A 72,089-nucleotide genomic window follows, 5' to 3' on the forward strand; every position below is an offset into this window, starting at 1 on the left:
ATTTGATATATGCTCAAAGTAATCCTGACATGATGCACTATATACTATTTTATGTTTTAATCAAGTGAGCGTATTGAGTTGGCTTTTTTTGAGATCGAGGGCCTAAAATGAGTCTTGGATGTTGTCTGCCTGTGCCCCGCCCCCCCCTAAATAGTTTCTCTCTTCTCTCTGTCTTCATCTCCCTCCTCCTCATCTCTAGCTCTTCTCTTCATCACCCTCCTCCTCTCATCTCCTACGCTCACTTCCCCACTGCTATGCAGTAATTCTAGTTATTTATAAGTTGGTTTTCCAATTTTTACTAATTTTTTTAACAAATTTATACGAATTAACGATTTCATCCTTACCAAATTGATTCCGAATGAATTCCGAATTTGTGACTATGCACTGGAACTAGAGTGCTGATACGGCCATACCAAAGTCCAAAACAATTGACCCGCTTAAGCTTTAAAATTTGGTAAACGAAGCTGTTAAAATGATATCACAGTGGGCCTCCGGTCTAGAAAGGCCAGTCACTATATCCAAGTGAGTAACAGTGGGCCTCCAGGCCAAAAGAGAAAAGGAGTGCAAATAAATACACCATTGACAAAGAGAGAGTTATTGAAGGAAGAAAAAAGAATGGATCCAGACAGCGTAGCAAAAGCGTTTGTTGAACATTACTACTCAACATTCGATGCAAATCGAGGTGGGCTAGCAAATCTGTATCAAGAAACATCAATGCTTTCATTTGAAGGACAGAAAATACAAGGGTCACAAAACATAGTAGCTAAGTTGATTTCATTACCATTTCAACAGTGTCAACATAGTATTACTACTGTTGATTGTCAACCTTCTGGTCCTGCTGGTGGTATGCTTGTTTTTGTTAGTGGTAATCTTCAACTTGCCGGTGAACAACATGCTCTTAAGTTCAGTCAGGTATAATAACATCAAACCTACCTTCTTTGGAGTTGTTAGTTTTTTTGGATCTTTGATTTCATCATGTTGGTTCATTCAGGTATTTTGTCAAACACCTTGTTCGGATCTTCGATTTTATGATTTATTATGTTATTTAGTAATATTGAACAACAGGCCGTCAGGTATTTTGTCAAACTCCTTCTTGGGGTTGTTGGGTTTTGTGGTGTTGGACTGTTGGGATCTTTGTTTTGCTTGATGATACTTAATTGTTATGTTATCAATCCAATCCAAATCCAAATTGTTGTGTGATACTTAATTTACGTGATTGATGATGTTATTTTAAATTATTGTTGATTGGAAACTTAGACTTTGGTCGATACTTATATTTCACTGTTTTTGAGGTAGATCTGTGTTTTAATATATCTTCCCCTTTTGGATTGCCTTATTCAAAGTGGTTTTTTTTCTTAATATCCCTATCCGTAATTGTTGGTTTTTGGACGACATATATTAATATTCAGTGGCATGTTTGTATATGCTCTGTTTGTGTTTGGTTTTACTCAAATAATATGTTCTGATTTGTGGTTTATTACCTCTTTGTTTAGTAATTCTATTGTGTTTTGCCTTACTCAAATCGTTAATTTTGTTACATTATAGTAATATACTTATCAATTATCCGTACGTATGTTGGTTCAATACATAGATTTCGTTTGCTACAAATTCTATGTGATTTTGATTGTTTGGCATGTTTTTGCGGTTGATCTGTGTTTTGATGGTTTACCCTTTTCTTTATTTTGTGTGTTTGTGTCATACTGTCATATTCCTTATTTTGATTTTCTTTTACAATCGAATGAGTCTGATATGCAAAAATGTTTTAATTCCTATAGGTTAATTGTTGGTTTTGATTACATATATTAATTTTCATGGAAAGATAGTTATCAATATCGTTCGACACACGATACGTATTGCATGATTTGTATTGTATCGAAAGCAAAACAATATGATACACGATACAGAATGTTTCAGCCTATCCACTTCAAACACATGAAATAACAAAAAACTTTTATGCTAAAACAAGTTTTTCAGATTGATTTATTTTTTTTCTTCTCTTTTCTAAGCTTTGTAAAGCCATCTTAGGTTTTAGTTACGGTAAACAACAACCCTAACCTGAAGAAACTTTTATTTAAGTAGTAGCTAGCTTAGCCCCTTATTTTTTATACTAGTTAGGGTTGAAAGGTTGAACATGATGAATTTTTTTAACATACATTAGTAGTAGATAAAACTTTATTTGTGGATGAAACTTACATACACATACTCCAGCACATAAGAATATATTTAATTATATTTTAAGCGTATCATACGATACACGACACATTTTGATACTCAATACTTTAAAAATTGAAAAGATAAACGATACGATTTATGATTTCATAACTATGCGTGGGAATACTTGATTATGCTCTATTTTAAATTTGATTTTACTTGAATATTATGGTATGCTTTCTGGCTTGTCACCAATTTGTTTTAGCATTTGTATTCTTTTTTGCCGTGTAAAGAGTTGGTTCTAATTCTTGTTGCACATAACATTAATGCATTTATACTTGCAAAGACAAAAGAGAAAGGGGATTTTTTGGGGGGAGGGTGGTGAGTTGAAGGTGGTATAGGCGTACAGACAGTCCTTTGCATTGTATATCATTGGTGTGGGCTGCTGTATTCAGATCTTGGTGGAGGACCCTGATCAAATGCTTTGGGTGTTGAATTAAACCCAAGGTCTCCATTTAAAATCATTGGTAAATATTAATTAATAGAGTTTATCTTTGTACAGACGAGGCATCCGCAGTCAGTCTCATCTGTGTTCATCTTATAGGTAGTTTGTGTATCTTTTATTTTCCTAATTGCTGAGATTATTCATCAGAAAATCATCCACAGTAGGGTTTTGTGTCCGGACCATTGTTTTCAGATATAAGAGATTTATGAATAATCTCAATGAGTAATGGCTTCTTTTGTTAATTTTAAATAGTCAGTTTCTTCATATGTCTATGCGTTTTGATTCATCCGATCCATTCAGATCGAGTAGCGGGTCCATATCCAATCTGGACTAGCTGTTACGCCAGAGTTGCTTTTACATATTCCGTCATGTTTTCTATTCAGGGATCCATAACTTTAATGTTAAAACTGCATTCTCGAGAGTGCGAGTGTCTTTGACAACACTTAAGCGATAAAGTGGGTTGGAAAGAGGATTTTGGTAGCTGCAAGTGCTACCTGACGTCCAAAGTCAAGATTCATACTCTCTCACATTTTGTGGTTAAAATTGCATTTGGTTTTCAGCGTACAAGCAGTGACATGATTACTAGTACTTAGAAAATCAGCTCTGGATTTAGAAGGTTTTTTAAAATGCTTAAACTCTATTATCAAGTTGTTGAAGTTTATGGAGTCTTTTCAAAGTAGGATTTGTTGGTGGTGGTAAAACACTTCTGATTAAGTTTTTTCATACGTTGGTGTTCTATTTGGTTTCATAGTGTATATATGAGTCCTTAAATGAGTTGAATTTTTTTTTTATTGTTTATGGAGGTTTCTCATTATTAGTCCAATTTGTAATCGGAACTTTTTTAGTAGTTGTTTTGAATACAAGGAATGAATGGTGGTAATAGTTTCCATATTTCATTTAATAAGTCACAACTTTACACTCAACAGTAAGGTTCTATTGGAATCTCTTACTTCTCTTTTACTTTTGATATTGGATCAACTGTTCTTAGTTCAACTGTTCTAGCTGTAATTGGTGTCCTAGCTCTAGGCTTGGGGATATTAACTAATTATGTAGTAGAGAGTGAAGCTTTGGTCATTGCAGCTGAGATTGCAGCTCATGTTGGAACCTCTTACTTCTCTTTTACTTTTGATATTGAATCAACTGTTCTTAGTTCAACTGTTCTAGCTGTAATTGGTGTCCTAGCTCTAGGCCTGGGGATAGTAACTATTTGTATAGCAGAGAGTGAAGCTTTGGTCATTGCAGCTGAGGTTGCAGTCCATGATGGATGGAGGAATGTCTGGCTCTGCTGCGAATAGTGGGGCTGCACTTGGTCATGGTAGTTTCTTTTGGAGTACAAATTGGCCTGCCTTTGTTCTTCGTGTTGAGAGCCCTAATAGATGCTAGTATCTTACTTTTTTTTTGTTTGAGTGGTAAAAGTTATATTTCATTCCCAAATTTCTTTTTACAATCACATGGAGTAACCACATAGTTAGCAAGATGCTAATATTTAGACTCCTTACAAGCCGACAAATACACAAATTACAAGACTAAGTTATCCCAATTCACAATAAAATCTTGAAATCTCAACTCCCTAAAGTGAACATCACTCCTCGACCAATCATACAAGATCTCTTTAACTTCTATTAAGATCTTGCTCAATTCTTTCTCCTTGCTTCCAAAAATTCTCCGATTTTGCTCCAACCAAAGAGCCCACACTATTGCCTTCGGAAGATGCTCGGCATTCCACTTTGCTTTTGGTGTAAGAACCTCATTGAAGAAGTCACTCCCAAGAGCCTCCCTAAAAGATGTTAGTATGTTACTATAGATTTTCTTTCTAGGCAGTTGTAGTATATGTTGGTTGTAATGGTTATTGGATGACAATCCACTTTCATTGTGTTCTTTTGGTAATTTTACTTGTGTGCGAAAAAAAATAAAACATAGCTCAATTGTTTGAGAACCTTTATTTTCGCATTCACCAGCCTAAGAATGGCTGGCTGGCTGGCTGGCTGGCTCAACATCAGCAACCAACGAACTATTAAGTTGATCTACCAATTAATGGGTCGTTAAGGAATGGATTGGGATCCATCTCTTACATTTCCCATCTTTAAATTCTTATTGTTCCTTTATCTGTTTGTTTCTTTTATTTTCATTTTCTTAAGCAGACCTTCCTGGTGGATTTCATTTGACATCAGTGTTTAAGAAAAAACACATCTAAGCCTCAAGGCGCTCTACCTCTGTGAGGCTTGAGGTGAGCCTCAGAGGTGTTTTAGCTTCAGTAAAAATAGAAATAATAGAGAACTATAGAACGAGGAAAAATGGGTTTTGATGATGGAAGTTTGTGATTTCTAACAGAATGAGGTGCTTTGAAGCTCAAAACATAACCTAATAGGGATTTTTAATACTGAAAGAATTTATGAGGGGATAAGTAGTCAAAAGAAATGACAAACAATGGAAAAGAAAGTAAAACAAATGTATAAAAACATGTACAGCTTAAGCCTCAAGGCACTAAACCCATTTAAGGCTTAGAGTGCTCCTTGAGGCTTAAGCCTCCGTGGATTTTTCTAAACCTCGTATGACATCTTCTGCTATTTGATTTGATGTCAATACTTTAGTGCGATCTCTGTCTTATATCCCCTTATAATTCCTCGGGTGTCTCTACACCTTGGCATATTAAAGAAAATATCCACAGGTTCTTGTTCGAGGTGCCAATGCGGCACTCCAAGGTACCCCTCGCTATGCCTGGGACCTCGAGCGTCACCCAGCCCTGACAACATAGTAAAAGTTATTTTCCCTCTGCCTAGGTATCACTAATAAAATCTAGAGTTTGACAAGTGGGAAGGGAGGGTTGGTAAGGAGTTGTACCTTTGAATTTTGCTAAATTACATTGACACGGATACTAAGTGTGACACGGCAAAATATAAAAATTGAGGTCTATTACTCACAATGTGTCTGTGTGTGTGTCCGACACACGTGGATACGTATCCGACACGGATTATTTTTGAAATAGGCCTGATCTATTAGAGTCGCACACCTATGTATTAAGTTGTTTGCAGTGTGTCCAGAAGTAGGGGCATGTCAATTATTGCTGTGGTGCTGAATGCTTGAATCTATGTCCTCTCAAAACACAATGTTCTAGTACTCAATTACCTATTGGTTCACTCCAACAAGTGAAAATAAAGAAGGCGTTGTTAGAATATAAGTTATGTGTGAGGGTAAGTATATATAAATCCATTTGTTAGGGCTTAGTTTGTGTATATATATTTCCATTTGTTAGGGTTTAGTTTGTGGTTCATATAAAAGCAACATTGTAATAGTTAGAAGCACTTTTGCATTCGATAAGAATCTGATTATTAGGCTTCAGGTTAGGGAATGTAGATTGCAAAGTGAATTGGTCTCAGTGGTGGTGATAGCTGCTGGCGGATTGATTTCCATTTCACATTTCTGTTGGAAGTAGATTTTCTGATAAAGATTGAACACCCTTAGTTTGCTTTACTGTTTCTTAATTTGCACCATCTAGATTGTTGTTGTTGTTGGTTTTTTTAAAAAAAGTTTTTTGTGGATTTTATGATTCTTTAGTGGATTAGTTATATGATTTGCCTGAATTTTATGTAGTCCACTCTCCAGTTTTGTTTGAAAAACTCACGAGTTTACTCGTGTACCATCATGACTATGAGAGGGCGTGCTAGAATATCTATACTATGTATAAGGAGGCGTGCCCGAGCCAGCCGAATGAGTTGTCCGACAATCTGTAAAAAAAAAAAAAAAAAAAAAAAACTTTTTTGTTATGTTTACCCGATTTCTCTCTCCTGCCCACCTATAAAAGATCGTGGCGTTGCCACGTGCTCAAAGCTAGTAAGTTATACTATATGACGGTATATGTGTATTTTCATTTGTTAAGGCTTAGTTTGTGGTTTATTTATGTAAATCACATTGTATTAGTCAGAAGCACTTTTGCATTCCGTAATACAATCAGGCGCAACTGTATTATAATATATGTTTGTGACTTTTACAAGGCTAAGCACATACTTAACAACATCCCCTGGGGCTGTCACACACCCTATACATAATTTATCAGACTAACCGTCTGACTAAAATAAGTATTAAACCATTCCCTTTGATATGCCCATAGTTAAATTATGCTTGTTGTGTAGATAGATATTACTCACTTGGAACGATTTCGTGAAACTCTTTTATGATTGATATGTGACTACTGTTCAAGTTTCTCTAGTCTATACAAAATTCTTTATTGGCCTTGTAAGAAATATCAGATATACTTTCTACTATGTAAGATGTTGAAGACATGCATGAAGAAGTGATTAAGATTCAGTCCCAAGCAGCATACTTCCGTTTCTCATTTTTTGGTCACTTGTTTAGTAAACAATAGCATTCCAGCATTGTATGCATTATCCTTTCGTGTTTTTCCTTGTATCTTTCTGCTATGTTGTTCATATCTGTCTGTTGCTTTTGTTGTCAGATGTTCCATTTGATGCCAACAACTGGGGGAAGCTTTTACGTGTTGAATGACATATTCCGGTTGAACTATGCGTGAGAAGATGAAGTGTATTGGACCATTTGTGAAGGTTGTTGGGGAATTCATTTCAACTTAAAAAGACAGGGAAAGAACAAGTTCAGAACAAGTTTCTTTGATTCCATTTTAAATGTAGTAACAAATGAAGATTGAGATTCTTTTTACTTGTTTGCTGGTTTGGTTTGTGTTTCTAAAAGTCCCAACTTCAAATTGTCAGTGATAGTCATGCTGTGTGATTGAATGAATTTATGACAGACTTCCTTGGATACCTATCATGATTTTGCAGGAATTTATAGGATTCTGTTTGTGCTTAGTAAGCCACAAAAGTCTGTTTGTATAATACTTGAATTAGAGGTTTTTAGGGCTCATCTATGCATATGGGACGGCCATTACAATTGTGGGACAGTTTCAAGTTCTGCAATATACTGGAGTGATTTGGTATCATGCTGACATGCTCTGTTCGAGTCTGAGGGTCTTCTACCCAAGACTATTATCCCCGTGAGCGATATGCCTTGGCCCAGATTTTGCTATGCAAATTTGTTGTTTGTGCCAAGTACAACTTTGTTGTGAACAAAAACAAGATTACTCAGTTAGTCCCGTGTTCGAGTAGGATTGAATTTCATTCAAGCATCAAACAATCCGGATTGCATTTCATCTCTGGTTTTGGTTTTACCAGGTGTTGCTGCAATATAATGCCGCATGCCCTTATTGTCTATCCCCAGTGAGTTGGTTCCTTCACGAGTTCCAGGTTTCTAATTGTCCAAAGAGATGGGAACAAATGAGTCTTCTATACTCTATAGAGAAAATTCTTCCATCCTTAGAAGTACGAGTGTTTATAATGATTTACAAGTTAATGATTTAGAAGTAGAAAACAAATAGAGTTTTAAGAAAAACGTAAGGCGCAACCCAAGGAAACGCGTTGTTACCATATGTCGGAAGATTCACATTACCAGCTTAATGACCCACACGGTTCCAAACAATTGCATGTATTTCCACACCAAATTGACCGGCATTTTTCAGTCCAGTACGAAATCGAGCACAAGTAAATGAAGTCAGTCGTCTGATTTGTGTTCTATCTCATTCACATTTCCATGCAATTTATATGGTCATCCACTCATGCATTGTCTTCAATCAAGTCTACTGTAAAGTAGCGTTTTAGTTTTCATTTACATACAAGGGAGGAAGGAGAATGGGATTGAATTTGGGAAAGAGCGAGTTCGTTGATGAGCGAACTGCCTACGTATCTTCTCTCGATTCTGGGGGGAGAGAAGAATCAGGTCTGGCGTAGTTCATATGGGGAGTATTTATAGGCGATGAAAATGAATCTTCACCCAACACGTGTAAAGATCAGTACAAATGTAGGGTGGAGATTGCTGAGTCGTGTGAGAACTGTGCTAGTAGGTCTACAGTAATGATGGGAATTAGTAGCAGGGGTTAGTAGCTTGCGGTAGTGATCGGGCAAAGAATGATTTGTGTAATGCGCGGCTTTAGTCATGATTGCTTCTAGAAGGTGGGTTGAGTCATGATATAGAACGATTTGTGTTGTGATACGAACTGTTCTAGAGAGATCTCGTAGCTTGTGGATGCGATCTAGTGACATAGGTCAGCAAAGTAAGTCAGAGGTCGGTATGGTATTTCCACCATGCTGAGCATGTGCTTGATATTCTTAAAGGAGAATATCACTCCTTTACATAGCCCCCTCTCATTAGGTCGTGCCACTCGAGTGATCTGCTGAGAGAACACAGTAGCGCATGTGGAGCATGCATAAAGAGACAAACTGGTGGAAGTGGAAATACCCAACGAACTATGGAGATCGATTCGTGTTATCTGGTGATCAGATGTGCGATAACATTTGGCACGTGTACGGCGCGTGAGCAAATCTGAGTAGCTGCAGAGAAAATGTGCCGCCCCATTTTTTATGGATTTGAAAAGACAAGACAGCTTGTTGAAAGTCATGTGCGGCTAGGGCTAGGATGTAATCATAACGCTTTGGGAACTGGAGGGGCGATTATACAAAAACCACGTTGGCTATCTAAATCGTCATTCTGTTGCTTCTCTTTGTAGAAAAAAAAAACCTCACTACACCAAGAGTCTTCAGGTTAGTTTTCTGTCATTGTTGATCTTCTGCTCTTTGCTTCGTTCTTGCTTTTTGTTATTAAGTTGTTAGGTCATTCGCTTTGTTGCTTGCGGTTAGAGTTGTGAGTGACAAGAGAGAGATGTCTGACTCAGACGATACGCGATCTAATGAGGTTTGCGAAGTTTCTCTTGGTTGGGATGACGCGGAGGAAGAGAAGGAAGAGTGAGTTTGTGGGGTGAGCGAGGGTGATGATGAAGATGATGATGTTGATGAGGCAAAAGGTGGGGAAGATGATGCCCGATTGCGTCTGCGGTTACTGTAACTTGCACTTTAGGTCGTGATGAGAGGTCGTCGTCTAGTGGGCTGCCTCCTAGGGCTGTAGACAGACACGCTTTGAGGGCGTTCCCCTATTTGAGAGAGACGTATGGGATAACTGTAAGCGGTCTGGAGATCCATGAGCTCGAATAGGACGCGCGGGTCTTTAGCGATAGGTACAACCCACCGAACTATGGGGTTATAATCTGTGAGGGGCAGCTGAGGACGCATATGACGATACCATTCTCTAAAATGGTTTGTGAGTTCTTTAACTTTTGTGGCAAAGCGCCCTGCCAGTTTGTGGGTAACACATGGCGGTTGCTTAAGGTATTCGACCTGTTGAATGCCAGCGGTGAGTATCGGATAGGGGTCGCTGATATTATTGAGCATTTCTCAGTAAAGCGATCTCGGGCGCTTAACTTTAGTTTGCAAACACGAGCTACGAGGTCGAAATGTTATGTATGGTGTCGATGCTTGAGTCTTGGGACAAAAGACCGTTCTTTGTTTGTTAAAAACTTCGCTTCGGGGTACAAAGTGTGGAAAATAGGATATGTGAACTTACTGGTGGGTACCAGTATATTGTTTGATTGCTCTGATGACACATCTGTTGATTTTGTACTGAAAATGTTTCTTTGTTGTCTGCACAGAACTTGTTATAGAGAGGGAGACTGATCGGCAGGTGATCGAGAAGTTCGCGAGGTTGACTCGAGCTCAGAAACAGGCGAAACTGCATGAAGTTGCACATTTCTTTGTGGAACGTGGAGGGACTGCGATTAGGGAGAAGAGGAGGGTTCAGAAGAAGAGAGCTCGTGGAGAGGTGATCGGTGGAGCATCTAGAAAATCTGCAATGGAAAAGCGTAAGAGCAACTTGGTGACGAGGGGAGATAAGAACCGAAGTCGTGTTGGGCCAAAGCGACCCTCTGGAGGTGCTGGTACCTCAGGGGCTGGAGTTGAGAGGGTCAAGAGAACGCACCTTTCGACTTGGATGAAATCACCTTTGAGATTTATGAGTGAAGTCACCTGCCGAAGAGGAAGGGCGACGATCCTGAGGCCCAACCTGCCAAGGTCGCAAGGGTAGTTAAGTCGTACTTGGGAGTAGTTCTGGAACTGGTGATAAGTGCTCAAAAAGTGCAATTTAACCCTCGATTATGCCTCTTATTTAGCCATCTTAGTGGACTAATAGTGTTTGTAAGTTATGTTTTAAGATTCTACAGGTGAAAAAGAGAGTTTTGTAGAATATTAGAGAAAAAGAGATAAAATGGAGCAATTCGGAGCATTAAGGATCACATGGGAAGCCCGTGGACAATCATGGAGAAGGCCAAGGAATTGAAGCTATTAAAGATGCGACTTGGACCTATTTTAAAGCCAATTTGGAAGCCCAAGGCCAAAGGATTCGTTGCTTGGACCAAAACCCGCAAAAGAGGAAAGAAAATAGACTAAAGGTGGAAAAATAGAGTCTCGCGTTTGAGACACGACTATCGTGCATCCAGACGCGACCCATGCGTTTGGGACGCATAGATCGAGCGTCCAGAAGCATTGACTAAGTCTGGGACACATGAATAGTGCCCAGACGCATGAATCGACACTGTAGCCAATTCCTTCTCAGTTTTGGAGATGAAGTTGGACTCTGGAAGAAGTCTATTTGTATTAGGAAACAAATGACGGTTTGGAATGCTTCTAGAGCTCATTGTAACCCCTATAAATAGAGGACCTAAGTGCCTCATGTAAGGGGCCAATTCACTTATATTCTTGTCTCCAGAACTTGAAGCCGAGTCTTAATAAATTAGTCTTTCTAATCTTATGTTCTTCGACTCTTCTTCTTCTCGTTCTTCGTGTTCTTCCTTCTTTATGGAAGTCTAGTCTTCTCCTTCAAAGGAGGAGATGAAGCCAGTGCTTAAGGTTTAATGATTCTTCTGGTTCATGGTGTTCTTCAATCAGGTTAGTTCTTTATATTTTTAGTTATTAGTTCCATTGCCCACACCAGGGGATGTAAGTATAGAATAGGGTTTATGTTTTGCAATATTAATATCATGCTAGTGTTCTTTATTTTTCTTCTAGTAGTATAGTTCTTTAGAGTTAGGGAAGTATTTTTTGTGTTGCCTTAGAAGGGGTAGCTCAGGGAGTGGCCGCCTAGGGGAAGTATTCTTTGTGTTTGCCTTAAGTGGTGATTCATTGAATGGCAGCCTATATTAGGAAGTACTCCTTGATATTGCTCTTGGTAATACATTGAATGGCTGCCCAACTTACATAAAAGGAAAGAAGATATTAATAGCATAAACATAGGAACAACCTTAAGTAGAGTTAATTGTTAACGATGTTTTGTCCAAGAGGGCATCGGACTTGCTCGATTGCCTAATTGTAGTCTACTTGTAAGAACAACCATGAAGCGTAAGGTCATAGATTAAAGGTATTGGTGGATTCTAATCTCTTGAATTCCCTCTTATAAATTCCCAATAGTTTAGTTAATTTAGTTTAGTTTAGCATTAGAATCTAAATCTCTATAATCATAGTTTTAATCCCTTAAACCCCTTTCCAAATCCGTCCTTCACATAACATACACTTAAAAGTGGAACGATATCCTACTCATCCTTTACTTATTGAGGGATAATTAGGTTTTGATACGCTTTTATTTTGTTCAACGACCATCATCTATCTACATCATTCATCTCATCTACACACAAAAAGAGGTTGGTCAACTGGTGGTGAAAGGCAAACCGGGGGGAGGGCGGCTCGCAGCTTGAGGTCTAGGCCACTACCTGACTTCAGCGTGTTGGGAGAAGACCATGGAGGTCATTCCGCCTAAGGTCGCTGGAGATACTTGTGGGAAGATGAAGGGGAAGGCTGCTGTGAAAGAGACTGGCAAAGGTCACTGGTGGTGGGAAAGATGAGCTGGAGCGCAACTTAATGTATGTAGATGAGGTGTCTGTCAAAAAACGCTTTGTGAAAAGGTCGGATTGTAGCTACAAATCCGCACCTATTGCTGTTTGTTTGCTGGAGGGAATGACGCTGGATTGTGATAGGAAGGACTTGGATTCCAAGGAGTTGGAGTCGAACTTAAGGGGAATGGATAAGGCATGGTGCATGGTAAATACCTCCTGTATTATGATTTGTCTGCTTTGTTACGCCTCGTGTTATTACTTGATACTAATGTGGTGCACTGTGCTTATTGCCACAACTTATTGCTGGGTACCAGAAATTAAAGACGGCCGCTCAGTTCACTGAGATAGAAAAGACTGAGGTTGAGTCGCTGAGGGACGAGCTCTCGACTCTTCGAGAAGTGAAGCAGTCTAAGAAGAAAGAAATGGATGTTCTGAAGACGCATCTTACTTCATTGACTTTGGAGAAGACGTCAGGTGTCAACGAGTCGGTCGAGCTGAGGCATGAGGTGGACGACCTGAAGAAAAAGTTAGCCGCAGTGAATGCCTTTGCTGAAAGATGCAAAACTGCCACGGTGTAGGCGAAGGAGGCCTATTTTGTCATTCGTGCTGAGGTAGAGGAGCTGGAGAAGAAATACGAGGATTTGCAGGAGGAACATGAACGTGGGGCATTGGGTGATCGTAGGAACGAACCACTCGAAGATGCTAGTAATGTTCCTGAAGTCGTGCCTCCTTTTGCTATTGGTGTATTGGCGGATCAACCTCTGGCTTCGGCAACCTGGATGTGATTGTTACTGATGTGGCTGTGGCGACTATCGACGACCCTAGTTCCTCCACAGTGCTGGATGCACTCAACTCGGAAAGCTTTGATAACGTCATTTAAAGATGGTGGTTTAAGTTTGTTTTTGTATGTGGCCTTTGGCTTAAAACAATAGAGCTAGTTTCCTGGGGTAACCTAGGCAGTTCGCCTTTCTTTTTGTTTGTGACAATGATGAACGACTTGGCCTCCTTGAATGTGTTGGGGAGTTAAAGTAGTGATAACTAGTGGCTAACTGAGCTGGATTTCCTGAGTAGACTCAACAACTTGGTTAGCCTGCAAACTGTGGCTTAACTGTGGTCGTTAGTTCACTCTTTTGCTTGTATGGAATGCATGTCCTTTTATCTTGTTCAATTACTTGATGCTTTGCGTACGATGTGTCTGACTGTGCTTTGTAAATGTGTGACTATTGTTACGACCTATGGGCTTGTTGACATGTGATGCTTGTTATTTGATTTTAGCATTGTAGGTTGCGCATATCTTTAGGATGCATGAAGCGTTCTATATTCTGGAGCAACCTGAGCTACAGTACATGCGTTGCACGTGTAGGCATATGGGCGGTCGGGAGATATGAAATAATGGCTGTTAGGTGGTCTGATGTTTGGCGTCTCGATGCAATTATGACGTGCCTTGGGAAGGTAGTTTACTTGGGCATAAGTAGAACTGTTAGGGGAAGTTCAAGGGTATTTGCGCTATGTCCTCTCCACGCTGTTTTGCTCCAAATTTCTTGTGCTCTTACCTTCACTGATCAGCTGCAGTACGTGCTCTTCTTTACTTAGTTTGTCGTTGGATAAGAATGCTTTGTTCTTGTAGTAGCTCAATGATCTTTTAGTTTCATTTGTAGACTCGTATATGGCCAGGCGACGTGGAAATGCAGGTAGTGGTGATGAGGGGACGAGGGAACCCTCTCTCCTTGTGATGGAGAAGATGGAATTTAGACCCCATCCTCATGGGAACTATGGTAAGCGCAAAGCTGTTGACTCTGATTATGAGAAAGACAAGCGTGCGAAGGTGGAGGGACGTGGGCGACCTGGAGGTGTCGTGTTCAGGTCTCCCAGTCGTGGAGGTGGCAGCGACCTGAACCAGGGAGAACATGGTAACTTGGGGCGAGGTCACAATGCTGCGGCTGTCAGTTCTTCCCCTCGTTCTGGCAATGTGGGAAGCGACTTCTTCTACATTGGGAGTACGGGGAAGAAGCGCATGGTTAAGCGTTCTGATTGCAGCTTCCATTCGGCCTCTATAACGAGCTGCCTCCTAGAAGGGATAGTGCTAGATGGTGATAAAGCTGAGCTGGAGAATGAAAGTTTGGAAACAACCTTGAAGACCATAGACGCGGCTTGTTGTTTGGTGAGCTTTGTATTTGTGCCGATTTGTTGTGGTGTGAATGACGACTATTAATCATTAGCGTTCTCTTTACAATTTTTGGCGGGGTACGATAGATTGAAGCGAACTGTGCAGCGTCCTGGTAGTGGTGATGGTGGCGTGGCTGAGCTGGTTAGGATGCGTACTGCTTGGGAAGCTGATAAGAAAAAGATGAAGGCCCTGAGGAAAAACATCGGGCCAGCTAGAAGAGAAGGTCATCTTGGTTAAGCCAATGATGGACTGGATGGGAACGGTAGCGTCCATGACCGAAATGCACGCCAAGCAGTGTCAAGTGGTGGCTCGCAAAGCGCAAAAGGAATATGATTGAACTTGTGAGGATCATGTTGTGCTGGCGGAATTGTACGTTGAGCTATTGGAAAAGCAAGATCATGAAACTGAAGAAACTGCTGCACTTGTCATCGCGTGCGATGCGAGTCATATCCCTTCTACCAGCGACCGCTCCTACTGATAAACATGTTGTTGGTGATGCTTGATTTGTTTCCTTGTAAGTGAAGAGAAATTTTTGGATATTCTACTAGTTGTCCTCTCTGTAAGAGAGTTAAACAATAGAACTGGTTTCTCAGGTTTGCCTGAGCAGTTCGCCTTTTGATACAGATACTCAATGAGCTGGTTTCCACAAAAGTGGCAGTTCGATATTTGGCAACACTTGTAAGAAATACCGATTTGGATTTTTTGGGTAGACCTAGCAGATCGGCGCATTCGCGAACTAATTTCCTGGCCTTGGGCAGGCAGTTCTATTGATGAATGTCTATGGAATGCATGTTTTTGCTTATGCCTGATTGCTTGTAGCTAGTGTTTTGTTTATGATGCTTGTGGTGTATAGTGGTTAGGGAGCCTGATATTTAGCTTAAGAAAATGTTTTGCTCGTTAAGTATTGCTTAAGAGAATGTTTTGCTTCGCGAAGAGTGTGTGGGCTTATGTAAGCATATTGGTCACGGAGAGCGTGCGAGCTTATGAAAGCGTATTGCTCACTAAGAGCGTTCTCCTTTAGTTGATCCTAGAAGTATAGGTTCTTAACTAGTGAGAATTGGAGAGGCTATGGAGCCTGTTAGCTCAAGAGAGCGTTCTGGTCATGAAGAGCGTGCAAGCTTCTGAAAGCGTATTGCTCACTGAGAGCGTTCTCACTGAGTTGATCCTAGAAATATAGGTCCTCAACTAGTGAGACTTGGAGAGGCTATGGACCCTGTTAGCTCAAGAGAGTGTTCTTCTCACGGAGAGCGTGCAAGCTTCTGAAAGTATATTGCTCATTGAGAGTGTTCTCACTGAGTTGATCCTAGAAATATAGGTCCTCAACTAGAGAGACTTGGATAGGCTATGGAGCCTGTTAGCTCGATAGAGTGTATTGCTCGCGAAGAGCGTGTTTAGCTTGTGAAAGCATACTGCTCACTGAGAGCGTTGAAACTCCTGAGAGTGTTAGGAATGTGCGTAACTGGTGATGCTTTTAGTGCAATGGTCGGTGTTTTGTTGATGAGATTGGATGGAGTAAGTTGGAATACAAACACAAGTAACCTAAACCTGAAAAATAAAAACCATGGAATGTACAACATATGCATTTTTATTGATAAATATTTTTTAACAAATAAGTATTCCAAGGGCGTGGCAATGGTTTCCCTTCTTGGGTCATGATCCAGTACGCTCCGTTGCCAACGACTCGCTCCACTATGTATGGTCCTTCCCATGTTGGTGCTAGCTTGGAGTTATCTTGAGTCTTTTTCAAAACTAGATCACCAGGTTGAAAAGAGCAAGGATGTACTCGCTTGTTGTAGGACTTCTTCAGAGTTTGATGGTAAGATGTCACTCTGATGGTGGTTAGGTCGCGCCGTTATTCCATCAAGTCGATCTCACGAGCTAGGACAGAGTCATTATGTCCAGATTCGACGAGTTCCGATCGAGTCGTAGTGACTGTCAGCTTGGTGGGAATGACGACTTCTGTGCCATAGCAGAGGGAGAATGGTGACTCGCCAGTGCTGGAGCGAGCTGTGGTGCGATGAGCCCACAGAATGTTCTCTAACTGATTTGGCCATTGACTCTTGTTCTTTTCGATCTTTTTCTTCAAATTTTCTAAGATCGCTTTGTTGCTAGCCTCAGCTTGGCCATTGCTTTGAGTGTATTGAGGAGTGGAGAATGTATGGATGATCTTCCATTTGGCCAGAAACTCCTTGATTGTTTTTCCCTTGAATTGGGAACCATTGTCCATCACCAATGTGTGTGGTAAGCTGAATCTGGTAATGATGTGGGTCTAGATAAAGTTTCTGACGTGTGATTCCTTGACATGAGTTTAAGGAATTGCTTCGACCCACTTAGTGAAGTAATCAGTTGCAGCTAAGATGAAGCAAAAATCGGTACTTTTCTGTGGGATGAAAGGTCCCATGATGTCCATCTCCCACATGTGAAATGGCCAAGGACTCACAATGTTGATCAACTCGCGAGCTGGTTGGATGATGTTGTGGCCAAAGGTCTGGCATTTGATGCACTTCAGTACATATGCTTTAGCATCGATCTGCATTCGAGGCCAAAAGTATCCTTGGGAGATTGCTTTGTGGGCCAAAGAGCGACCTCCGGCATGGTTTCCGCACTCTCCCTCATGAATTTATGCAAAAATTAACTGACCTTGTTCTAGGCTTATGCACCTCAAGAGAGGTCCGCCAGCGGATTTTCGAAATAACTTGTTATTTAGCAGGCAATAACGGCGAGTCAGATATGGGATTTGTCTGGCTTTGGCACACTTTTCTGGGAGTGTACCGTGCTGAATGTATTCGATGATGGGCTGCGTCCATGTTTGACTCATTTGATCCTCAGAGAGTGGGCATAAGTCGTTGACTTCTAAGACGTGTTCAGCTTGGTAAGCAGGTCGGTCGACTACTTCAATGAGTAACTGCCTAGGGGCGCAGTTTGGTGTTTGGGTAGCCAGGTAAGCTAAACTGTCTGCATGACGATTTTCGTCTAGCAAAAAATGGTGTATCGTGGCTTTCTTGAAAGAAGGAAGTAACTGATGAACAACATGAAGGTATTTAGAAAGGTTACCTTCGTGGGTAGTGTACTATTTAGCAATCTGGCGAATGACAGTCACTAAAGACTTGTAGTTCTTGTATGATAGGGTTATATATTAAAAGCATTACTTTTGTAATAACTCTAATTCTTTATATTTTGAATGAGAATCATATGGACAAATGTTATGCATAATATATATGTTATTAGTTATATGCATGTGTCTAATACTTTTTGTTGTAAATGATATGGTGTGTAGTGACACACAGAATATCATATCATTAGTACTTTATAAAGTATAAGTAATCGTTCACAATCTAGATGGATTTGGACAAATCATTGGTACGGTTATAGTATAATATGGTATTAGTTTATCTTGACTATAGGATTACACTAGTACACTTTGTGTGTATTGAACAGGACCAAGTGAGATTGCTTCTCTTTATACTGACTATATAAGAGAACAAACGCCTCTGTTATTATGGATGCTTGTCCTCATAGTCCGGATATAATAACGGACACTTACGTGCATTGTACATTGCTTTAAATCATCAATGAGTGAGATTCATTTGTGAATCAACAAACTCGATGGATTGGGTAATGACATTATATGTAAGGTGTGCTGTTGATTATAGAAGGAATCCGTGTCCCGCAAGAAGTCGGGCTGATGATGTCCCCTTAAGGAGCTCATAAGGATTGTCATGTAAACCCTACAGGTGGATTTGATCCGACATGACAATGAGGTTGAGTGGTACTACTCAAGGACATAAGAAGTTGATTAATGTAGTTGTCAGTAACTTGACTTAATCAACGGGCATTCTATATCTTAAACACGGAGAGATCAACGAGCATATAATATGGAGCCCATAAACGCTGACACGTAATTTGGGATTAGGGTGGTAGTGCAACAATGACCTTTAGTGGAATAAGTCATTTGTTGACGGACTTGGGTCGCGTGTTCTGGGAGAACATGGGAAGCCCAAGCCCGTCAGGAGGCCCAACCTTAATTTCTCCTCATGGTCCCTATTGTAGCCTATAAATAGAAACCTTTCTCTCCTAACCAAATTCACTATTCATCTGGATTGAAAAGAGAGGCAAGAAAAGATAGATCCAAAATCGGTTCTAGCTTTGTGAGAAAGAAGGGGGTTGGTAGATCGTTGCCCACACAACGTCCAATCTATTGAAAGGAATACAACAGAAGATCAAGAAGTTGATTGTTGATTTCACAGCTATTAGATTCTCAGAGATATCAAGAAGCTAATCTAAAAGGTAAATTTCTAACCAAACCGTGACACCCCTTATTCCGCTACGCGTGGGTGTTTCGCGGTTCGTAGTAAACCATTCGGCGAAACCATAACGGTTCCTACATTGTACACCGAGCTGTATCGCCATTCTGAGCCCTATGATTAATGCCTCATACTCTGCCTCGTTGTTGGAGGTCACAAAATCTCCATCATTGCTCCATCTGGGGATACTAGGACAACTTCGATTCCACTTTCTCCGGGGTTGCTAGATCCATCTACAAAGAGACACCAGACGGCCTTGTCATTCTTCTTTGTGGATGGGATAACCGTTTATGGTTCCCAATTTAGGTCGTCGACCGGGAAGTCAGCTAGGAAATCGGCAAACGACCGCCCCTTCCCGAGTGGTGTGGGGAACTTCGACTGGTGTTCCCGAGTTCTTCGTTGCCATCTGATCGAAGTTTCTTGTTCTCTTTGTGAAGGATCTTCTTCAATGGGAGGTCGGTGAGTACCTTGATTGAATGTGCTTGAAAGTAAGGTCTGAACTTCCGTGCAGAATATAACAATGCTAATACTGCTCTTTCAATGTAAGAGTAGTTCTTTTCAGCTGGAGTGAGCGTCTTACTTGTGAAGTAGATTGGTTTCTATGAGTTGTTATCCTCCTTGAAGAGAACCGAATTGATAGCAAAGTCTGATATTGCTAGATAAATCCCGAGTGTTTCTCCGTCTGTTGGTTTGGCTAGGACGGGAGGTGTTGTGAGATATTCTTTGAGAGTGGAGAATGCTTGGTGACATTGATCGTTCCATGAGAACTGCTCACCTTTTTTAAGAAGTTGTAAGAACGGTCGGCATTTGTCTGGCGCTTTGGATATGAATCGGTTGAGTGCAGCAACCATTCCTGACAGCTTCTGCATCTGCTTCTTTGTTTGTGGGTCAGGCATGTCCAAGAACGCTCAGATTTGGTCTGGGTTAGCCTCGATCCCACACTGTGATACCTGGTACCCCAGAAACTTCCCCGATGACTCTCTAAAAAGGCACTTTTCTAGATTTAACTTCATTTGAGTTCGGCATAACCTGGAGAACGCTTGCTCAAGGTGGGTGAGGTGGTCACCTGCTTTCTTGCTCTGGACAACCATGTCATAAATATAGACTTCCATGGTATCCCCTAACATGTCCTGGAACATGTCAGTTACCAATCGTTGATAAGTCGCTCCAGCGTTCTTGAGGCCGAATGTGAGGACATTGTAGCAGTAAATTCCTTGTTCAGTTATGAATGACGTTTTCTCTTGGTCTTCTTCAGCGAGTGGGATCTGGTTGTATCCACTGTAAGCATCCATGAAGGATAGTAGTTCGTGGCCACAGGTCTGGTCCACAAGTCGGTCGATTCTTGGTAAAGGAAAGCTGTCCTTAGGTGTTTCTTGGTTGACGTTGGTGAAGTCAACACAAAAGCGAATTGTGCCATTCTTCTTTGGAACTGCGACTATGTTAGCGATCCACTCAGGGTAATCGACCTTTCGGATGAAACCTACTTGCTTGAGTTTGTCGACCTCATCATTGATTGCTTTTTGAAAACGCAGTGATAGTCTCCTAGGGCGCTGTCGAACTGGTCGAGTGTTAGGGTTGACATTTAGTCTATGACATGCAACTTTAGGATCTATACCTGGTACATCAATATATGACCAAGCAAAACATCTTTATTCATGGATAAAAAGTTTACAAGCTGGGCTTTGAGTGTAGGATCAAGGTTAGCCCCTACATAGACGAATTTAGGATCGTCTTCTGTTCCTAAATTCACTTTCTGCCTTTCTTCAGCTTGTACTATGGTTTGTAGTGGTTGAGCGTCCTCTGGGGGACTGCGTTCTGTAGTTTCTTTGTCGATCAGATGACTAATGGGAGTGGCTGCAGGAACTGGAGCGTCTTCTGTGGTTATGACAAATGGGTCCGTAAGACTTACGTAGTCATGACAACAAATACCGGGAAATGACCTTCCTCGGTCAGTATTGGTTGTATGGGATGTTTCGACCAGATATGATCAAAACATCAAGTGTTGATAAAAGAGACAAAGAATATAGAAAAGTAATTTAGAAAAATGATGGTGATCGGGGGAATGATGAGACTGTACCTTGCGGTTGCCTACGTACCCAAATTATCAATGGGATAAAGTCTCAAGAACGTAGTTCTGAATGAAAAATAGTTTGGTATTTATATAGGTAGAGTAGAGAGTCCTTGTAGCTCAAGTAATCTTGTAGCTTGAGTAATTGTGATAGACTATAACTTTCAACTGATAATTATCTCTTTGATAAGAAATGAATCTGGACATAAATCAATGTACATTAGTGGCAAGCCATGTTGCTAAGGTTCAGCCTTAGACACATGAGTTAATGGGCCTGTACATTGCAAATTGGGCTTTAGCCCTGTTGATTAAATGAATAAAATAGAGACCCCTACTAATGGACGTTTGCCACGTAGGTGGGGGTTGAAACATGGGACATGGTGGGCGATCTCTGGGGTTTTGAGAGGTAGAACAACGACTTCTGGGGCGACTTTGGGAGTCCTGACTGGTGGGTCAACAACTGCTTTAGCAACCTTTGGAGTCTGTACAGATGAACAGACCTTCTTGGAAGAGCTTCCAGCGTTCTGCTTTGGTGCTCTGGCTCTGACTTCGGGGACCAAGTCTTTGGCCATTGTGTAACTGGTGGGCTTGTTCTGTGTGCTGACAAGTGAGTCGGCGGTCTTGTTCGCTGAGAGGATTTGGTTACAATGATAGGCCTCGAGCTGGTTGCTTCGAAGCTCGATCATGCCCTTAGGGCCTGGATAATGGAGAACTTGATGCAGTGTTGATGGTATAGCCTGCATTTGATGAATCCAACGTCGTCTTAGGATGGCATTGTAGGACGACTTGATATCCAAGATGCTGAAACGTGTATTGAAGCTGACTTTATCTTCTTGCGATCCCACTGAAACTGGGAGTACGATATCACCAATTGGGTCGGCTCTGGAGCCATTGAACCCGTAAAGAGGAGCAATTGGATCTATGAAGACTGACTTGGGTAAGTTCATCTCCTGGACTGTATGGTAGAACAAAATGTCGCATGAATTACCAGGGTCAATTAGAACGCGCTTGACTGTCCAGTCGCTGATTTTGACATGGACTACGAGCGCATCATTGTGCGGGAGGCAAACTTTATTGAGGTCGGCTTCTGTGAAAGTGATATCCCCTGTGTTGCGACCTGAACTTTGCGGGGCAGGTGCTACTTGTGAAGAGAAGTGGTAAATTTCTTGAAGGGCTCCCACACGCCTTCTTTTCTCTCTAGACGAACTAACTGAGTCATCTGGGAAAGTGATCATGTGATTAGTTCTTTCATTATCGCGATCGGATGAGTGTTGACGTCGCTCATGATGGGAATGGTCTCTGGGACGTCCTCTGCTATAGGGGCAAGTCTGGACATTGTGGCGATCACTGCGAGGTGGAGATCTACTGCGTATCCTTCGAGCCATAAGTTTGTGGCGCAGATCGCCATCGGCGATGTTGGTGTATTGCTTGATATGGCCTGCTTCAATGAGGTCCTGGAGGTAATGCTTTAGCCCCCAGCACGCATTAGTTTCGTGATATTTTGCTCGGTGGAAAGCGCAGTAAGGCTTGTCAGGTCGATCTGCCGGTTGTCGCACGTCAGGTCGGTAATAAGCAGCTCGCTTGATCTTGTCCAATATGTAACTGGGAGATCGGGTGAGTATAGCAAACTCTTGGTCGTTGTTTGTTCTGTTTCCCGACTTCTGCTCCTGCGGTCTGGACCACTTTTTGGTAGGTGGGGCATCATTGGAGATCGCTGCTACTTTTGTTAGACTGTTAAGCCGTGAAGTTTCAGGCTTTCTTGTAACTTAATGTACTTGTCCACTCGAGCGTATAGCTTGGATAGCATTTCTGGACGTTCTTTCATCAGCGACTTGGAGAGGTCTGTGTTGCGCACTCGACAGGCGTTGGAGAATGCCAGTGTAGCAAATGATTCTTTAAGACCACTTTCTATGCATAACAGTTCAGCTTTGAACTGTTATGCATAGAAAGTGGCGAATGGTTTCATCTTCACCAAATGATAGCTGGAAAAGTGAATTAAGATCAACTTTCTTACGTTTGTTGTGGACGTACTGACTAGCAAACAGATCAGTGAGTTGCTCGAAGGTCTTTATCGAGTTTGGCTCAAGTGAGAAAAACCAATTGAGTGCGCCATCTTTGAAACTGGTGGGAAACAAACGACAATGAAGATGATCAAACTCCGGTGCACTATAGAGTGCGAGGCTTTGAATGTAATGAGCTACGTGCTGACCAGGACACGTGCTGCCATCATACATCAGAAAATGTGGTTGTATGAAATTTGGGGAAGACGCTCTACTAAGTACCTCAGTAGTGAACGGGGACGAGCGGTACGTTTTCAAAATTTTTTGGACGATCTGGGTGGCGTCTTTCTTGACTGCGCTTTGATCGATCCGTTATGACAGTTCATTAATCTGTTGATTAACTTCGTTGATGCCATCTTCTGGTAAGGTACCTGGCGGATTTTGCGTGTCCACTTGAGCGCGTAGCGTAACATTCTCCTGCCTGAGCAGGGTGATTTGCTCATTCATCATTCCTAACTGATCAGCTAAACCTTGGATTTGAGCTTCGAGGTTTGCCATGCTTCGTGGGCTTGAGAACTTTGCTTTTTGGTTTTAAGATTGTTTAAGTGGTTTCTCAAGAAATTGAGACCACAGACGGCTCCAATGTAAAGGAGCGTTTTAGTTTTCCTTTACATACAAGGGAGGAAGGAGAATGGGTTTGAATTTGGGAAAAACCGAGTTCGTTGATGAGCGAACTGCCTACGTATCTTCTCTTGATTCTGGGGGGAGAGAAGAATTAGGTCTGGCGTAGTTCATATGGGGAGTATTTATAGGTGATGAAAGTGAATCTTCACCCAACACGTGTAAAGATCAGTACAAATGTAGGGTGGAGATTGCTGAGTCGTGTGAGAACTATGCTAGTAGGTCTACAGTAATAATGGGAATTAGTAGCTTGCAGCAGCGGTCAGTAGCTGGCGGCAGTGATTTGTGTACGTGTAGCTTTAGTCATGATTGCTTCTAGAAGGTGGGTTGAGTCATGATATAGAACGATTTGCATTGTGATACGAACTGTTCTAGAGTGATCTCGTAGCTTGTGGATGCGATCTAGTGACATAGGTCGGCAAAGTAAGTCAGAGGTCGGTGTGGTATTTCCACCATGCTGAGCACGTGCTTGATATTCCTGAAGGAGAATATCACTCCCTTACATCTACTAAGAGCCTCTCATCAACAACCTAATCCACTTTTAACACTTCTATGTTTCTTATAAATTCTCACATGCAATCTTCAGTGCCAATCATCTCTCTCCGGTCTCTTCATCAACCATGGGGGTTTAAAGTTTCTCCTTATATTTCTAACCTCCATTCTTTTTCTCTTCACATCTTCTGTCCGTTCTCGTAGCCAACAACAAGAATCACCGCCACAACAACCATATAACATTTCATCATTCAGTCTCAAACTTTCTTTTGGACATAGCCTCTACAAATTTCAATTCAAAAACTTAAAAGGTATGACTCTCGCTCGACTTGAACGTGATGTAGCTCGCATTAATTTTCTTAACGAGAAAATAAATCGTGCGATTCAAGGAAATGGTACCTCGGATATGAAGTTAATGGATCTAGGAAATGGTACTTTGTCCACCTTGGATTCGGTACTCTAGCTAGAGAAATGGACATAACAATTGATACTGGTAGCGACGTTACTTGGATACAATGCGCACCCTGTGTGAACTGCTACCGACAAACCGATCCCATATTCGATCCCGCCATGTCACATACATTTGAACCACTTGCTTGTGACTCACAACAATGTAATCAACTCCAAGACGAAAAGTTCGGTTGTACTAGTACTAATACGTGTGTTTACAAAGTAAGATATGGCGACGGGTCATTCACCAAAGGTGACTTGCTGAAGGAAACTTTATCCTTTGGTGTTAGCAACATTGCCATTGGGTGTGGTCTTGACTCTTGAGAATGTGGGAATGTTTGATGTGTCCGGGTTACTAGGACTAGGCAGAGGCTCGCTCTCTTTTCCTTCACAAACAAACAACCCCTCCTTTTCTTATTGTTTGGTTGAAGAAGGCTCTCCCTCTTCAACACTTGAATTTGGTTCATTATCTACACCATATGATGTTATTGCTCCTTTACTTCATAACAATATTGTAAATACTTTTTATTACGTGGGTCTAACGGGAATAAGTGTTGGTGGACAAATGCTCCCTATTCCACCCTCGGCATTTGAAATAGATCAACGTGGAAAAGGTGGAGTGATCGTGGACTCAGAAACGACTTTGTCTCAATTTCAACCCCAAAGTATACAACCTGTTATGCGACGAGTTTGTTAAGTGCACCCAAGGGCTACCGCCTGCTAGACAGTTTGATCGTACATTTGATACTTGTTATGATGTATCGTCCAGACCCACAGGGGTTCCAAGTATTGCTTTTCACTTTGGTGCAGAGTCGTTGGATTTACTGACTAAGGCTGAGTCCAATGGCTCCCTATCCCCTTAAAAGTAGAGATAAAGTCAACAGATTTTACTCTCTATCATTAATTTCCTCTATATATATACAAAGGATTTTACTCTCTATCTTTATTTTACTCTGGGGGGATAGGGAGCCATTGGACTCAGCCTAAGAACTACTGGTTTAAAGCGGAGAAGAATCTTTTCTGTTTGGCTTTTACGACAACAACTAAACCAATTTCAGTTATAGGGAACGTACAACAACAAGGCATTCGTGTTAGTTTTGATGTTGGCAACTTGTTAATCGGGTTCTCCCTCGATAAGTGCTCTGCTGCAAATTAGAGTGAAGTTAGCAATTCACTTTGCGTATTCATGTATGTGTATGGTTTGATAGATTTGACGCTTATTAATAAGTACTAGAGTGGTGGATTGGTGCGGACGAGCCTATCAATATAGTATTTAGGATTGACGTCTAGTTGTTGTATACTTGTATGTGTTGTTTAATTGTAGATGGGTAAAAGTTTCAATCATTTCACAAGTAATTAACTAGGATTTCAAATGTCATAAACATAACGATTGCACCCTAAATTTTCAATGCATTTTGACCGTCATCTCCTCGTAAAATGTCCCAACTACCCTTTTACGTGTAAAATTGCGTAAATGGCCTCTTGACTTCACAATAACCAATTTCATGCTTCTCAAGTGTAGGACACGTGTTAACATTCTGTTTGTTCAAATCAACGGTTGCGATCTAACCCATTAGTTACTTCATTTTCTCCAAAGTTATAAAACATAGGTTTAAATATTTTCACATACCTACTTCCACTGATCTTTCCTCCACTACTACATATTGCCTATAAGCATGGGCGGATCCAGGAATGTTAAGCTGGGGGGTTGTACTTAAGTTAAACTAAAAAAAAAAAAAAAAAAAAAATTATAACAATGTCCCACCAAAAACTATACAGGCATCATCTTTGCTTTTATATTTCCGGCAAATATCATACCAAAAAGTAATAATCTTCATTATATTATTCAAAATGAACAAAAACAAATGTCTTCGCATAGATACATACTCACAATAGATCTTGACAAGTATAACAAAAGACATCCAAAAGTTAAAACATGACACTAATGAAATCGTGACTTGCGAGGTTTCTTATCAAATTCATCTATTACTAACTCTATATCAACTTCGTTAGCAAACTCCCTTTCGATGTATATAACCATGCAATCCGCAAGAAACTCGTCATCCATCTTGTTACGGAGTCGTGTTTTGACAAGTTTCATAGCTGAAAAGGCTCGTTCAGCGTTCAGTAGTCGCTGTGGAGATAGGAAGAGTCAAGACAAGACAGATCGATCTATCAATCAAATGATAAATAGTTGACTTTCTTGTTTCAACTAAAGCTCGACATAACTAAGAAATGGTAGACAATTTATGAAAACAAAGATGACGAGTCACATCAAGCTTATAATGTTGTAGTTGATTTCTCAAAATAAGTATCTCATGCTTCGTGAAGTCTTCACAATAATATTTCTCGGCGAGCTTGCAAATATCATCAATATGAAAGTGCTTAAAAGCATCTTTCGGGTCCAAATCCAAACTAAGAGAAATAAGCTCTATTGCCTCCTAAGAGAATCTACTCTTCAATTCCACCAACTGGTAATTTATTACAGCATTGAATATATCAACGTGGTAGTGGTGCTAAACTGTAATACAATCATTCTGCTGGAAAGAACGACGTGTGCCCGTCACATGACGAGAGCTCATATTAGGAATATCAATGTCATGCTTCTTGCAAAAAGAAATCACATCCCCAAGGAAACTATCCCAACTTGTTTCTCTAAACTCTTGAAGAAGCTCATTCGTACTTGAGACTAAACCCATGGCATTTAGAATGTCTTAAGACTTCACTTGCAAGGCTTTATGTTCAATACCAATCGATTCCCCACTACATAGATAACTTGTATTTGAACAATAGCAACTCCAATCACCAATCTAAATAATCCCTACAACCAAACTAATATGCCCAACTCGCTAAACAACTATTAACAACAGATAATAATGTAAAACAGTAAAGGCAAACCACAACACAAAGATATACCGTGGTTCGGCCAATGGTGCCTACTTCCATAAGAGCTAGTCCTTTTATAAAGTGGGAAGGAAGATTACAATCTCTCCTTTCAGTCTTTCACCTTACTAGATCACTCTTATCTCTTTACAGGGTTGTATCTTTATAAAGGTTATCTCTCAATCTTGATAGCTTTTAAGATTAGGTTTTCTCTGACTTTTGTGATGCCTCTCGTGTGTTTGGTTTTGCCAAAAACCCAAATATATAGTGCAAAACTCCCGGTTCCGCAAAAATAGAATCTTGCCAAAATAGGCATGGGCGCAGGGCCCGCTCTGAATTGTGCTATCGAGGGCGTGGGGCGTGCTCTTGCCTTGGAAGATGTCCAGGCGCTTGAGCGCGTGGCGCGCTTCATATTGGCTTATGGAGGCACGCGCTATCTTTTGCCTTGGGCGATGTCCAGCACTTTAGCGCGCGTAGCTTCAGAAATGGCTTGTGGAGGCGGGCGGCGCTCTCTTCTCCACACAAACTGAACTGATTTCTATCCTTCTCCTCATGTGAGGGATAACTCCAACACTTTACATAGTACATTTGTGATTCCCATCGTCTTATGCAATAAATGAAACATAAAGACAAATTCAAAGTCTCTCATAGCAACATAAGAACCCTTAGCTTCCCTACACATGGTGTTACTAGACCCATTCTTCATGATGAGTTCAAGAACCGTACAAATTGCATCATACATCTCCATCAAGCTACAAATGGATTTATAGTGGGAACTCCGAGTTTCTCCACCTCGTTGCAATGTACAAACTTGATTAGCACCTCGTCCACTATTAAGCTCACCAATTGCTAACAAGTTTTCAATTTCCTATTTTCGAGCTTTCTCTAACTCTTTCTTCCTCTTAGGCGGAACATGGAGATTAACAATGGATGCCAACTTTGAAAAGAATAACCAAACATCGGAAACATCTTTAGAAGCCGCAACTAATGCAAGTTGTAGTCGATGAGCAAAATAATGCACATAATATGCAAAACAATGGACACTCCTTAAGAAATAGTGCTCGTAATCCATTCTATTGACCATGCATATTACTATCACCACCAAAACCTTGGCCTCTCATATTTCTAATAAACAAATTCTTACTAGCAAGAACTTTGGAAATCTTTTTTTTCAAAGTTAATGCACAAGTGTCTTTAACACCAACAATAGAAACAGACCTCTCTCTAACAAAACCATCATGATTAACAAATCTTATAATAATTTCCATTTGCTCTCTCCGTGAATTATCTTGTGATTCATCCACAAGGATACAAAACTTTGCATCACCAACATCCTCACGTATTTTCTTTCTCACATTTTCGGCAAATATATTCAAAAGTGCATTTTGAATACCATGTGAAGTATACATGGCATTTCCCGAACAATTACCTACTATTTTAGCAACTTTCTTGTTCAACAATTTTGAAAACTCGAACATTGCAAGGAAGCTTCCACAATTCTTTGATTTTTTTGACTCATCATGGCCTCTAAAAGGAAACCTTTGTAATGCAAGCATCCGAATACATTGAACAACATTTCGGAGTAGGATCCGATTATTTGCAATCGCTTCATTAAAAAGTATATTGATAACACTATCTATATGTCGAGAAGGATTCATTAGATTCTCACAATACAATGTTGCCGACCTATGTGGAGAACAAAGACCACCTTTATGTTTCAAAAAAGGACATTGCTTCCCACTGTTAACTTTTCTCCAATTTTGAAACCCATCAATGGTAAACACCGGATGCTTCGGAGGATTGGTTTCAAAGAGAAAACAATAGAAATAATATGCTCTATCCTTATGGAGTGAGTACTCTAGCCAAGGAAATAGTTTATACCAATTAGCGTTGAACCGACGTCCTTGCTTTCCAAACATAGTCATTGAATAATCTTTGTCATTCTCATGAGCTGGTCGACAAGTTCCCATTCTAAAATAAGCTGCTCGGACTTCATCACGTTTGTTAAGCGGGTATTCATATTTAACAATACGTTTACCCAGATCACGTTCAAATAGAGAAGTGACATCAACTTCCATAGGTGTAACTTCTTGAGCTTTGGAAGAATGTTCAACTCCGACTTTTTGGACTCGAGAAGAAGGTTCAACTCTTTCAATTTCGACAACTTGAACTTTGGTAGGATATTGCTCATCCCCATCAAGTTTTGAATTATCAAGAATAGATGGTTGAAGTTTCGCTACTTTCCGATTTATCATCTTTTCGCTTATAGAATGATAGAAGAGTTAATGCTTTTTTGGGCGCTTGATGATGCGACATTGTAACCTAAGATATTAAATAATTATCAATATACAATAGATAGAGAAAATAATTATCATTGGGCATTATCACATCATCCACACAATCCAAAATTTCTAATGCATAAAAACAAAATCCAATTCAAACAAATAGTTCTATTGGTGTCACTAAATCCCTAGACAAATAAACGAATTCATATAAACAATTTAAATAAATTGGTGTCTTAACTAAACTAATGTCTAATGCACAAACATTTAAACAAGTAAAAAAGTATCATAATAAGTTAATAAATTGAGAATAATTGAACTAAAAAATTTACCTTATGAGAATAATAAGAGTTTGCAAGAGTCAAAGAAGTGAAGAACCGAAGAAAAGAATAAGCAAATACTGAAATACTCCCAAGATTGAGATTCTACCCGTCAGTGTTGTCACTAAAGAGTTTAGACTTTAGAAGTTCTGACTTCTGAGTTACCTGAGAGGCCAAAAGTTTCTCTCTATTTGTTATTTCTAAATTTCTAATGGGCTCAATGAGTCAATGGGTTGGGCTAAGTTTGTTGGCCTTAAATTTCTATTTTGAACGCTACTAATTTTTATTTTAACGAAAGCTTGGGTGTGCTGCAACCCACCCCCGCCCCCTTGGATCCGCCCCTGCCTCTAAGAGCATTCCCAATGTAAATCACTATGAGGGGAAATAGAGACTTGTCACCCTTATGGAGCCAAAAACCCTTGCCCAATGCAAGGGTGACAATGAGGGTAGCTTGTAACTTAGTGATAATGAGGGTAACACTTGCTACGGAGATAGCTGCTGAGTTATGAACTTCGGACAGAACCTTTTATTCCGTCTCATGTCTATTTATTTTTTTTTATTTTTTTTTAAGTGGAAATTTTATTGATACTGATAAAGAATTTTACAAATAATTAGGACAAGCGTGCAATAAGTCACGTCAAGAAGTCCTTTTGAATAGCAAATCCTATTCTTCTAAAACAAACTCGTTAGAACCAAATTTGTCATAACATTACCGGCCCATAACTTTCGAAGTCTCTTGAGAAGCTCAACAGACTGTTGTTCCAAGAAACCGAAAGTGTCGAAACTAAACGGAATGAAACAATGCTGGTTAGCCGTGCAAGCTTCCTCATGCTTCTCCATCTTCCCTGTCGCTGCTCTCTTAGCTGCTTCCCTCACCTCAAAGACTCCATTCCCAAGCCCTACCAATGGAGAGGCTCGAGTTACATCAACACATGCATGTCTCCCCTCAGACCAACTGTATATCAATACATCTGCAGGCCGGAGTGTAGATCGTCCCTCATTCGGATCAGTGAGAAAATTCACAGGAGCCTCCTTCTTCACTTGTACCCCAGCCCTCCAAAATGCATCACATAAAATATCTCTGACATGATCATGTCGGTATTTGAAACCTGGAAAATATCTACAGTGTGCTGCATGGTCCCCAAAAGCATTTAGTCTACTCTTTTTGCAAACAGGGCATATACCACCATCAGAGTACAAAGGAATCATGAGACGGTACCGGAGAATAGAACGATACTCCACCGACGACATACACTATCCAAGTCCCTCCATCAGAATAGCAAGTAGAAAATCCTTTGCGTGTTCTGACTGCAAGCATCCAATGACTGCTTTCTGACGAGCAGATAACACAAACTCCCTCTCAAGACCAGCAACAATCTTACTATATAACGCTTCTGCCAAAACTTTTATGGTTTTGAGGGGACGGTAGCATTCCCTGCCATAGAACTGAGGTCAAAATCGGGTAGACAAAGACTTAATGCACTGCTAGCAACATCAAGAATCTCATCCAAAGGCACTGACCCACAACTCCAAAGAATGTGGTTTTGAAGCTCAGAAGTCTGATAGTGGGAAGCCACAAAAGCAAAAGTAGAGACATCAGTGGCACAATAAATACCTAACCCACCCAGACGTAATGGGAGTGTCGATAAACGCCACTGCAAATCACCGAAGTTAGTACCATCAGAAACCACAATACCCTGGAGAACACTGCAGATATGCCGATCAAAAGTCTTAGCTACCTCTTTAAAAAGGGATGGTGGACAAGTACGAATCGCAAATACCAACTTAGAGAGCCCAGCACAAGCACGTAAGAGAGCTAACTCACACTGTGGATCGTCTAATGTAGCTAAATGGTCCATCAAAGTCACAACCTTTTCGACACGCTTGCAAGCAAGGCCCCTGACAAAGGATGGATCAGTGCTGACCGCACCTCCAAGCAACCTAACTCTCTGCTGAGGACGGGACAAATCTGAAGGAAAGAGACCAGGAGTGGAGCGATGTGGATCCAATGATGGCCAAAATAGCTCAGTTTTAGCCACATTAAGAACCAGCCCATAAGAAGGTCCTTCTTCCTGAATCATACCCAAAGCTGTCGCCACCTGTTCTGTATCTCCAATTAGAGTCCCATCATCTAGATACCAAGTATGTAGCAACAACTGACAACTGGACTGGATTCGCAGAATCAGGGGATGCAACACCAGTGCAAATAGAAGGGGACCTAAAGGGTCGCCTTGCTGGACCCCAGTAGCAGACCATATGTAGCTATCCCCTATATATAACCTCGCAGGTTGGCAATACAAGTACTCAACCCAAGGGGCAATAGCTGGGCAACGGATACGAACCTCTCTCAACATAGTAGTCCGATCAACCATGTTAAAAACATTTTGAAAATCTACAAGCAGCATCGAAAGAGAGGTACTATCACTGTTAGCATACACTATCGCGGTTGGGTTGATGCAAAATAAATCGCCGCACCACGAAACACCAACCCCATACTGAAAATCCTACAAGTATCCTACCACATCTTGGGAAACTCTTTTCATAGCAATTTTGGAGACCAAGCGACGCCAAACCATCCCTACAGCTATAGGACGAATACTATTATCTGGCTTGAGAAGTGGAGTAAGCGGAGCACTCGCAATGAATTCTGCTAACGGCTGTGGACATCGTCCTTGTAACCAAACATTCACCACTGGGGTCGATTTTTTTTTTTTTTTTTTTTACCTTTTTCATTTTTTTTTCTTCTTTCGGACGGGATGTTTTATTCCGCCAGACTTTTTTTTTTTTTTATATTTTTCATTTTTTACATTCAGACAAAATGAAACATTCCGTCCGAAGTTTTAAAGTCACCTATGCTTTGGGCAACCCTTCATAGCTTTTCACCAAAAAGATAGCAAAGAGGGAAAATAGTCCTATGTGGAGGTAAAAACTTGCTACTTGTATTGGGAATGCTCTAATCACCATCATTTGAATATGACGATACAATTACTAGAATTAGAAATTCAAAAACCAAAGGAGAAGGATACCAATAGAATCAGCAGACATCTTTAAGAATAAAACAGTTGAAGTTAGGATGTATAACGAAGAGAGGAAGAACACTATTCTTCTACCAAATATAATTGTTTACAACCTTCTACCAAATATAATTGTTTACAATACTTCGACGTGGGTACTATTTTCTTCAACTTAACTTCACAATCATAATTGATGGATAAATGACAATCAAACTTCTCGACATTTCTTTACCTTTGAAATGGAACTGAAACACCATTTCTAAATTAGATTCTTCACACTTAATCCAATTTGACATATTACAATATAAAGAATAATCTCTTCAATGGGTACTTTTGATTTTTGTTATGTTCTTGAAAACCAAGAACTCTCTAAATTGGACATGATCTAGTGGTGGGGATAATTGGTTTTATGAACAAGATGATCATTGCACATCACCACAAGTTTAAAATCTTAAAAACAGATTTTCAATTGACTACCCATCACAGAAACATCTTCTACGCCGCGAGTCAATGACCCCATTGCAATATGGTCTAAATTCTTATTCATTTCACACTCCGATTCAACCTTGTTAGGAAACCTATACTAAGTAGTACTTTAGTTAGTGACTTCTATTTTGAGTAGACTTTGTTAATTTAGTTGCTTATAAAAGAACTAAGATGTAATTCTGTTTTGGTATCGATCAATTTTAATAAGAAAGTTTAGGTGGTTTGGTCTCCAATCAAAGGATCAATTAGGTGGTTTATCTCCAATCAAAAGATTACTTAGGGTTCTTCATCAAATTGAGTTAAAAATCATAACATATGATATCAGAGCCATTCTTTTTTGGGTACAAATTTGTTTCCCTCTCTCTTCCACACAATGGTGCAAGTTACTGTTAAAGAGGTTAACGAATGTGTCGATGCGATCGAAGGAACATTGGATCAGCTACATGCCGGATTCAACACCAGCTTGCATAATCTCAGCAATGAGGTGAAGACAATTACTGATACTATAGGTACGCACAATGATCAACTTACTCAATTAAACCAAAGTGTGAACTTTGTGGCCCTTTTCACCAATCCAGCAACTGTTCAAGTTCCTACCAATCTACATAACATCATTCTTACCAATCCAATGACTAGTCAAGATGGTGAACTATGCCAAGAAGTTCCTTGAGTTCCTTTTGTTGTTCCTCAGGGTGTCACTCAAGTCCAAGGTGTTCAATTACAAGGACGTACACTTCGAATTGATTTTCCGCAGTTTGACAATAAAAATCCAGAAGATTGGGTTTTCTGAGTGGAACAATATCAACAAGTTCATGGCCTCCCTGCTACTCAATTGGTTCCAATTGCTTGCTTCAATTCACTTAACCGGTGATGCGGTGGCTTGGTATCGGTGGATGCGACACTCTATTGGCCCTATGACATGGTTGAATTTTTCTCATGACCCCAACAACAGAGTTTGTATGGAAATCATGGTTTCAACATAGGGTATCGAGATTACGAGAAAGAGTTGCAGATGCAGAAAGAAAATTATCTAATGTCACTTAATTCGTATCTGTATACGAAGGCAAGATTTATACGAGTATAAATACGGTAGAGACGGTGGTGAAGGGATCATTACCGTAGATTAGAATAAACAAAATGTTAACATGTGTCATGTACTTGAGAAGAGGGAAACTTTGTCTTGTGAAGTCAAGGAGACATCTAGGTAATTTTACACAGAAAAATATAGTTAGGGCATTTCACCACGAGATAATGGTCAAAATGCATTGACTGAGATGCGTGTGAGTTTGGGGCCGGGGGCAAGTCTAATTTCCCTGAATTTTGGGGCAAGTGTAATTTTTATTTCAAATAGGGGTGTAGATCTAAAAAACCCTAAATTTTATCTACTGCACTACTTTCGATTTGTTTCTGTCCCTGAGGTCTTATCTGTCATGAAACTGTTAGTTATAGTGACATCATTAAGAATGTCTTGGTCAATTTCACTCCAAGTATTTGTACCACCTAGGAACAGTGTGTACATTATTGTACCTTAAAACCTTGTAATGGAAATTTAATTTGACTTGGTCTTAAGTTTTTTTTTTGATAATGGATCTTTCATTAATCAAAGATTAATAGTCTGGACACCTGACTCAACAATACAAAGCGGAAGAGTGCTCTGACCTGGTGCCTTTGTTGCCTAGGCAGCCAGTTCATGAGCCTCCCCGCGGCCTATAGCAGATCTATACTTAACCAAATAAATTTAAATTGTTCTGAAAACTCCAAAATAGTAACAATATGATGAGCTACAATTCTTTGCTTCCAGCAACACTCCTCAGGTTGGCCATTTAGAGTTTTAATGACATTTTGATTATCACCGAATAATTGCAAGTGCATACATCCCAGATCCTTTGCTAACAAAGCAGCAACTTCAGTTGCTACAAGTTTAGCCTCCTCTGAGTTAGTTGCGTTGAAAGTCCTATATGCAGCTTTAATGATTTCCCCTCCCCTAGTCTTAGCTATCACTCATGTAGTTGTTGCTTTGCCAGTAGATTTGTTAAAAGAAGCATCAAAGAGTAAGTTAACTATATATATATATATATTTGTACTACTCATCATATCCAATATTTATTCCATGATACTGAATACGTACTGGAAGTAGTAGGGTTTAGAGCATTTGGGTTGTTTTGGTATTTAAAAGGGTTGTTTTAAATGGTCTTCAAAGGCTTTTAGAGTCTTCTGCCATACTTTAGCCACTTCCATGACTATAGAAGTTTTGTTCTTCTTATCTGCATAGAAAAGAATGTTATTTATGTGTTCCCAAATGGCCTGCATCAGAAGGATTGCATATATACTAGGTTTCTCATATGATCTTCTTTATTCACTGACCAACACAGAAATTCATCAATCCACCCTCTAGTATTTCTATCAGGGTAACTATCTACCCTTATGCTTGTTATACTACTGAACCATACTCTCCTTATCCAATTGCATGAAAAGAAGATGTGCTATGTGGATTTAATGCATAACTGGTAAAAGGGGTAGGTAAATTCCCTTTCCAGTCCTCTACTTAATAATATATTGCCAATAGACAATATATCCTCCCATATAGGTCTTCCAGATAAAATGTTGTGTTCTTGCTGCTATTTTAGCTTCCCATATCATTTGAATACTTTTTTCTTGAACAGAAGAACTTCCGACCAGCTTCCCAGTTGTCACTTGTTAACAACTTGTAAGCATATTTCATAGTGTAAATGCCTTTGGGGTGGCATTTTCAGGTTATAATATCCTTTAGGTTAGAGGGTCTAACAAGAATTTGTACAATTTGGTTAACAATAGGCTGTACGTGGGAACAAGAACTCCAAAAAATACTTATTCCAACCATCCTTATTAGGATTCAAGATGCCTTTGACATTACTATTTCTGTCAAAATGGGGGTTGAGAATGTGGTCCTTCTAAAGGATAGGTTTATCATTGAAGCATATCCATGGATCATTACATACTGAGGTATGTTCACCATATTTATAGTCCAAATAAGCCTAGGTTTGATGAGATCATAGTTTCTTGCTATTCATCTCCGAAAGTATGAGGCATGATTAGGTATAGTAATATCAGATATACCTCCACCTCCTGGCCACCACTTTTTGTTTACAGATTTGAAGGTTCTAGCCCAAAGAGATGTTTTGTTAGTGAGTAATCTGAAACATTATTTCCCCAAAAGAGCATTGTTCATGGCTTTGGTATTTCTAAACCCTAGCCCTCCAAATGTTTTGAATATGCAAAGAGTTCCCCAATTCATGGTATGTATGCCATGTTTTTCCTCAATACCATTCCACCAAAAACTTTTAGAAGCTTTGTCAATATTTTTACACATCTTGTTACGAAGTGCATATGCTGACATAATATAAATAGGTATAGCTTGAGCTATTGCATGTACAAGGACAATTCTACCAGCTTATTGTGAGAGGACTTTTGATCTCCACCCTCTAATTTTTGTAAAAACCTTATCTAGGATATATCTAAAATCCTAAGATTTATTTTTAGTTATTCTAATAGGGGCTTCCAAATCCTTATCATTCTTTTATAGAAAATTCAATCACTCCCCCCCCCCAAACGTTTTGAATATGCAAAGAGTTCCCCAATTCATGGTATGTATGCCATGTTTTTCCTCAGTACCATTCCACCAAAAGCTTCTAGAAGCTTTGTCAATATTTTTTACACATCTTGTTACGAAGTGCATATGCTGACATAATATAAATAGGCATAGCTTGAGCTATTGCATGTACAAGGACAATTCTACCAGCTTATTGTGAGAGGACTTTTGACCTCCACCCTCTAATTTTTGTAAAAACCTTATCTAGGATATATCTAAAATCCTAAGATTTATTTTTAGTTATTCTAACAGGGGCTTCCAAATCCTTATCATTCTTTTATAAAAATTCAACCCCCCCCCCCTTTGGACATGCAAAGAGTTCCCCAATTCATGGTATGTATGCCATGTTTTTCCTCAATACCATTCCACCAAAAACTTCTGCAAGCTTTGTCAATATTTTTACACATCTTGTTACGAAGTGCATATGCTGACATAATATAAATAGGCATTGCTTGAGCTATTGCCTGTACAAGGACAATTCTACCAGCTTGTGAGAGGACTTTTGACTTCCACCCTCTGATTTTTGTAAAAACCTTATCTAGGATATATCTAAAATCCTAAGATTTATTTTTAGTTATTCTAATAGGGGCTTCCAAATCCTTATCATTCTTTTATAGAAAATTCAAACACTCCCCCCAAAAAGGTTTTCAAAACATTTTGATAGTATGGTTTAACATTTTTACTACAAAAAATGCTTGTTTGGTCAAAATTCACTTTTTGACCAGAAACCAAAACAAGCATTTTTTGGTCTGAAGTCATAGAATGGCATAATGGAGGCAAAATATTTAAAGTATGACAAGTTGGCAAAGGCCTAGCTCTAAGTTATAGGATGGATGCACCATCTTTCTCAACCTTAAACAAATATCAAACTTATTGTTTATTGAACCTAAACACTAGTCACTAGACTAGAGATTGAACTACAAAAATTAACTTTTACATGTTACTTTGTTAGCATACGAAATGGTTCACAGCTTCCTAGCATCAGCCCCTTGATCACTTGGGCTATGCAAATGGATGATGGAGGGTAATGAAATTTTAAGAAGAAGAAACGGGCCAATAATTACAGTGTATCCAGCCCGATGTGTGAAAATGTCAGTCACATCCCTGGTACAACCTACTGAATTAGAACAACTGGTTCTTTGAGAGCTCTAAAGCACCAACACACCTACCAATGGGCTGTGTCCGCGTTGGACACACGTCAGATGCGGACGCGGTCAACACGGTTAATTAAATCGGACGCGGGTCAGGACGCGGATTTTGATCTAAAAAAAAAATCAAAATCAAAATAATATTAAAAAACTCAATTTTTTCATTTTTTGTTTTGTTAAGACTTATGACATGTTTTTAAAGTTTGATTAGAAAATATTAAACTTAATTTTGTGGCTATTTATCTTTAATAGTTTTGAATTTATGAATGTTGATATATTTAATTTAGTTTTTAATGTTCAATTTATATAAAAATAAAATTACACATTAATTAATTTCCGCGTCCTTTGCGCGTTCGCGTCCTACCTTTTTAAGATATAACCGAATCACCGCGTCAGTGTCCGCGTCCGTGCAACATAGCTTGAGAGCATCTCTTATAATGAGGTACATAAAAGATGTGCAATCTATGTGCTTAGTGCACACCATTTCAAATAGATCGAAAGTGCAACATGTTCAAACACCAATGCAATTGTAGAAGCAGTGTTTGAATATGGACTCGAAAGTGCGAGTCCGAATTTGTTCACCAGCGGTCAGTTGGTAGATTCTACCAACACCCATAATAGACCACGTTTCCAGCCAAACAACTATCACTAAAGTAAGGAAACTAAAATTTATATATTACCAAATATACCCCCTCTTTCTCCCACCACCAGTCCACTACTCCACCTCCCACTATTTTCTTACAATCTCCATCTCCTCGTTAGAATCAATACCCATTCTATTGTAATGGACTTGTGAGTTGTTACAGTAGCAGTTTAGCAGTTACAAACTAAAATCTTGATAGAAACACAAGAAAAAAAATTATTGTTGATATTTGTTTTAGAAGAAAAACAATGAAATTTTCGCAAGATCGGAACCCAAAGTGTTTATGGAATAAGCATTAACTAATTTTGATAAGAACACAAAGTTAAAAAATCTTTTTCGTACTCTTTGAATTCATTAGAACACTAGGGTTCAAACTTAGTGTTTACAATTCAGAACAGTATGAGATAAACTTCACAAAGAACAAATCAAATAATGGGAATGATGTTAGATACTTGTGAGATTTGCTAGATTTGAATTTGAGTTTTCAATTTGTAAGGATAGAAGAAGAAGAACAGAAGGAAAAAAAAAAAGAGATTTTGGTGGTAAAATTGGGGTATTATAGGCAAAACACAACTTTTGGAAAAAAAGAAAAGAAAATTAGTGATAGGGCTATTTGGCTGGACATGTGGTCTAGCCAAAGTTTGTTCACTAGCAGTTTTGCTAGTAGATTCTACGAGCACCCATAATAGACCACGTGTCCAGGCCAAACAACTATCACTAAAATAAGGAAACTAAAATTTATATATTACCAAGTATACCCCCTTTCTCCCACCACCAGTCCACCAGTCCACCTCCCACTATTTTCTTACAATCTTCATCTCCTCGTTAGAATCAATACCCATTATATTGTATTGGACTTGTGAGTTGTTACAGTAGCTGTTTAGCAGTTACAAACTATAGCAGCTTACAAACTAAAATCTTGACAGAAACACAAGAAAAAAAAAATTATTGTTGATATTTGTTTTAGGAGAAAAACAATGAAATTTTGAAAGATTGGAACCCAAACTGTTTATGGAATAAGTGTTAACTAGCTAATTTTGATAAGAACACAAAGTTAAAAAAACCTTTTCGTACTCTTTGAATTCATTAGAACACTAGGGTTCAAACTTAGTGTTTACAATTCAAAACAGCATGAGATAAACTTCACAAAGAACAAATCAAATAATGGGAATGTTGTTAGATACTTGTGGGATTTGCTAGATTTGAATTTGAGTTTTCAATTCGTAAGGATAGAAAAAGAAGAACAGAAGAAAAAAAAGAGATTTTGGTGGTAAGATTGGGGTATTATAGGCAAAACAAAATTTTTGGGAAAAAAGAAAAGAAAATTAGTGATAGGGCTATTTGGCTGGACACATGGTCTATTATGGGCGCTGGTAGAATCTACCAGCAAAACCGCTGGTGAACAAACTCGGACTCCGAAAGTGCTATAATAATATATAATAAATTTGCAAATGTAAACACTGATGGGCAATACACCTGATTGAATCTGGATTCGAAGTGTTCTTAGAAACATATTAGTTACGAAAAATACTAAATTGAATCTTAAGAGCATTAGAAGCATGTAAATGGGTAATATGTAAGTATTTAAAAACGTTGAAAATCATGTTAATCTCTTAAACTCACCGTACTAAAGTTTTCCGGTTGTATTGATCTTTTTAAAGTTCTTCTACTCTCCACGACTCTATCACCTCTATGAAAATCATAAAGAAATCCAAAAATACCAATAAATCACAAAAACTTCAAGAATTAACGTGCCCACTTACGAACCTTGAATTGAAAATATATTTCAATGTCCTCCAATAACTCACCGTAAATTTTACAAAGTGCCTTTTTTTCTTTGATAAGGACCGTACTCCATAGAGCCATACTGTTTTGGCCATTTGGGCACATACACAGATTATATATACACGTACAATGTTAATGAAAGTGTCACGAGCAATTCTAATACACTCCGTATGATGTGCATGGAAATTATATTTTCTATATATCGGCGTAAAATTCATGTTTTAGACACGCCCACCATGTTGAAAACTCCTCTATTTCTAACTGCACGTACGGAGCATACAATTCTGGCTCGATTTCCAGTTGGTTGGCTTTTCTGATCAAAGAAGCCACGATATATATATATATACCAAAGTTTCACAAAATACCAAATCTCGACATCAAAATTTGGATGTACTGAGTGAAATAGCAAAACATTAAACAACGTTCTAGAAAGGTGTATGATTGGATAAAACCCTTTACCCCCAATCACTATAACATAATATAAACACATTACTCTCACTAGGGTTTTCCCAGCCATTTCCTCATTTCTCCAAACCCAATCCTCATTAAATCTCTCACTACGGTTTTAATGGCAACAGCAGTAGTACAAGTAATTGGTTCATCAATTAGCTGTGTTGAAGGACTTCGTTTTTCGAATGTGAAGTTTTCTTCTTCTTCAGTTGCTACTTGTAATAATAAGAGGTCATTTAAACGACTTGTTGTTAAAGCTGCTACTGTTGTGGCTCCAAAGGTTTCATCTTTTTCCTTGTTTTTAGTTATAAAGATTGAATTGCTTCATTTCTATTATTTAGATAAGATTTGGCTTTTCAACTGTTGTGCAGTACACTTCTGTTAAGCCCTTGGGTGACAGGGTACTTGTTAAGATCAAGTCTGCCGAGGAGAAAAGTGTAGGAGGTATTTTGCTTCCGTCAACAGCCCAATCAAAACCACAAGGAGGTGAGGTTGTTGCTGTTGGGGAGGGTAAGACTCTAGGGAAGAACAAGTTGGAGATTAGTGTCAAGGTGATTTCAGAACCCTTTCCAATGCTCTCAACTCTCTCAACTGTTTGTTTGAGTATTCTTGTTAATATTGTGTTTTTTTCCTTGCCTAGAATGGAGCACAAATTGTCTACTCCAAATATGCTGGGACAGAACTCGAGTTTGATGGATCAACTCATCTTTTGTTGAAGGAAGATGACATTGTGGGTATTCTTGAGACTGATGAAGTCAAAGATCTCAAGCCTCTAAATGACCGTGTTTTAATCAAGGTCAGATAAATTCATCCTATGTATATTGTAACTATTGTTATTAATCAAGTGATCTAAAGTGGAACTCAAGAAAAAGGTTCTGTTTTTTAAGGTTCCCCAAGCAATTTTATTAAAGTTAAACACGTGCATTAAAATGATATTCACTTTTAGCTGGATTTCATTCTTTTAGGTTGCCGAGGCGGAGCAGAAAACTGCTGGTGGCTTGTTTTTAACTGAGGCTAGCAAGGATAAGCCTTCCATTGGAACTGTAAGTGGCCTTTGACATACCTTTTGTCTGTAGCTGTCCAAATTTGGTTCTTAATAATGAACGTTGTGAGGTTATGGGGTTTCAACTACTTGTCTGTTACTAAATGATGCATATCTAGGGCATTGTTGTTTAAAAGGTTTTAAAAAATGTATTGAGGCTGAAGACTCATGTTGTGCCTTAAGCCTTTTATTTAGCGCCTTGAGGCTTAAGCTTCACATCTTTCGATTCTCTTCCCATTTTTTTTTCCAGTTTTTTGACACTTAGCTCCCTCTTAACTTTTCAAAAGATTAAAGACAACAGGTTTTGTTTTGAGCATCAAAACAGCACATTCAATTACGAATCCCAAGCTTCCGTATTTTTCCTTGTTCTCCTTTATTATTTTTATATTTATTGAGGCTTAAGCCTCAAGAGCCTCTGAGCCTTGCCTTAAACCTCGTAGAGGCAGTGAGAGCCTTGAGCATAGTTTGGGATTTCAAAATCCACAGATTTCCGAAAAGTAAAAAAACTGGAATACTGACCACAGTATCGGAATTTGCAAGGTCCCTATGTTCACCGAAAAAGTATATTCTGCCAGAGTTTGAGTCTTCGTTCATTTTTTTTTTGTATTTTTAAGCAAGGAAAAATAAGTAAATCTTTTAAAACACAACAAATTTGAAATCAGTTCACTTGCATACAAAGGTAATAATCAATTTAATACTACTAAAAAAATTATACATCTTACATTTGAAGTTTATAGTTGAATTGAATAGAATTCAGTATATTCTTCATAGTTAATAAAATGAAAAATTCGAAATCAGTTAATAGAAGAAATTAGTTTCTTTAAATTTAAAATCTGTTAATAAAAGAGAATCAAAATGGTGGTATTGGTGGGTGTAGATTAATAAATTCTGTGAAAAAAAAAATCTTACCTAAAATAATGAGTGTGGACTGTGGAGCTTTATATTAAGGATTAATTAGAAATTGACAGATCCTTGATAATTACTTTATTTTTTTTTATCTTCCGATCAAGTATCGGAATCATCATTCTCCGGTGATCATCAAAAGGTTATGGTGGAGAGAGAACTTTCTTTTCTTCCTGATCTTTCGCGTTTTAACGAATTTAGTCGGGTTTGTGAAGAATTTGTTTGTTTTCGTAATTTGTTGTCGGATATTCAACTATTTACAAAACTGCCACCGGCGGAGGCGGAACATATCGATCTGTATCAATTTGATGCCGTTTCGACTTTTTCAAAAACAGAAATATTCAATGGAATTCCAAGATTCTATTCGAAATATAGCCTCAAGTCTTCGATGCATTATTTTCTAACACACTGGCTGTATATGTATATAGTTTAGTTTCAGTTATCATAAAGTTTTCGTGAAATATCAGGCCTTTCAGTGTCGGAAGACTTTTCTGTGTATGGTATTGTGTGTAATGTTTGTTGATATTGTGTTATGTTAAATTAGGTGATTGCTGTTGGTCCTGGTCCTCTAGATGAGGAAGGCAACAGGAAAGTGCTGACCATCACCCCAGGGAACACTGTCTTGTACTCGAAATATGCTGGGAATGACTTCAAGGGAACTGATGGTTCTGATTACATAGCTCTTAGGGCATCGGATGTGATGGCTGTGTTGTCTTAAAAATTGTGAAGACGTCATAGTTTCTTCATATATTTTTGAACGTTGTGTTATGCTGAGTAAATTGTTACTAATTGCAGTGCGTAAACAGTTGGAAGTTATTCCAGAATTTTCTTTGTCAGTTATAATTTAGTTTGAGCATTGTAACTTTTTGTAGTTTTCAACCGTCAAATGAATTGGTGGTATGGGTGGAGGTTTTGTCAGTGGGTGTTCCAATTCAGCAAATGTGACATTTCTGCACTCTTAAAGGTCTTGTGAATGTTTGTATTTTTTGCAGAATAATATAGCAGGTTTATTTAAAATGAGCTGTATTAAAGCCAGTGACTCAAATTTGGAGTCTAACGAGATTTTCAATGTATTGTTTGTCTTGGGTGAATTTACAAGAGCAACTATGTAAGAGTGGATTGTGGAAAAAACAATGAACTTTTAAGAAACCATTGCCGTGACAGTGTAAAACCTTCGAATGTAATTCTGCAATGAAAAGTAGGTTGTGCATAGAATTGGAAGACTGAAAGTTTGAAGGCCTGTTGAGAGCAATGCATGATAAGGCTAGGGCATCATCTCAACTGAGCCAGGTGGAGTTATTCTGGCATTTCTGGGCAAGGACCGAACTGAACTACAGAAGAGCAAACGTCCAAGGAGCAAATTTTCACAAAGGAAGTCTCAACTTTCACGTTTCAACAACTCGGCTAATAGTGATGGCGAAAAAAAGAAAAGTAAAAATCGGCTGGGTTTGCCTCTCACGGTGCAAGTAGTCAATTGTTTTTTACAGGACAAGTTGTCAATTGTAAAAGACATCTGTGAACGGCTCTTAGCTCCAATTCATATTTTAAGTAACAGATAGGGATCTACACTCGCCAGCTACTATCTTTGCTGGAAGTTTTGTATTGGTTGTGTTGGTTCTCTCCATTTTTTCTGATTTTCCAGCATCTCCGATCAACATGTCGATTGTGACTGTACAGTTATGCTGCATATTTTCCATTGTTTGAAGATATGTGTGAAATGCTTTCTACTAGAAATTACCCATGACTTTCTCACTTTTCCTTTGAGGCGTTAGTTTTATTCAATTACTAAAGTAAAAACAATATACATGCATTTCATACTAAATTTTGTGGTCCGTTCAAGTATGGTATGTACATGTAAAGAATTATAAATTCCTAATAATTCGGTTATTTGTTGTACTGTTTCCTAATAATTCGGTTATTTGGATCATAAGTAGGATTAAACTTTATAAACTTTGTTAGAACACATATCTCGATGCAATATATTTGATCTCAGTCACAAATTACCTTATCTCATATTAAATATGAACCACTACTTAACAATAGAATACCTCGAGATCAGTCTTTTCTATTATGTTAGATTGATTAATATGTGATTAGAATCTCTAATTATTACATTCTATATATAATAGGAACTTAAAGAATTACAAGTGCAAAGTCCTAATTACTTACCCTTACTGTATGACTATATTATTTTTCTAATATGGTCAATAAAGAAGGAAAATTGTGAATAGGTGATTGGTTGCTATTTAGGAGTTATTTTTTTTATCTTTTAGGAGTGATCTCTTGGGCAGAACTCATCAAAGAATGGACTGTGCTTCTGCTTCTATGTATCAGTTAGTTGTTTATCAGATCCCATTGCAAACCCCGAATGACCGAATGAATGTTCAACTCTCTTTATGAATTCCAAACACCTCCCCCCCCCCCCCCGTCTGGGCAGCTATAACACCCCGTGTTTTATTTCGTTTATTTTACTAATAATAATAATAGTAGATAATAGATAAAATGGATAGATGATAACTATCAGTTAAGGATAAAAGCCTGTAGGTAAATGGATAAGTGTTGTCCTTGTTTTTCGGGGAGTTTTCGCACGTAGAGTTTTGGGAAAAAAAACACAGCGAGGGTTTTAGAAAAAAAATGGGAGTTTTACTGAAGGAAGGAAAGGAAGGTTTTTCTTGGTAGCTGGTTGATAATCGGAGAGCGCTACAGGTGAGTAGAGTTTATCTCTCACCACTACTAAAACTATGATTTTCGTCTGTTTAATATTTACGTATTTTACTGTCGAGTGTTTCCGACCAGTTTTTTTTATAATTTTTAGTTCTGTCGATATGTTTAGATTTTGGTTGAACCTAGCAAGCTCGAAAAGAGTGTTAATGGCGGCGAGCCACAACAATCGATTGTTCAAGATATGGGTTGGAACTGTTTGTAGTTTTAACACCGCTTGATATATTAAAACCGGTTTGGGGTCGTTGGTTGATGTCGGCCGAAGCTCTGTCGGAAGCTTCGAGGCTTAATGGCGCGTCAAAAAAAGAATGAAATCCTTTTGGATTGTTTGAATTTTCTTTCTTGTGGTGAGGTTGGTAGGTTGATGGGTAGCTAGTGTATGGGTGGTTGAATTGTTGAACAAGGTCGCCGGCTCGGAGAGAAAACGTTAATGGCGTTCTTGTCATCTTGTGGGTTGAACTGTTATGGTTTTTGTTGTGATGAACTGTTTTGTTGGTGTCGTGGGTTGGTTGTTTGAGGAATGGGGGTAGTGAGGAGGCTTGAGTGAGATGGAAAAGCTTGGAAACAAGTCATTAATGGTGGCCGAAATTTGTAGATCTAGTTTTGAGGATGGGTTATCAAGTTAGTGAATGGGGGTTTTGCTTTTGTTAATGTTGTTTGGTTGGTGATGAGGAGATGGTGGTGGTGCGTTTTGGTGGCCGGCGCGGCGTCAAAATGGGTGGTCGAGTGGAGATGGTGGCCGGCGCGTTTTGGTGGTGGTGGAGGCCGCTGGAGGAAGGAGATGACCGAATTGGGCTTGGGCCTGGGCCAAAGCCTTTTGGCTTCTTTGGGCCGGTCTAATTTGTTTTGTGTTGGGCCCGGTTTTGTGTTTAGTGGCTGGGCCGAAATTTCAATGTTTGGTTGGGCCCGGATTGTGTTTAGTTTGGGCCGGTTTAAATTAAACTTTGGGCCTTAGACTTTGGGCTTTTGGGTTAGAAAAGTTTGGGGCCGGGTTGATCATTTGACTTGGGTTGGTTGATCACTTGTTGACCATGGCGGAGTTGATTTTGACTGTTAACCAGAGTTGACTTTGAACATGGTTGACTTTTGACCAGTTGACCTAATTTGACCTTTTAACTCGGATTATGATTTTGGGCTATTCGGATAGGTCTAGGGCTATTAGCATGCTTGGCTTTAGGCTAAGACCTTTCTATATATACGTGTGTACGTGTATTAACTACTATGTGTTTTTGCAGTATTTTATGATATGCAACGTTATGACACTTAGACATCTATGAAATTAATAACGCGTAAACCAAATACATGAATCAAGATACTCCTTCGTTCTCTAAAATAATATATGTAATAAATTTCAATAATGCGTAAACAATTTACCACACTCTTTTAGAACTCTCCACGCCTCAAGTTTTGGAATTTGAGTTTTATGACTGTTGATGTCATATGTTAGGTGGGCATTTATTGAATGTGCCATAAATGGCCCGTTAGCGTTATCTATGGGTATTCATTGAATGTGACATGAATGACCCGGGTATTCATTGAATGTGCCATGAATGACCGTATTCTTCTTTGGGCTTGCCCCCAGGAACTAAGGTATTAAGCCTTGGGTTAGTTGTATTCCTTGAGTGTGAAATGTAGAGTTAGGTATTCCTTGAATGTGGAGGGAATGACCTAAGGCACATAGGTTATGAAATATGTGTATAAGAAAAGTAATTGATTAATTGATAAGAGAAATTGATTTGATTATCACGAGTGTTTAGGTTACTTTTGAATACCTAATATAATATCTACATATGTTATATAGAAGTTCTAACTTTCTTTGCGGGAGGTGTAGGAGGACCATTGTCACCAATAAAACGCGCTTTGTCGCCCGGATATTGTATTAGAAAAACCCGGGTTTTCAACGTTTAAAACCCGAAATATCCAGGTTTAAAACCCGGGTTTTTCAACAAAATGCGTTTTAAACGTTTTAAACCCGTTTTAAACGATTTAAACCCGTTTTAAACGTTAAAAACCGAGATTTTGAAAATCTCCCGTTTAAAACTTTTTTTTTTTTTTTAAAAGAAAATGCTAGAAAAGAAAAGGGTTTTGGAGTTTACCTTTTGAAGAGTGGGCTTAGATTGACTTATTGAGACCGTTCTATTTTGCTTTAGACTATTAATAATTAATTAAAAAATTTAAAGTTATTAACTTATTTGTAGTAAATTATGCCATTATGGTTGGTAATTAGTAGTATCTTATTTTGAATAATGTTTTGGCAAATCTAAAACTTCTAGTATTTGGATGAGTAATGATAATTTGATACTTTCATGTATTTGAATTTTCTTTCATTTGTATTATTATTATTTTTATTTTATGTGTATATTTTTTTTTTCCCACTTTTATAGAAAATCAAACTCCTTATCTATTATATTATTTATCATCGGTTTTACCGTTTCTTTTTTACGATTTATCGTTTTAAACCCGTTTTACCGTTTTAAATCCGTTTTTTATGCCCCACGTTTTTTAGGTTTTTTCCGCTTTTTATGCCCCACGAGACGCTTTTTCCGTTTTTTCCCCGAGACGTTCCGTTTAAAACACGAACTAAGTTTTTTTCAAGTATACCGTTTTAAACCCGTACCGTACTTGGTGACAATGGCAGGGACGCGGTCCTACCCTTATACAGCAGTAGATATCGGTAAGTGTTAATTCAATGTTTTAGATATTAAAACGAGTTATTAGAATGAGTTAATATAATGGAAGTTTTGCTTGGGAAGAAACTATGCCGGTTGAAATGACGGAACTACCTGTCTTCCAAGCTGAGAATGATTAAGTTATGGGAAAAATATAACGTGATTGTTTGGATAATTAAAGTATGATAATGTTTATATGTGGTTAGTCTACTCATACCAGCAAATTCTATTTTGCTGACCCATGTTTGCTTTGTTTTGGCAACGTGGGTGTGTTCTTGGGAACATAGGTGGAAGGCAGTGGAACCGCGGTGTGTGATTGGGATTCATGCCTAGAGCGGTCCGTTAGTTTTTATTAGGTCTGATATTTTGGAAGTATGTAATAACGTAGTTTTCTTTTCATATGACATGAAAATACGATATTGAAGACATGTTATTCAGAGAGTTTATTTGATGTTTTATTGGGATGGAAGATAGCCTTTTTGTAAAGTAATAAAGAGAATTTTGGAGATTATTTTTGTTGTTAAGATTCTTTATGATGTAGAGTTTTAGGTTTTGACATGTGTAGTATCCACCCCGTCATAGCCTGGGTTTTTAGACAATTGAATATAGTGATGTTTGAGATATTTATATTTCAAATATTCATTTTTTTGTTTTTAAATTTGGGCTGTGACACCAGCCGTGTATGAAGTTGCAAAAGTACTTCCTTTGGAAAATATCTGCTATAATAATTTCTTTCTAATATATAATGCTTGGAGTGTAGATCTTAGGAACAAAAATATTGTTCTCTTCACGGTTCCTGTCTATGCAACTGAATCAGTAAGTATTTGCTCGGGTTAAAAGTATCTGTAAAGTTTTATTTAAGATAGAAGGAGTTCATGTAACTCTGGGTTTTGAAGACAATAAAATGAGCCCTGGCTATGGTTTCATCATGTCATGGATTCGTAGTAACTTCGTCCTTCGAGGAATCCGTATGTAAGAAATAAATATGTACATGGAGGTATCATCATTCAGTAATTAGCTCGCCATTAAATTAGTAATACCTGATTCAGTTAATATGAAAGATAAAAAATGTGCATATGATTGACAATCTTACTTGGAACAAACTTGTGGGCTCAAGTTCATCGTACCTACCCAAAAATGGAAAAAGATTATAGTTTGTTAGGCACAAAAACAGCATTTAATATTAAATCTTTAATTGGACTGTCTAGAACTCTAGATGTGTTTGATACCTGTTATTGAAGTACCTCTACTTTTCCATACATGTTTGATGGTTTTGATTTTTTCCCTTTTCTTATCCAGATTATTGCTATGAAGCTTTTGCTTTGTATTCCTTTGGAAGCTATTTGGTTGCTTGCTTTGGTAAGCTTTTCATCTTTATTTTCTTTTCTTTTCCCAGCTTCAGCAATTATGATTCAGTTTATCTAAATTTTTTTCCCATTCCACTTACGCACATTTATTTGAATGAGGAAGAAGATTGAATGTAAGATTGGAACACCTGTTTTTAATCTACAGTCAGTTGAGATACACATAGTATAAAACAAGATGTTGATTAAAAGCTGATGATTAAATGATGGGCAATGATTTGAATAGTAAATATATAGTGTTATAAAATTTTAGACGAGCTCAAGTTTGAACCAAAGTACAATAAATGATTAAGTTGATTAAGTGTACAATTCGGCTCTAAAAAGACCTTAAATAATGACCAAATCTAAAACAATTCATAATTTCACCTACAAAATGATTTAAAACCTAATCTTTTGTAGATATGATCTACTAACCACAAATAATATCTCTACAAAGATTCAACTTGTTTGATAATTTTTAACATTGGTAAAAGATGATTGCAAAAACTATACATTTCTGGACCGTTAGATATTTTTTCAAAAGTGGACAACAATTTTTATCTAAGTTAGAGGATAATAAACGAGTTGAATTTTTGTAGAGATCTTAGTAGATCATATGCACACAAGATTAAGATTTAAATCATTTTGTAGGTGAAGTTGTGAGTTGTTTTAGATTTTGTCCTTATTTAAGGTCCTTTTAGGAGCCAGGCTATATATATATATATATATATATATATATATATATATATATATATATATATATATATATATATATATATTGATATATTCTGTTTACCATACTTTTTATACCATGCCCCATAACTTTACATACAGCGTGAATTATAACCTAGTTTTTTGTAGATGTGTTCAACTAACCATGAAGATCACCTCTATAAAATTTCACATCATTTGATAATGTTTAAGTATGTCAAAAGATGATTGCAAAATTGAAATATCTGAACAGTTAAAAAAAAAAATCAAAGTTTACAACAATGTTTAACTAGGTTATAGATTTTCAAATGAGATGAATTTTTGTGGAGATGTTATCTATGGTTAGTAGATTATATCTACAAATTTTTAACACTTAATTAATCTTGTAAGGGGGTGTGATATAAACTATGGTATAAAAAATATGGTAAACAGAACCTGCTCGTATATATATATTTGATTGGCAAGCCTATTTTAAACGAGATCAATAACTCTTTGGTGTTAGCGGGGTTCGAGCCCCAGACCTCTGGTATTATCACCCAAAGGTTTTACCAACTTTGCTAGTTGGCATTTGCAGACCAAACCCTAATATCACTAGATCAAAATGCAAAACACCCAAAAATAAAACTGCTCATCTTCATTGTACATGTGACGCATGTTAAAAAAAATCTTGTTTGCAACCTATTTTAAATGGCACAACGTATGCAATTAAAACATACCATAATAAGAAACCACTAGATTTCGTATTAAATGAAATGTATATTTTTTGTTAAAAAACTTGAAACTATTTGTAACTAAGCGAGAGTAGCATGTATTAAAAAAAGGGTTAATTTGTGTAAACTCTCCACATTTGTCACCAGTTTATAATAAACCCTCCACATTTGTAAACATCACAATTTCCCTCCTGCGCCATCTGACTTCCATCCCAGTTCCGTTGGTATTTCACCTAATACCAAAAGTACCCCTCAATGATGTACATTGACTAAATTACCCTTGAAGATTTCTTTTGTCGTTTTCTCACTTTATTATCGAAACTATTCTTTAAAATAGTGGGAAAACTATTTGGCTTTTTATTATAGTAAACCCCTCTAATTTTATTGAACCCTAGTTCTTAACCTCTGTTTGACGACTTAACTAGAGGTGGAACTTGGGTCGGGTTAGCCCAAACCTGATGGATTAAAACCCAATTTTTGTTGGTCCTGGGATAACATATCAGATTTATGGTATGGGTTTGGTTTTGTAAAATAAAAACCCGACTCGATTTTGGGTTGGGCTTGGGTTAGAATATCAAAAAACCAAAAAACCCGAGCCCGTGTGCATATATGTACGTATATCTTTCAAACATTCTATTTTTGTAAAAATAAAGTTGAGAATTTCTATTTTAGAGAGAATAATGTAATCAACAAGGTTAGTTTCCCTTTCAAACAATCAAATCTTTTTGGTTTCATTAGAAGATTTCAATTTTGGTGTTTTTTTATCTCATAATTCCAAAAAAACCCCCGAGAAGTTTGACCAACCCGACATAACCCGACCCAACCCGAATTGGTTGAGCTAGGGCGTGAGCTAAAAATTTAAGGACCGACTAGGGCTTGGTCCCAGGCTCGGGTTGAAGCATTTGTAACTCGAGTTGGGCTCGGATTATACCTCAACCCGACCCAATCCACTCGAATTCCACCCCTAGATTTAACACTCTTCGTTGACGACATTATCAATTCTTCTCTCCAACTTTGATTCGACGACACTCTATTTTCTCTCTCTTTGCAACACAATTTGACGGCAAGTGAAATATGTTTGCTGTAAACCCTAGATCTTTGCATGTTTCTATTTTTATGTTTTTGATACATGAAAGTATGATATTTTTTACTTTGATTTGTATAGTTTGAAATGGTAGAGTTTGGTTTCAAGACTTTAAGATTTCATTATGGAGGAGAGCTTAGAGTAAATTCAAAGAATGGTGTGAGAGTGTTCAATTACGTGGGTGGGGATGTAGTTGAATTGATTCTTCATTATTGGATGGTGATCATGCAAACTTGATGGACATGATTGCATGGATCAAATACCATGTTCCAGGTCCTCCTGATTCTGTAATTGAAATAGAGTGGGTTGATGGTGAAAATGTAAGGAAAATAACTTCTGATGAAGACTTGTTATACATGTGGGTGAATGCAAAACCTGGTAGGAGTAGTTATACTCATTTGTATTTGAAGCTGACTGAAATGATAACTATGAGTAGTGATAGTGATGAAGAGAGTTTCCACAATGATAGTTGCCCCTCAAGTGGTTACTATGATAGTGCTGACTATAATGAGAGTGATGATGAAGGATACTTGTATAATATGGAATAAGGGGAAGTGGAAGGGGATGAAAGTGGGGGAAACATGCCTATGCATGAGAGTAGAACATACAGAATGAGAAAAGGGTTTAACTTAGATGAGTGGCTTGAGGTGGAAGTCAATGACAAACTTGAGAAGTTGACCAATAACATTTTCCAAAGGCGCAAACTTTTAACATATGAAACAGGGGCTTTAGATAGTAGGGAACAATAACCACGTGAGAGGAACCACAATAAAGCAAGTCTTGAGAAACTTGAGAAAAGGACACAAAATATATCTTCAAAGAGATAGAGAAAAGGGAAGTATATCCAGACTAAAGGAAGGACACAAAATAATGGGTTACCTCCTGATTTGAACAATGATAATGGTTTGCCTCCTGATATGAACAATGATAATGTACTCGTTGCTCGTGAGTTTTTGACCCTTTTTAATTTTATTTTAAGACTAATTTTAATTTTAATTTTTTTTGTTGGTTGTACATCATTGAGTTTGTGGTTATGTTAGTTTGTAGGTAAGTTTCATAGGAAGAAAAAGATAAATGTTGAACAGATTGATATAGATGATATATTTTCAAGTTCATCTGATGAGGAATATGAGCTAAGGGATGAGAATTCTGGCAGTGATGGTGAAGTTATGTGGGTTTGGTAGATGAGAATGAAGTGCGTAGTAGACAACAAGATGATAATGAAGTGCCTGTAAATGATGATTTACTAAGTCAGGTAGTTCACAATACATTTGAGATACCAACTGATGAGGGTGTGGCTGTTGAGGAACATGGCCCTAACCTATATGTGGGTAAAAAAATAGAAGGATAGATATAAATGTAGAGATTACTTGAGAATGTATGCTATCAAGAACAAGTTTGTGATTTGGTTCAAGAGGAATGATAGCAATAGGATTGAAGGTGTCTGTGTGAACAAAGGCAAAGAAACATGTGGTTGGAGGATTTATGTTGGGATAATGACAGATAGCCACACCATGAAGCTCAAAGGTTTAACAAATGAACATTGTTGTGAGGCTGATGCTGAAGATAAGAATCTAATGGCTAATGCTACATGGATTGCAGCTCATGTTGAGAATGATATGAGGATGCATTATGGGAGTTTTAAAGCTAAGGACATCAAGTCAATAATAATGACTAGATTTCAGGTGAGGATAAAGTACTGGTAGGCTTGGAATGCATGGAACCTAGCCATGGAGAGGATACATGGTAATTACAATTTGTCATATGCTAAAGTACTGGTAGGCTTGGAATGCATGGAACCTAGCCATGGAGAGGATACATGGTAATTACAATTTGTCATATGCTAAAGTACCTGAGATGTGTAGGCAACTCCTACTTTCTAACCCTGAAAGTATTGCAAAATGTAGTTTCCATCAAAACCATAAGAGTTTTGAATGTTGTTGTATATCTTTCAAGGCATATATAGATAGATTTATAATAGGGGTAGACCTCTCATAGGACTTGATTGGTGTTTTCTGAAAGGGAGGTATGTAGGTGTTTGGGTGTCAATTATTGTACTAGATGGTAATAATGAGTTGTTTCCTCTAGCATTTTATATATGTGGTTTAGAGAACACAAAAATATGAACACATTTCTTGGATATTATGACTCCACATATCAGCAAACACCTTGTATAATTAACCATTATTTCTGATAGGCAAAAAGGTTGATTAATGCAGTTGCAACTCATTTCCCTCATTGCAACTAAAAGTTATGCTTCAGACACATGATGAAGAACATGAAGACCAAGTTTAGAGGCCTGGGGCTTGAATCATGGAATGTTGCAAAGACTTTCTCACCATCAGAGTTTGTGAAGCTCCTGAATAAAGTTACTAAAAGAGATGACAAGACAACAAAGTATTTGATGAGTGAACACCCTTCTCTTTGGGCAAGATCTCATTTTGATGTAACTACTAAGTTAGATCATCTTTCATACAACTTCACTAAAGCTTGGAATAGTTATATCTTAGAAGCTAGGGACAAGCCAATCATTAAGATGGTGTCAGGTATTATGGTTTTGCAGATGAAGTTGTTGTATGATAGAAAGGAGAAATGTGAGAGTTGGAGCTTGATGATGACTTGGTGCATAGGGTTAAGAATATCATAAAAAAAAGAGAAGATGAAATTGGCCCTTATCATATCAGTCTTTCAGATAACAATACTTACCTAGTGATGCTTACAAGTGGTGTTTTGTGGAATGTAAGATTAATTAATAAGACTTGTGACTGTAATGAATGGCAAGTTACAAAGATTCCTTGCATTCATGTTGTGGTTGTGATCAAGCTAAGGAGATTTCCAATAGCTCAATAAGTTTTAATTAAACTTTCAATTCATGTTTTTAATTTAATTTAATTAGGTTAATTCAAGTTCGATCTACTTCATATAGGTTCGATTTGTAGTCCTTATTTTACTGCAAAAGCATACAAAACTGCTTGTAATGGACATATAACACTATACTTGCATGAGGATGAATGACAGATAGTGAGTACCCTACAATGTTTGCTAAAATATTTATAATTGTTTTATGGGACCCTTGTTTTATAATAGGACATGTTTTATATGTTTATTTTTTTTATGGAGTTCACCTACATAAGACTTTCAACCATAAACTCAATTCTAAAACTCGGCGTGGAGAGGCCTCTAAAAGGATCCGGAATTTTTGTTTTTTACGATTATCAGATTTTTATTTCATAAATTATTTCGGAACGTGAAAATCTTGATTCAAATATTTTGGACGCGTTATTAATTTCAACTTAATATATAGAATAACGCCACAATCTCAAAAGATCAAAAATCACCAAAGTGTATACACGCAAATATTTATATATGTGTCAAAATTGGACCACAATATTATAATTTATAAAGATAAATTATAGCGCGTCTTCAAAATTTCTTCGAAACAAAAATCAAACAGCTCAAATTTTTCTAAAATTCTAATCATAATTTTACAATCAAATTCAACCCAACTCAACTTTTATAAGTGTAACCCCAAAGTCAAGTCAACTCTGGTCAAAGTCAACAGTCAACTCTGGTCAACAGGTCCTCTGGTCAACAGTCAATATTGGTCAAAGTCTAAAATCCAAAACCCAAAAGCCCACAGACAAAAGATAGTCAAAAAATAAAAAAAACAAACAAACAAAGGTGATTTGGCCCAAGCCCAAATCGTGGTCACTGTTCATCACCTTCTTCACTAACTTCAAACAAACACCACCGACCACCACACAGCCACCACCGGCCACCCATCAGTAAAACAAACCCCGCGGTTTGGTTCCTCACAAAAACCCCCATCTACCCATATCAAAAAAACATAGTTCTGTCATACTGAGAAAAATCGACCGACGCCATTAAAGCCAATTCAAGCCAATTAAATTTTCCAACACCCAAATCAACCCCCAACCATCAACATTAACCCAACAACAATCAGCAGCAAAATTCCTACCCAACAAACATTCCAAACAACACAAAAATTAGGACGGTTTGGGTTCTTGTTTGAACAGCCATTAATGGCTGTTCAAAGCTTCTCACCGTCCATAACATACCTCCACCACTGCCCGTCATTGCCCGGCAACCCACACAACCTATCTAACATCAATAACATTCACAGTAACCATTTCACAGAACAAAAATAAGAACCATACAAAAAAAGAACCAATAACGGTTTGGTGCTGCTGATGGCGACGCCATCAGCCCCTAGTGTCCAGACTTCGGCAGTTAATTGCCAAGAGTCGTCCTAATTCCTCTACTGTGGTTCCAAAGTGTATCTAACCCTTTAACAGAGTTTACAAAAACGCAGGTAGAGAAAACGTCATTACTGGTGTGTTTAAATCGAAACCAAATAAAAATATGATATAGTATGACTACTCACTGTTAAAATCGAACAGCCCGAACAGCTCCCCGAAATCGAAAACCTCCAAAGCCTGAAGTCGACAACGATCTTTCTTGTTCAAACCCCTTTTTTTTTCTCAGTAAAACTCTCACCTTTTTTTTTTTTTTCTCCAAACTCTACGTGAGAAACCCTTATTTTCTAGTTTCTCTCAAACCTCTCCGAAAAACCCGGGTTTTAAACCGATCTACTTACTTACGGGCTTTTATCCTATCTACTTACTTACGGTTTTTTTAAACAACTGGATATCCTATTTATGTATTCTATTTACATTATTATTATTATTAATATTTATATTATTATAGGAAAAATGCAATTAAAAAGACGGGGTGTTATAGAAGGTGAGCCAGGAAGAGAGAGAGGAAGAGGAAAAATGAGAGGTAGGGGTAGTGATTTTCAAACTCAAAGTCAATGTGAGACAGAAATAGGAAGTGGTGGGGGTGTTCAAAATCAGAGTCATGGTGAGACATAAATAGGAAGTGATGGGTGTGTTCAAAATCAGAGTCAAGGTGAGACAGAAATAGGAAGTGGTGGGGGTGTTCCAACTTAGAGTCAAGGTGAGATTAGAAAGGGGAGAGGGAGAGGAAGAGGGATGGGTGGTCGAAGAGGGGGAAGAGCTTCACAATAGGGGTGGAATTTGAGCCGAGTAGCTCGGGCTCGGCTCGTTTAACTATGTGAGCTGAGTTCAAGCTCCATTTAAGGCTCGGCTCATTTAACTATTTAAGCCGAGGCGAGCCCGAGTAGCTCATGAGCCAACTCGATAAATTAGTTATTATACATTTTGCACAAACCCACTCTAAGTAGTCCATTACCCAAGAGTCCAAGTCCGACCCAAGATATAAAAGGGCAGTTTCTTTTTTCTAGGTTTCCAACTTCCACATTCAAGTATGATGTCTCTGCCTCCATAACTTTTTCATCCTTTTCCCACTCATGTACTCTATCACTATTCACTAGCACGAGTACTACAAAACTACCATTACCAAGTCAGGTACTTTTCTTACTCAAATTACTAAGACCTCTTCTTTCAATGCTCATTTTACATTTTTTTTTTCTTTTTAGATTATATTTTTAAAAACAATGTTATGAATCATTTTTATTTTTTGTTCTTCAACTGATTTTTGCTACTATTACTTCACATAGCCTACTGATTAAATTGTTTGTGTACAATTTTTTTGGTAGGCATGTCTCATTTACAACCTTAATTTGTACCTGATATAGATGGGTCGAATATCGCTTTACCCCCTCGAATATGAAAATATCCAAAGTGAAGTGACAGAAGTTCCAACTAGAGGTAAACCAAAGAAGAGGCCCAGGCCTAAGACATCAAAAACTTGGATTGAGTTTACTATGGTGTTTGAAAAAAATGGCGAAGTAAAGGGTGCTAAATGTAATCATTGCAAGCTACCGTTTTCTTATAAGAAAGTGGGGCTAAGCAAAGGGTGCTCAATGTAATCATTGCAAGCTACCCATTTCTTATAAGAAATGGGTACATGCACGCGTTCCTCATGGTGCTGCTAAGAATGTCAAAGGTAAAGGTTCGAAATAAGGTCTGTTAGCATTTGAATTTGGTGAAGGTAATTTAACTACATATAGGTATGATACGGATAAAGTAAAAGATATATTAGCAAAGGCTATTATTGCACATGAGTACCCTTTCATGATGGTTGAACATGAACTGTTTGTGTTGTTTTGTAAAGCTTTAAACCCTAGTTTTGATCCAATATTTCGAAAACCCATTAGAGACTATTGCTTGAAAGTTTATTAAGTTGAAAAAGAAAAGTTAAGATTGGCATTCACTAGTATTGGAAAGATAGGTTTAACGTCAGATTTATGAACCTCAAACCAGACCGTAGGTTATATGTGCCTTACAGGTCACTTTGTTAACTCCGAGTGGAAGCTCCAAAAGCGTGTGTTGAACTTTTGTTATTTGCCACCTCCCCACATTGGAGTTAACATAGCTGATGGCATTTTTCGTTGTCTTAGTGAATGGGGGATTGAAGATAAAGTGTCCTCTATTACACTTGACAATGCCTCAGCAAATGATGTAGCGGTCACTTGCTTGAAAGAGAGTTTTGGGGATAGACTTTACTTTGGTGGTAAGGTATTTCATGTTAGGTGTTGTGCACACATTTTTAATCTTATGGTACAGGATGGGTTGAAACAGATTAAAAAAGTTGTGGAAAATATTTGTGAGACTGTGAAGTACATCACAATGGCTCCTTCACATCTTCACAAATTTGATGAAATTGTGAAACAACAAACTAAAGTTGCCAGACAGCCAAGGGTTGACTCTTGATGTACCCACGAGATGGAACTCAACTTATTACATGCATGTTGAGGAGTGCACTTATATTTAAGGATGTCTTTCTAAGGTACAAGGAAAGAGATCCTCATTACAATTACTTACCATTTGAGGAAGAATGGAAGTATTTATGTTGAGGAGTGCACTTATATTTATGTTTTTGGAGATATTTGATGATGCGACACTTACATTTTCGGGACAATGTTATCCAACATCATATCTATTTTTTCTTGAAATTTGGAAAGTTAGGGAAATTTTGTATGTAATGTCTTTAGATTCTAGAGAATGGATGATATGTATGCATGGTAGCTGCCATGAAAGAGAAATTTGACAAATATTGGAAAGAGTGTAGCTTATTGATAGCTATAGGTACTATTTTGGATCCCCAGAACAAACTTAAGTATAATGAATATGTTTTTAAGAAAATTTATCTTGAACAAGAAGCCAAAGATGAACTTGAAGTTGTTCGGAAAGCATTATTAGCTTTTTATGAGGATTATGTCTCCAAAGAAGTAGGTACACCAAACAATGTTAGTAATGAGAGTGGTGTTAGAGGTAGCAGGTCAAGTGGAAAAGCGAAGTCGAGAGATGAAATATCCTGAGATAGATGTGTATTTAGATGAAGGCATGTTGGTGATGATGGGCAGCATATTGATATTTTGGATTGATGGAAAGCAAACACTTTAATGTTTCATATCCTTTCGAAGATGGCTCATGACATTCTTTCGATTCCCGTGACTTCAATTGCTTCTGAGAGTGCTTTTAGTGCAGCAAAAAGAGTCATTGATGATCATCGAAGCTCATTAAATGAGGACACAATAGAAGGTTTGGTTTGTACTGGAGATTGGTTGCGCACTGAATTTGGGATTGGTAAATCAAATGTAAGTTCATTTTATTTGTTCAAGTTTACCATTATTAATATTTCTTTATGCATTTATAAATGTGCTTATACTGTTGTGTTTTTTACAAGGTCAAATGTAATTTTCTTCCTGTTCAACATGTTCTTTTTCCTTGATATGGTAAGGTCTTATAGAATTTTCAATGTTGTTTTATTTAATTTCAATTTTGGTGCTAACTTATATCTTCACTGAACTTGTTTTGGAGATTTTTGGTTGTGTTAGCATGAAGAGTTTTATGAACTTTTGGCCTGTTAAGGTACATTTCATGTCTTTCTACTTCTTTCTTTTTCTTCTTCTTCTTCATTAGTTCTCCACTTCCTTTTCTTCTCCTCTCCTACTTCTTCACATTTTTTTTGGGTGTAAGACCGCACTGCCGCTGTGCCGCAGAGGACTAAAGCTTGAGATGTTCAAAATGTATCCAAGCAGAATGAAGTGGATCAAATCGTTTAAATGTGTTCAGTGTGGTTGTTGACAACAAATAATTTCTTATTTTGTAGTATGTACTGGACGATGCAGTTGTATGTAACCAATTTTTTTATATGTTTGGAATGAAATTTGAACTTTAATTTGCTCTATTTTAATTTGAACCTGGCATTCAATTGTAAAACAATTGCAGTTTTAAGATGAAGTGATCAGATGAGCCGCTCTTATACTAAATGAGCTTTCCAAGCTCAAGCTCGGCTCGGGCTTGTTTGGGTAACTGAGCTTATTGAGCTTGAGCCAAGCTTTTCTTATACCAATTGAGTCGAGCTCAAGCTCAATTTAAAGCTCGAAACTTAGCATGAGCCGAGCTCGAGCCTTCACTAAAATTTACCGAGCCAAACCCGAGCTCACTAATACTCGACTCGATTAGCTCGAATTCCACCCCTACTTCACAATCACAGACTTCACATACTACATGGTCACAAACTCAAGCCTCATGCACTGGTGGACAACATGTTAGACCTATTTTGAACATACCTGGCATGCCACCCATGCCTCCTCCACCAAAGAGAAGGAACCAACAAGGAATGACATCAACTCAAGCATCATGCACTGGTGGAGCTTCACAGCTTACTAAAGCTTGGAAACCATGAATGAAGTGTTGGATTGTTTGATTGGGTATTTTGTATGGTTAATAGGTTGTTTTTACTTTTTGATGGGATGTTGTTAGGTACTTTTGGGTCCTACTGTCCTATGTTCTTTTAGTACTTTATTTTTATGTTGTTTGTGTTCTTCTACTACTCTACTGCAGTAGTGCTTTAAGTATTTATATGTTGTTTGGGATGTTGTAGTACTATTCTTATGCAGTTATTGTCATATGATATTGAATGAGTTTGCAGTGCATGTTAAGGTGCATGAGTTTGCAGTTATTGTCATATAATTGGTGCATGTTGTTTTGTTTTTGTTATTTGTTAGGTGTGTTACTAGTAATTGCAGAATGAATGTGTTGACAGGAAAAAAAATATTGCCATTAATTTAGAAGTGATAGGTCCTTAATAAGTTGTGTTACATAAGAAACATTGCATTCTATTTACATCTTCACAGGGCCATCAATACAAAACTTCAATTTCCCCTTTTCCATATTCACTTTATTTTTCCCCTTCATTTTGTGAGGTGCAATTTCTACATTCATCAACTCTGCTAGAACTTTATCAAACCACTTGAAGCCTTTGCATATAGGGGAACCATTACAGCTTGCTATGTTCCACTCCACTCCACTTAACTTTCATGGTTTGTCCACAACCTTTGACACAAGGATAGTGTAGCCAATCAGGCTTCCAATTGTCACACTCTCCACAATTAAAACAAGGGCCATATGTGCTACTTGATGGTATCATTTGTCCCTGAAATCAGAATTTCATAATTAAAACAACTTCACACTTTTGTCTAAATCCCCCAAAAATGGATTTCATTATGTCTAAACCCCCCAAAAGAGGATTTCAATTTGTCTAAAGCCCCCATAAAAATGTTTTCATTTGACTCTACCCCCATTAAAATGTGTTTTCAACAAACAACAGACGACAAACCAAAAAGAATAAAAAATGGGAGAATCGAAGATAAAAATTAAAATTAGGGATCTCAAAAATTTAGGAAGATTAAGTGGATCCCAAAAATTTAGGAAGATTAAGCAAGAAGAAAAGTTAGGCGTTATCAAACCTTGCTTGAGCCACCACCACCGCCACCCATCATGACAAATAAAGTTCCGCTGTTACTTTAAAAATTAAAAGCTTCTAAAATAAATGAGGAAGAAAAAAAAAATAGGAAGATGAGTTGTATTTCACTACACCATTTTTTCTGATCTGGAACGGATGCAATTTGTTCCTGAACAGATTTGGAACAGATGCTACGCGTTCCTATTTCCTGCGTTCCTAAAATGATTGAACACATTTGGTGCGTTCCTGTTTAAAGTCTTGGAACGGACTGCACTTGTTACAAAGCTCTCCCGGGACATACCACAGCTGTTTCAAATTTAAAGGGTGGAACACTCTTTAAGCGTTCCAAATGAAAATTTTGGAACACTTTTTATCGTTCGGATGGAGCATTGAACTAAAAAAAAAGTGCTGCTGAGTGCCTGGGTGGGTTTTAGAAACGTTCCAAATTGCACTCAATGGCAAACTATGATACCTATGTTACTCGGACAAATGTTAAAAAAAAACCCAACATTAACACAAAGCATAACCTTACCGAAAGAGATAAATTGAAAGAAAACACATAAATCCTAACTATATTGAGTTATTTATCCAAAGTAATTACAAACAAAACACATGTTACAAAAGATAATTTGGTTTCTTTTAGGGGCACTCTGCAAAGAGAGCATGTTTGCCAATATGAAAGGTTTGCCAACCATGCTCTAGCCTTCCATGTCGCTTTGGTGTAGATATGAGCATTTATTGTGCACCTGAAATCGAATATTTACAAATCCCTTTAAGTTAATACTCTATTAAGTAAAATACTCTTTTTTTAATAGAATATTAAGTCAAATACTCAATAAAGTTAATAGATACTTATATCATTAAGCAAATCATCTTGTTATGGCCTAGAAAATCTTATATAATTTATTGTATCACTATCTACAGACTATACAAACATAACACGATAAGTGTTAATAAAAAAATAAAAAATAACATGATAAGCAGATATAGTTCATACCTTGTTATTGCTAACAACTTTAATAGCACGTACCAAGTTGAGTTGGTCTTGAACTACTAACCACCTCGAACTAATGATCTTTAAGTGCCTATTTCATGAGATATTGACTGTCAATAGACCCATATATTATGTCCGACAAATTAGTCTAATTGAAAGCAAACGATATAAACAACCTCACCATAACAATGAGCTTAATTACCTAAATGTCATAAACAACAGGTTGCTACCCAAAGTTGACATTCACCTCACAATGATTATAATATAGTGCTATTGAGCAAAAAGGAAAAAGAAGCAGTAGTTAAAATGTTTCCAATACATCTGTTTGAAAACCTTGTATGATTGTATAAGTTCCATATGATAAACATTACATAATTGACAGTTTCATTATTAGAGGGCCTCGACAGATATTCAAAAGTCTACCTTATCACCCTCCAAATGAAGTTGTCGAAAATTCTTTTGATAACAAAACTCGTAAGACCACCAACCCTCTTGCTGCATAAGAACAGTTAATAAATCAGGTTAAACATTTGAAAAACAAAACAAAACCAGATTGGACACTCATTATACTTCCCATAAATCTGTGAAGTGTTAAACTAGAAAATTTTATTTCACATCCTGAGCGACCTGATTTTAGCAATTTCAAATTGTAAAATCATATCTCAGGAAATTCGATGAGAGTTTCATGGGAGAAAAGAACACATATAATGATAATCTTTTAATATTGTCCTCACCCTATAAAAACATTTGTCCTTGAAGACCTCAAGTAATTCATCTGATGTCTTCAACGTAACCTTTCTCTGGGTTTCCACAATCAAGCTGCTAGTGTTCTGCTGAGTGACGAATTTGCTAGTTTTTGTTTTGTCCTTTTTAGGCAAGAAACATGAAAATTTCTGCTTATTCTTGTAAGACATCACCATGGACTCCTGATCATCATCCTGTAAGATAAAGCCTTATATCATAGCAGTACAAGGTTCTAATCTAAAAAGGTAAGAAGGGCCCAAAGCATGTTTTCAGAAAAACACAAACAAACTACTAATAATGGAGCTGAAAAGCAGCTTACAGGATGAAATGGAGAGTGTGGCTCATGGAATTCAATCTTGTATTTAGGCTCATGAGAGCTGCGACCAAATCCTCCTCCTCCTGCACAATAAATAAAGGAACAATAAACAAATATCTAACAATTAATGGAACAACAAGAAAAAAAAGTACCAACCAGCATGAATGGAGAAGATCTGATTGGATAAAACACTGGCGAGAAGACTAATAAAAATAACAATTAATAAGACATTCCTCCTTGCTGATTTCATCTCTCTGTTAAAATGATAAGGCAAGAGAAAATTACCCACCCAAATTCGAATCCTAATCCGGTTGGGTCGGATATGATTAGAAAATTACCCACCCGAAGGTAACAAAAGCACTGCCACATCAGAAAATAGAATAAACCTTCCATCTCCCTGGCTGCCACATTTCTAGTAGAGAGAAAAAAAAAAAAAACAATCGAAATTTTCTATTAACTTACATACCATCATATGTGCTACCCTAGCGCTTCCATGTCTACGACTTGTATGGTAGACATCTAATGCTTGTCTGTTTTTCGCATTGGTTTCCCGAATGTTCATTGCTTTAGCGGTGGCTTCGTAAGCTACAAAATCAGCCCAATCTTCTCTTCTTATACCATCAAGAACATTGTTCAACCTCATCTCCTTTGTGTCACAAGTGTCTAAGTATGTTTTTCTCAACTTTGCCTTGTACTTCTTAAATGGTTCTTTCAAGCCTTTAAGCCATCTCAGTTGTACCATAAAGGAAGATTATATTCTTTCTGCGTAAGTTCAATACAATCAACTTGTAAAAATGGTAATTACATCTATAAAATATATCTACAGATAATTTGAAAATAACATTACCTTTATAAGATCCCACAAGTCATTTCCTACCAATTCTTTTGCTTTACGCCAATCTCTAAAAGTAATGGGAGCATGAGTGCGAACCAAATCTCCACTTTTTGAAGCAAGTTTCCCTGAATTCTCGCCAACAGGTTGACCATGTGAATCAAACTCAATATCCATCATATTGGTCATACAAATTAGCACTGCAGATTAATAGTTATACAACATGTATGCAAATTTCATGGACAACTATACAAAAAAAAAATATTAAGCACCAATAAACATAAATAAAGATATAAAAAACACAAAGGAAATTAGATAATGACAAAAACATCAACCAACAATTAAATTGTCTTTAATGATTATGAAAACCAACAAGAAGATAACAGTCATATTAAAGTAGCAAATAATAGACCATCCTATTAACATCCTAAACTTTCATTCTCGCTAATGGTGGAGTGTAACTGAATAGGAACTTCAAGTGCATCGACATCTTTAGTTATTGATTTAGGTGCTAAGAAAACATTAAACCATCCGGGCCTCAATGGATCCTTAGAGTAGAATACTTGGTATGCTTGAGATGCTAAAATGAAAGGCTCGTCCTCTTCTTGGTTCCTTCCCTTGAATTTTTCCATATTCACTATAACCAAATTTGTATCAGGATCAACTTTGCAGCCGGTTGTTCTATCCTCAACTCTGACCCAGTCACAACAAAATACAACTTGGCTTAAATCAGTATAATCCAACTCAAATATATGCCTCACGACCCCATCCACTACCTTGTAATTCCTATCCCTGGCGCTTGCCTGGTAGTTAGTGAATGCGTTCATATAGACCCCGCTATTCTATGTTACCCTTTTGGCCTGGTATCACATTGGCTCATAGAGAAGACAAAACCATTGATACGATATCTGTTATAAGATATTTCCTTGAATTTAGGACCATTTGCTAACCGCTTCAAGCGAGACTCCTTGTTCATGTGACTTGAGCCCTTTAATTTCAAGGCTTTCCATGTTCACACGATGTCTCCAACTTGAGCTATAACCTTTTGGCACCTTTAACTCATGCAACACAAAACAAAACAACTTTTTTTCAATACGACTTAAAGTGAAAGGTGCCTTTGGTTTAACTGTCCTACCATCTTTTTGCTTTAACCACAACTTCTTTCTTATTTTCAACCTCCTCTTCAAGTCTTCACGAGAACTCATCACATCTTTTGTTTTCTCTTTGACATCCAATATTGTCGATAAAAGATGGTTGACAACATTTTTCTCAACATGCATGACATCAAGATTGTGAAAAAAAGTTAAGTCCTGCAAAAATTGACATCCATAGTTAAATTTAACATATAACTATATAAGTGTAGAAAAAACTCAAATAAAGACAAAAATTACCTTCCTATAATCCAATTCGAACAAAATTGATTTCTTGTACCACGTAGTTAGTTTTCTCAGATTCTTTATCTTATTTCCTTTTCCATGACTCTTATCTTTCTTTCCCTTTCCCTGACTCCTCCATTTCTTTCCTTTAGATTTACCAACTTCCATTTGAATATCTTTAACCATTTGTTCGACTTCTAAACCTGTCAACCTCTCAGGAAAGATATTGTGTTCTTCTTCATTATTAAAAGTTGTTGTTTCTATCCTAAATACATGATCTAAAGGAAGAAATCTTCTAGAGCCTTGATAAACATGCTTCTTGCCACTATGAAGTCTCTCACCATGGGTTCCTTTAGCACAAACAGGACAAGCATATGCTCCTTGTGTTACACAACCCGGTACACTCCCATATGCAGGTAAATCGTGAATTGTCCACAACAATATAGCTTTTAAATTAAATGTTTTTTTTAGCATGGGAATCATAAGCAGCCACTCCACTACGCCATAGCTCATTCAACTCAGCAACCAATGGCTATAAATAAGTATCAATGTTCTTATTTGGAGCGCTTGGACCCGGAATCAATAGAGTCAACATTGAAAATTCTTTCCTCATGTAGTAAGAAGAAGGCAGATTATAAGGTACTATAATAACGGGCCAACAACTATAATCGCTACTTAAATGGCTAAATGGATTAAAACCATCTGTTGCAAGTCCTAAATGCACATTGCGTGCTTCCTCGACAAAGTTAGGCCAAGTGGTATTTACCTTAAGCCATACATGAGAATCAACCAGATGCCGCATGACTTCAGTGGATGGAGTTATCTTAGCATGCCAAGTCATTAGTTTAGCTATCCATGGTATGCTGTAGAAAAAAAAAATCATTAGTTATAATCTTAATAAATCAACAATAGACAATATGACACACAATCAACTATTTTCTTCTCGAGTACACTAACATGTATAGCCTTTTTAGCCTTGGTATAAGAGGAAAATATCTCAAAACTTTAGCGGGAACTTTTGTTGGTTGGTCTTCTGTCAAATACTCCAACTTCCATCTAGATGTATGACATATGGGACAAAATTGTTCTGTTTTATTTTCATCACCCCAATAGAGAATACAATCATTCGGGCAAGCATCTATCATCTCGTAATCCATTCCCACAGCTTTGATTATTTTTTTAGCTTCATAAGTGCTATTTGGTAATGTGTTCTCTTATGGTAACCAATTCTTCACTACTAGGAGGAAATCACTCAAGCTATTATTGGACCAACTATGCCGAACTTTTAGGTTATACACCTCAACTATGGCCAACAGTTTTGTATGCTTTCCTACACATGAAGGGTACAAAGGCAGTTTTGCATCATCTAAAATAGACTTATACTTTCTAGTTTGGCAATACTGGTGAGCATTAAACTCTAAATTGGACCAATCTTCGATTTCATTTCTTCTAATATCCTCCACAAAAGCATCAACATTTTCACCAACTCTTCCAAAAGCGTCATTGACGAGATCCACCCCTTATTGATATGCATCAATGTCTCCCTCTTCATAAAAATGATCTATATCAATCTCTTCTTCAACACTATTTGACATTAAAAATGTCTCAAGTTTTTCTGCATCTCTTTCACCATGAACAAACCACATAATGTATGATGTATCTATACCATGATGCAACAGGTGATAATGAACCATACCAAGAGGGATCTTCCCATGCCCATTTATACACTTCAAACATGGACACGAGAACAAGCTTTCTGGTTCACTCTTATAGTTTGTAAACCTAATAAACAATTCTACTCCTTTTATATACTCATCACTGCCCCTAGGTTTGGGCATCCATGATTTGTCAAGTAGGGCTGACATTTTGAAAATGGAACTTGAAATTAGAAAGCACGAAATAATCGAAAAGACTAATTTGTAACCATAACCTATTTTTGTACCACCTAAATACAAGCATTGTTGCATTTTTTTTTTCTCTCTTTCTATATAATGAAGCACAAAGTATTCAAATATCAAGTCAAGCAAAAAATGTTTGAAGTAACTAAATAGTTCAATTAACATCACATTAATTAACAACAAACACATTTTTAAGTAACCAATTCAAAGAGCATTAAAACACCTCAGTTAATTCAGATTCAAAATATAGAGCAATCTTATAGAAAAATTACTAAAAAATATTTCATCGACACATCGAAGTTATCAATGAAGCGAACTTGAATGAATCAAACAATTTTGATTTATGAATTGAAGAAACAATTAATTCATGATTTGAGTTAGTTTGATTTCGAAATTAATCAAATTAATAAAGAGTGAGATCGCTTGAAATATTAAGAGTGAGATTGGTAGAAATATTACCTGATTGACCAAGTTAAAAGTGAGATCGAGAAATGAGGATGTGTCCACGAGAAAAGTTGGAGCGATCTGGAACCCTAGTTTTAGTAAAAAAATAGAAAATAAAATAAAAAGTTGGAGCTGAATGGTTGTTTGAAGTGTTCCCGCTAATTGTAAGTGTTAATTTTTAATCGTTCATTTTAGCACCATAAAATAATTTGCCGAGTTGGTTAACTGTTGGCTCCTTTAGGGAGATTGATCTAGTGTTCGAGTGCGAAAAATGATGTAGTGTTTATTGAGGAAAGAAAGAATGGTCAATACAATTTATCACCATTCCTGATTGCGAAAAATGGTGTAGTGTTTATTGAGGAAAGAAAGAATCTATTATAATAAAACACAATGGCAAGACAAAGGGTGGTCGAGATCGTCTGGAGATCTGAGTTAAATTGGGATAGATGTACGATCTAGAGCATTTTGAAACTCTTTTTCAATGCCATTTAAAAGTATTATTTAAGAAACTGAATGTTTTGTAAATAAATTAAATGGTTTGTAAATGAATTAAAGATCATTTAATTATTTCTTAATAATATTTTAATTCCGTTTTATACAATTTGTTTATTTATTTTTAATTTTTCATAGCCTCTTAAAAAAAATAACCTAACCTCTCCAGTAATGATAATGATACTTACAATAATTTCTATATTACTCCTCCGTTGAACATTCTCTCAATTAATTTCTAAATTACTACATTATAGTCCATTTAATCCTTCCTTCATGGTATTATATTCTGTTTTATTTATTTATAATTTTTCATTACCCTAGCCTCTCCAACAAATAAAAAAAAAAAACAACGTCTCCACTTAATGAAGAAATTCATGGGTGTAAATGCATTTATTAGAAATAAAACTGGAATGGGAATAATGAAGAATAAATCTCTCTCTTCCATGTTTAAATTCCCATATGTTACTCCGTATTCCTCTCCTATTATTACAACTTTCCGTTTTCCATCAAAATTTCCTTTTTCTCCATGTCCAAATTTATTTGATTTTGATGTAACTCCTCCATTTGATATTAAACTACTCCATCTTCTTTCATGCAATTCCCACATATAAATTTCGTTATTTTGGCTTCTTCTATAACAACTATACTACCTCTCTGCACTTCATTCTACGCATATCTCAACAAGCAGGTCCTATCTTTCACCTTTTTATGTTTTCGTTTAGTTTTTGGTTTTTGGTTTTTGGTTTTTTTGGTTTAATTATTTTGTTTTTTGTTTTTGTTCATCACATCTAATTAACAATCTTTTATTTATCTTATTGGTTTATCTATTTGTTCTCTTAAAATTATTTATAATTGCAATATTGCAGGTGCCAAAGATTGAAGCCGATTAGGCGATTATATGAGTAAATATTTATTATCTAATCACATGGTGCAATTCCATCTTATGCCTCTTGAGTGTGTGCAAATGTAAGTTGTTTATGTTAATTTCGTACCACAAATTTCTTAAGTTGTATTCAAATTTGGGTAGGTTTTTTTAAAGTGACTACTGACTTTTGTATTACTCACTAGTTGGAAGGGTGTTAATTGTCTAAGAGCGCCACTCTCTCCACTTTTTCGACCCCCTAACCTTAATTGGTCAATCGGAATTGGTGGTGATTTAAAAATAGTAATATCAGTTCGCACTTGCCTAATTCTTGGTTAATTGATTCTGAAACTCCAAGATCAGGTATATGTTGTCTCTTTCTTCTTATATTCAATCTATGTGTTTTGATTTTCGTGTCTTCGATCCCATATTTATGTTGCTATTGAAATAACTCAATTTGGTAAATTTGTGGTGTCTCGAATTATAATTTATCATTGTATGGAGTTTTAATTTAATAGTTTTTAACTTAATAGGAGCTTCGTATTGGTATTGGGTTAGTGGATCCTGTTTTTGTCCGCAGAGTCAGAATGATTCACATTAATCGTTGTGGAACAATGTATGATACAGAAGAGGATGCATGATCAAGTGTGCATCATGATAGGATTGTATTTTTTACTTTTTGTATCATCATTGAGCATAGTGGATTTGTTGTGCTCATTGCATTAGAATGGCGCATCTATTTGTTATATAAATATTTAGTACAATAATCACACAACTTAGAATGCTTTAAAAACTTCGAACATAACCTACCCAACAGAGGATACAATGTGACATTCAACTAATTTGTGAATTTAGGCTCCCATGAATTGGGAACGAGTTTATAGTGTTAGCTTGAAAAGTGGCATTATCAAGGAGAATAAATTCCAAACGCGTGCTAGGTATAATTTTTTTTTCAAACGCCCATTTTTTTTTTCTATATTGCAACTCAATGGTTTTATAAGTATAAATTTTAGATTGAATTATGTATAGATTTTGTTCAATTGTATGCCATAAAGTATCTTCATAAAATGTCCTATGGATATGTGTCTATCTCATTTAATTGAATTTAGAAATCTTTCATTTTCGTAGTAGTAGCTTAACCTTCGTTTCCCAAGGAAATATTCTCTTTCTATTTTGTTAGCATTTATGCGTGCAGGTCATTTGAAGTAATGCACTTGCAGTTAATAAGTTAAAATCCACTCCTAGCTTGCCTATTTTTTAGAAAATTTTAGATAGTTTATCTTTTTGTCACATGTTTATATTGTAAACAAAGGGAGGGAGTAAATTTCAAAAGTGTTTCAGAATTTCCAGAGGTTTAAAAGTGTATAATTTTTTTAGTTTGATGTCCGATTGATCCTAATATTGCTCATAGCCTCATGCCAATAATTTCCAATCTGTTGTTTGTACCTTGGTTTATGATTTATGTGAAGCTAAAGGGAGTAACTTTTGTAAGCTTAATTATGTGATTGGAAATATGCATAAATAATGGTTTACCATAGAAATATTTGCTATTTCACTTTGATAGTTTGATTATTAATATGATTGAGCGTATATGCTTTGTTTATTTAATTTGTCGTATATGTTTGATACCATACGTTTTTAGTGCACAACCTACTTGAGCATAACAAACGAAAGTTGTTATGATTTTTGGTGTGTGCTGAATTGGCAAATGACCTTGGTGGCTTATTGCCATACTGATTCCATTTGCAAAGCATGTTCTTATTACATTGGACCTTCCACACATATGGTTTCGGCAAAAGGATGGAGACTTGCCCCCAATTTTTAGAAAACCCAAGAAATTACAAGCAATCGGAAAATTCCTTAATAATCTATAAGCCTTTGCCCTTTTTTTTTTGAGATAGTGTACAGCTTCCTGCCCATCCCAATTTTTAGAAAACCCAAGAAATTACAAAGC

The 72,089-nt window shown here is 37.5% G+C and overlaps 4 protein-coding genes across 5 annotated transcripts; 2 read left to right on the forward strand and 2 right to left on the reverse strand.

The window, feature by feature from the left end:
- The first annotated feature begins 479 nt into the window (after positions 1 to 479).
- Positions 480 to 7,433, forward strand: LOC147496728 (nuclear transport factor 2B). The gene is made up of 2 exons (XM_086559632.1): positions 480 to 912; positions 7,110 to 7,433. Exons 1-2 carry the CDS (start codon positions 616 to 618, stop codon positions 7,182 to 7,184), a joined length of 372 nt encoding a protein of 123 aa, XP_086415758.1. The 5' UTR covers positions 480 to 615; the 3' UTR covers positions 7,185 to 7,433.
- A 21,119-nt stretch (positions 7,434 to 28,552) lies between these two features.
- LOC147496729 (uncharacterized) lies at positions 28,553 to 29,734 on the reverse strand. The gene has a single exon (XM_086562646.1). It carries the CDS (start codon positions 29,732 to 29,734, stop codon positions 28,553 to 28,555), a length of 1,182 nt encoding a protein of 393 aa, XP_086418772.1.
- An 11,421-nt stretch (positions 29,735 to 41,155) lies between these two features.
- Positions 41,156 to 44,098, forward strand: CPN20 (chaperonin 20). Its single transcript, XM_086559633.1, has 5 exons — positions 41,156 to 41,515; positions 41,607 to 41,786; positions 41,876 to 42,031; positions 42,201 to 42,278; positions 43,725 to 44,098. Exons 1-5 carry the CDS (start codon positions 41,354 to 41,356, stop codon positions 43,896 to 43,898), a joined length of 750 nt encoding a protein of 249 aa, XP_086415759.1. The 5' UTR covers positions 41,156 to 41,353; the 3' UTR covers positions 43,899 to 44,098.
- A 19,468-nt stretch (positions 44,099 to 63,566) lies between these two features.
- LOC147496731 (protein OS-9 homolog) lies at positions 63,567 to 64,488 on the reverse strand. Of its 2 annotated transcripts, none has more exons than XM_086562479.1 (4): positions 64,388 to 64,488; positions 64,235 to 64,314; positions 63,906 to 64,097; positions 63,567 to 63,666 (listed from the first exon to the last, which is right to left on the reverse strand). In XM_086562479.1, exons 1-4 carry the CDS (start codon positions 64,479 to 64,481, stop codon positions 63,583 to 63,585), a joined length of 450 nt encoding a protein of 149 aa, XP_086418605.1. In that variant the 5' UTR covers positions 64,482 to 64,488; the 3' UTR covers positions 63,567 to 63,582. The 2 variants fall into 2 exon arrangements, with proteins under 2 accessions (XP_086418605.1, XP_086418604.1); XM_086562478.1 differs by having other exon boundaries at positions 63,906 to 64,109.
- Positions 64,489 to 72,089: the final 7,601 nt, after the last annotated feature.

The sequence above is a fragment of the Coptis chinensis genome, chromosome 5, assembly GCF_015680905.1.
Source record: "Coptis chinensis isolate HL-2020 chromosome 5, ASM1568090v1, whole genome shotgun sequence".
NCBI lineage: Eukaryota > Viridiplantae > Streptophyta > Magnoliopsida > Ranunculales > Ranunculaceae > Coptis > Coptis chinensis.

Excerpts from the sequence above, each read along its gene's own strand:
- LOC147496731 (XM_086562478.1), bottom strand. The coding sequence starts at position 64,481 with ATGAAATCAGCAAGGAGGAATGTCTTATTAATTGTTATTTTTATTAGT. Across the intron at positions 64,315-64,387 it reads GATCTTCTCCATTCATGCTG|GAGGAGGAGGATTTGGTCGC; the intron begins GTTGGTACTTTT and ends TTTATTGTGCAG. Across the intron at positions 64,110-64,234 it reads CACACTCTCCATTTCATCCT|GATGATGATCAGGAGTCCAT; the intron begins GTAAGCTGCTTT and ends TTTATCTTACAG.
- LOC147496728 (XM_086559632.1), top strand. The coding sequence starts at position 616 with ATGGATCCAGACAGCGTAGCAAAAGCGTTTGTTGAACATTACTACTCA. Across the intron at positions 913-7,109 it reads ATGCTCTTAAGTTCAGTCAG|ATGTTCCATTTGATGCCAAC; the intron begins GTATAATAACAT and ends TTTTGTTGTCAG.
- LOC147496729 (XM_086562646.1), bottom strand. The coding sequence starts at position 29,734 with ATGATAAATCGGAAAGTAGCGAAACTTCAACCATCTATTCTTGATAAT.
- CPN20 (XM_086559633.1), top strand. The coding sequence starts at position 41,354 with ATGGCAACAGCAGTAGTACAAGTAATTGGTTCATCAATTAGCTGTGTT. Across the intron at positions 41,516-41,606 it reads CTACTGTTGTGGCTCCAAAG|TACACTTCTGTTAAGCCCTT; the intron begins GTTTCATCTTTT and ends ACTGTTGTGCAG. Across the intron at positions 41,787-41,875 it reads AGTTGGAGATTAGTGTCAAG|AATGGAGCACAAATTGTCTA; the intron begins GTGATTTCAGAA and ends TTCCTTGCCTAG.